General features: G+C 40.5%; 3 protein-coding genes and 1 long non-coding RNA gene across 7 annotated transcripts; all 4 read left to right on the top strand.

Annotated features, from left to right (window-relative positions):
- Positions 1–392: 392 nt before the first annotated feature.
- On the top strand, positions 393–5,341 carry tirap (toll-interleukin 1 receptor (TIR) domain containing adaptor protein). Of its 3 annotated transcripts, none has more exons than XM_057348107.1 (5): positions 393–1,089; positions 1,258–1,296; positions 1,595–1,652; positions 3,106–3,473; positions 4,157–5,341. In XM_057348107.1, the coding sequence occupies exons 3-5, from the start codon at positions 1,612–1,614 to the stop codon at positions 4,207–4,209; spliced, it is 462 nt and encodes a 153-aa protein (XP_057204090.1). In that variant the 5' UTR covers positions 393–1,089; positions 1,258–1,296; positions 1,595–1,611; the 3' UTR covers positions 4,210–5,341. The 3 variants fall into 3 exon arrangements, with proteins under 3 accessions (XP_057204090.1, XP_057204088.1, XP_057204089.1); XM_057348105.1 differs by having other exon boundaries at positions 2,814–3,473; XM_057348106.1 differs by having other exon boundaries at positions 393–1,296.
- Positions 5,342–14,077: 8,736 nt separating this feature from the next.
- On the top strand, positions 14,078–25,384 carry LOC130562750 (uncharacterized). Of its 2 annotated transcripts, none has more exons than XR_008964012.1 (4): positions 14,078–14,390; positions 24,372–24,443; positions 25,069–25,141; positions 25,295–25,384. It is a non-coding gene; the product is annotated as an uncharacterized LOC130562750 (long non-coding RNA). The 2 variants fall into 2 exon arrangements; XR_008964013.1 differs by having other exon boundaries at positions 14,078–14,990.
- Positions 25,385–29,962: 4,578 nt separating this feature from the next.
- LOC130562540 (CMP-N-acetylneuraminate-beta-galactosamide-alpha-2,3-sialyltransferase 4-like) lies at positions 29,963–59,628 on the top strand. Its single transcript, XM_057347627.1, has 9 exons — positions 29,963–30,178; positions 30,804–30,876; positions 31,030–31,119; positions 47,699–47,796; positions 48,037–48,100; positions 57,259–57,354; positions 58,614–58,803; positions 58,923–59,094; positions 59,615–59,628. The coding sequence occupies exons 1-9, from the start codon at positions 30,157–30,159 to the stop codon at positions 59,626–59,628; spliced, it is 819 nt and encodes a 272-aa protein (XP_057203610.1). The 5' UTR covers positions 29,963–30,156.
- Positions 59,629–63,490: 3,862 nt separating this feature from the next.
- Positions 63,491–70,976, top strand: LOC130562539 (CMP-N-acetylneuraminate-beta-galactosamide-alpha-2,3-sialyltransferase 4-like; the record flags this gene model as incomplete). Its single annotated transcript, XM_057347626.1, has 5 exons — positions 63,491–63,606; positions 64,866–65,055; positions 65,175–65,312; positions 69,613–69,765; positions 69,844–70,976. Coding segments are annotated over 5 exons (681 nt in total), but the record flags the coding sequence as incomplete, so codon positions are not given.
- Positions 70,977–72,089: the final 1,113 nt, after the last annotated feature.

Here is a 72,089-nt window from a genome sequence, read left to right as displayed (position 1 = left end):
AAAATAAAAGTCAACTACAAATCAAAAGCGTTTTATAGGGAGCGTTTTTGTAAGAATCCATCTTAAATTGTGAATAGTTCAACTTCACTGTTTTCAGAAACCGAATTACTACCGATATACTTTTCTCTTTGACAAGAGAGTTACAGTTGACTTTCTAGTTTATTGGAGCGCGAGCAATTGATTATTTGAATATTGTATTATCTACTTTTAAATTATTTTGTAATGACTCAATAATTCGCTTACTGCTATTTAAATGTTAATGATGGAGTTTCACTTTTAAAACTATATTAAAAACTATTATTTTATGCTTATCTATAGTCTGTTAAAGACACACCAGAGGTCTTACTTCCAGAATAACACCCTTTGGCTCAGACATGGTACTTTACTATCATGGTCAATAAAACATATTGACTTTTTATTATCGAATCATCAATACGGTTGATTATGTGATCTAATAAAGTCAAACTTTATATTTTGATGCAATATTAAAATGCAAATTAAAATGCAAGACAATGTATTTGTCAAATGATTGTTTGTTTAAACTATAAATTAGAGCAGGCAAAATCATTCTAGAATCTAAAAACGTATGAACGAAAGATTATTTTTTTACCCCACTTATCTTAAAGCAAATAATAGCCTATACAGACTATTTCTTATACCATATAAAAGTTTAGAAGTTGTAAAAACCCAGACACATTTGAAATAAAACGCCTACCATTTTATGGTTTAAAATGTGACATATCACCACAATACTTCGTATAACTTGTTTTATATCAGTTTGATCGAGAATTGTGGTCAAAACAGATTAAATGACATGTTATTCAAATATTACAATTGTTAAATGGGTTGAAACCTACCTTAAGTACAGAAATGTTTTTTTTTATTGTTGACACTGCAATGTGCCAGCCAGCCAGACCACAATTTTGGAAAAGTTGTCATGGCAGCACAAAACTCACACATTGTCACATGACCTAACCCAGATGTTTAACAGATGTCACTTGGGAACTTTATGAGTTAAAAGCCAAGAAAAAGCCTTTAAAAGGACCTTTCCAGATCCTTTGGATATTCTAGATGCAAGCAGAATATACTGTAAGTACCATAACAAACATATGGTTCCCTTATTTACTTCCATTTTCTTAATCTATATTTAAGCCTTAATACATTTCGTCAGGGGGATACAAGATTTACCTTTGTAGTTTGCATGACACACCACTTCCCTTTGTTTGAACTTCCTCTTAATGCTCATTTCTGCACTAGTGTTCTCAGATGACCCGTCTACTTTACCTTCAAACATCTGTAAGTATTCTCACACCATTTTCTGTGTAATTATAGGCTACTTTGAAGATTGTCTAATTAAGTTATTAAGTCTAGCTGATAATAGCGAATGCAACACTATTAAGACTTATAAAGTGAAAGTGATTCATGGAAAAGTGGAACAGACAAAAGTCTGACTGCAGTGGAAACTGTGCATTTCGCAACCGATGTCCCATTCTGTTAAAGTTGTATATGTGTACATATGATATCTGCTAGGCTACAGTAGGCTACAAGATAAGATTATCTGTAATGCTGTACATTCTTCATGTTTCTGTTCTAGTTTATATATTTGAAAATATGGGGAAATATGGAGAAAAACCGTGTCAGTGGCATAATGGGTAAGTTATGTGAAGTGTTATGTTTGACTGTCACGGCTGATTGAATTTTAAGTTTCAAGTGTGACAGGAAGCACAAAAGTAACATTTTGGTTACTGTCAGCATAAAGTACTGTAAAAGTTGATCATTGTTTTTCTCCTAACACCATGACTATTGTAACCTCAGAAAATATAAAAATTATATTTAACATTGACTTAGAGTAACATATCATAAACTTCATAATATCAATCAATTAAAAACTTGAAGATGTACAATATGGACGGTTTCATCTTAACAACATAAACAAACGAGTGACCACAACTTAACTTCCTATACACATTCGCAAACAATAGAGTGCCTGTAGATTATTTCTGATAACAATCAAAAGAAACCGAGAAGAACTGTTACTTGACCAAACTTGTCTCTCCGATATTTTGAATTTAGACTGCGATACCAAAAACTCAACCGCTAAATGTCAATGTACCATACCATTTCTTTAAATGCGAGCAAACCACAGGACCCATTCAACAAATTGTTTATTTTATAAAATGAACATACAACAAAATTCAACAAATTGTTTATTTGATACAAACTTTATACAGTAAAATAATAATATTAACATAAATTAAATTAAATATAAATAGTTATATTATTAGACACTAGCCAAACACAAAATGGGGGCTCTAACTGGGGGTCAGGTGCATGCGCATCCGAAAATATGAGGACAAAACTTCAATAGGTCATTGAGTTGGCAGTTTAAATGGCATGATAAAATGTGATAAAAGTATCTTCCAAATGCATAAAAGTAATGTAAATATAAAACATGTAATAAATGTAAACCTGGTTCCATTAAAACCCATTAATTATATGTTTAAAATGATTATTGTAACCTCAGAAAATATTAAAATTGTATATAACCTTACAGGAAGCCATTGATTTATAGAATTACATATACATTTTACGAAATCTCGAAATTAAACATTTGAAAGCATTTAATAGGAGGTCGCAAAAGTTCAATGGGTCATTGAGTTAGCAGTTCAAATGTCATGTTATAATATATAAAAAAAATATAAAAAAATATAATAAATGGTTACATTAAAACCCATTAATTATATGTTTACAATGATTCTTGGTTGTGTATGTTACAAATGGGTTGAAAATATTCATTGTCTTTGCACATTCAGACTGGTTTCGTCAGCATTTTGGAAAACAAAGGAATGAGTTGGACCAAGGTAACCCATGTAAATGCCCTCAGAAGGACCATTTTGCCTTAAGAAATTCCAAAAGCTCCTCTGGAAACCACACATACACCGCTCATTGTGAAACCAGCTGCTCTGGGGAGTCTAGCGTGTCTTCAGCATCCTCTTCATTACCCTCCAAAAAATCATCCGTCTCCACCTCAGAAAGCCCTCTGCCCGCTGTTCTCTCCTCAAGCTTCCGTTCAACTCTAAAATTTGACGTTTGTTTGTGTCACAGCGATAAAGACATTGATCAAGTGCGCAGCCTGGCCTCCTTCCTAGAAGCCCCTTCCAAAGGTCTACGCTGTTACCTGCTGGAAAGGGATTGTCCACCAGGTGGAGCTGTGTCCACTGAGCTCCTGCAGGCTGTGCATGACAGCCACTGCTGGGTGTTGCTCATCACACCCAACTTCCTAAAGGATGACTGGTGCTTGTACCAGATGCACCAGGTCCTGTCTGAGGGACCCATTTCACAGAGGATCATCCCCACTGTACTAAATATACCCAGATCTGAGCTCCCACAGGAACTGCGATTTGTCTTTAGTGTGGATTTGAACAGGAACATAGAGGGCGGCTACAACCAAGTGTACAAGACAGTGATTCATTGTAGGTAGAATGTTTTGCATTCATGTTTTTTATAGATTAATTGGTTTTATTTATTATATTTGCATATAGAATGAATGTTCAAGTAGTTTCATATGCACGTTGTTCTAATATATTGTAATACATAACTTTTACTACACTGTGCTAGTCCATCTAAATAATAAATGAATGAACACAAATATTTTATTATTACAGGTTGTAAAGTACCAAACCTGTATTTTTTTCATTATATACAACATAAAACGGATTATTTTACACTAGGTTTTGGTCAGTTTTTTATTTAAAGAAAGTAGAACCCAAAAGTGAAGCAAAGTATAAACAATTATTCAAATATGTATTTTCCCTAAACCTTAGAAATCTTACAAATTCAACTAGATTTAAATTTTGTATTTACAAACTGAATTTGGCTAATTGAATTTGAATGAGTTTTGCTCGTCTGGTTGTATGTTCATTTTTTGGCCAAATTTGTTGTAAATTCAAAGATGTTTATTCAATTTAACAGATATATTTGAGTTTTGGTTATTGAGAATTATACTTTCCTATTAATGTCTTTCTTCCTACTTTAATTTAAAACAACACTGTAATGTTTATGTTTTAAACTTTCCCACACTGTTTTAGATAGACTACGGTCAAATGTAAATGTAATGAATATAAATTCTCTGACAACAATTTCCTTTTTTTAACAGATTTGAAGGACATGCTTGAGAAGGAAGAGTCCTGCAATGTCGCAGTCAGATAGCTGAGAGTCAAAATGAAGATGTCTCAGTGTCCATATTAAGCTTTATTAATAATTGTATTATTATTCACTTCCAAGAAGTGACATCCACCAACCAAGTTGTACTGTAACTTTCTGTACACTGTCAAAAAGAATAAACAATATATGTATTATTTTGTTATTTTTGTTCGAGGTAGGGGTTATATTAAGATATTTATATTGTGTTCCTTGTGAAATATAAAGCCAGATAGAGAATCGTGAGACATAGGATTAAGGTCAACAAAATCTTTCTGATTTTAGGTAATCTTCAGATTAAGGAAAATGCTTTCCTCCTACAAACCATAAATGGTTTTAGCAAATCTTTTAATAACATGTAAGACTACTGTATGTCCTCTTATATTAAGCAGTGAAGCAGTTCACAAATAAAATACATTCTAATTGTGTTATCAGTATTATATGCAAATTATAGATTTTTTTCAAACACACAGGCCATGATTTTGGTTTTCTGCCTGTTGTCATTTGTGCTTGAATCTGTCCCATGAATTGCAGTCAGGTGATTCATTGTAGTGTTTTAGTGTCAGAAGTGCCATTCGCCACAGTAGGATGTGCCTTGTAAACCAGTGGGACACCTCAAAGAACTTCTGGTCTGACTGCTGAGGTATGATTAAATGTTCTGGGCAAACAATACTGCATGTGTCATAAATCCCCCTGCAAATGTGGCTTTAATAGTGTTTTAAAAATGCCAAGTCTGAATTGCTTAAAAATCCTAAAATCCATGTTATTTTTTTACCCTGATTTGGATTGTCATATAGAATACTGCAGATCGTCGCTGTCCTTCCAAATCCGCAGATGAAAAAACATACTTTTTAAATGATTATGTACTGTGATGTCAAAGTTGGCAAGCTCTATTGAATACTTTTTATTGCTTAGATATTTGCCAAACCAACTGACAAACAAAGGTTGATTTAATAATGATTTATGACAAAACCCCCCACAAAATATGGATATTCAAGGTTTCAGAAGGACATCAGCGATATATACTTTGTCGTAACTGTCTTGCAGGTACAAAGCTGAAACTGTGCATTTTTGCATAAACCGTGCAGATCTGTGCGAATTAAAAAGGGATAAATTGTTGGAGGAATAAGATTATTTAAAATAAAACTTACTTTCAAAGACGTACAATGCTCATTTTGTTTCTTACACAGTGGTATCCAAAAATCTGTAACTGTAACATCTAGGCCATACTTTAAACTTTAAAATAAACAAATGATTTGGGGATTTTTTAAATAAAGACAATAATGTGTGAATGTTGACTTTTTTCAAATTTTCAATAGGTGTATTTGGGCGAGACAACAGATTGCTTTATGGTGGACATAAGTTTTTGTATGTTAATTTTTGTAGAAGCACATACAGTTAACTACGACTAAAGCCTCGCAGTTAATAATCCACAGATATTGCCCAAGAAAAAAAAACTTCATTGATCACATGCTGGTCGTCTTGTGACAACCCCCTCCAATTTTGTATATGAAGACCCTGGCATAACTGACTTTTAAGCAAATCAGCCATTTAATTGTAATATATTTCATCATTTGAATTTATTATAATAACATCTTTTTATGTTAAAGTACTATTTTTGAACCACTGTATTGGCCAACAATTTTGGAGAATTTAGATCCAACAACCTCCTCATTTATGAAACAGTTCCCTCCTTTATCGATTTGCTTTTTACAAAAGAAAACAAAACATTTTCCTTTCAATCATGAGGATTGTTTTGATTATGACAAGACAATCAGAGAGACAGGCAAAAATAGAGGAAGAGAGTCCAACCCATGGACTTTCATCATATCTTCACTGTAAAAAAAGAAAAGTTGACTTAACTTAAAATTTCAAGGCAACTCGCTGCACAGATTTTTTGAGTTTACTCAATTTTTGGCCAAATATTTCACCTAACTTAACTGAGTAATGTCAATTGAAAAAAAAAATAGTTTAACCAACTTAAAATAAATATTCAACAATCAAATTTCTGTGTTCACTGAACTATGGACTTAATTAAACCAACTCAAAAGATTATGTTTTATATAACTTTAATATATAATGGTTCTATTGTTATATACACACTCTACTTAATAGATATATTATATACACACTCTACTTAAGTAACTGCTTAAGCTGTTTGTGTTTTAAACTTTTAAGACGTGGCCTCACTGCGTCATTTACTTCAGACCTCATCACTGAGCACATGAGCCTCAATCATGGTACAATCATAAAACATCATTAAACATCATAAAAGGAACTCTAAATACTACACTCTAAAAAGTGCTGGGTTAAAAAATAACCCAACCTTAACCCAGCTGCTGGGTAACTATGGGACAGAACACGCGCTGGGTTATTTTGACCCAAGTGCTGGGTTTAACCATTCCACCCAGAATGTTTATTTGACCCAACCAGTGGGTCAGGTTAACTGTGTTTCTGGGTTAAACATTACCTAAACATTGGGTTAAATGTTGTCTCATTGCCTTGCTACTTTTATATTTACCAATAAAAATAAATAATCACAAAGGAATGTAAAATTATTATTATTTTTCTGTAATACAGTTACACAACACAAATGCAATTGTAAATATCAATTTTTATTACATTTCTTTAAAAAAAATTTTTGAATGGGTGCAATTGTCATACATTTCATCCAACACCTACAGACACAGATAAAACAAGTTTTCAGTTTCTTTAAAAACACAAAACTGTGTGAACTAGGCACTGTTCCTATTCTATATGTCAACATTGCAGCATTAGAACACTCAAAAATTGATTGTTTCCACATGAGAATCAGTCCAAACATTGTGCCATTAAAACTAAGCCAAACAAAGACTCCAAACAACAGACATACATGTGACAACTTAACATGTTACAAGTGTCCGGAAAAAAACTGCTGCCCCCAAAAACTTCACACATGAAAACTCATGTCCATCAATATGATAAACTGCATGCTGGAGAAATTCCCAGGTAGGAAGACACTGCTTTGTTCACACCAAGAACACAAAACGACTTGAATGACAGATCATCTGCCTCAAGCAACGAGTCAGTTTCAATGGCCAAAACAATGGCAAAGGTCTGGGATGTCGTTGCCTCGTCCCCAAGGCACAAAATGTGCAGGAAAACATCACTGGTCTCTGTATTTTGCAAATATTCCACCATCTTGGTCCCCACCTGTTAAATATATGACACTTAGTCTTGAAACATAACTAACATTTAACTAACTAACATAACTAACTGTGTTTCTGGGTTAAACATTACCTAAACATTGGGTTAAATGTTGTCTCATTGCCTTGCTACTTTTATATTTACCAATAAAAATAAATAATCACAAAGGAATGTAAAATTATTATTATTTTTCTGTAATACAATTACACAACACAAATGCAATTGTAAATATCAATTTTTATTACATTTCTTTAAAAAATTTTTTTGAATGGGTGCAATTGTCATACATTTCATCCAACACCTACAGACACAGATAAAACAAGTTTTTGTAGATCAGTTTCTTTAAAAACACAAAACTGTGTGAACTAGGCACTGTTCCTATTCTATATGTCAACATTGCAGCATTAGAACACTCAAAAATTGATTGTTTCCACATGAGAATCAGTCCAAACATTGTGCCATTAAAACTAAGCCAAACAAAGACTCCAAACAACAGACATACATGTGACAACTTAACATGTTACAAGTGTCCGGAAAAAAACTGCTGCCCCCAAAAACTTCACACATGAAAACTCATGTCCATCAATATGATAAACTGCATGCTGGAGAAATTCCCAGGTAGGAAGACACTGCTTTGTTCACACCAAGAACACAAAACGACTTGAATGACAGATCATCTGCCTCAAGCAACGAGTCAGTTTCAATGGCCAAAACAATGGCAAAGGTCTGGGATGTCGTTGCCTCGTCCCCAAGGCACAAAATGTGCAGGAAAACATCACTGGTCTCTGTATTTTGCAAATATTCCACCATCTTGGTCCCCACCTGTTAAATATATGACACTTAGTCTTGAAACATAACTAACTTGTGCATAACACAGAGGCCTGATAAAAATGCTAATTTTAGAAGAAAATTTCAAACTGCACTTTTAGTCATTTACTTCTGAACATATTACATTTACAATGATAATACATTCATACTGTATACAGTATCATTTACTTCTGAGAATATATATATCTCACACACAGTGGTGGCCAAAATAATTACAACACTTGTATTTTTACAAGCTAAAAAGTGGTTTAAAGTCAGTTCTTTCTATCTTTTGCTGTAGTGTGTCAGTAGGAAATTTCAGTTTACATTTCCAAACATTATCTTTGTCATTAATTGTAATAATCAGTGAGATTAAGGTGCATAGCTTTTAGCTAATGTGGCTAACGTTAACGTTACCTGAGGAAAAAAGCGCAAAAATGCTCAACATAAAAATTATGGATGGTTGGTTGGATCCGGCACGTCGCAGACACTTGATAAAATATGCCCTTAGATCAAGTTTAGTATGAAATGATCTAATTCTGAAAAAACATTACAAAGCCATACAGTATGCACACAGTAACCGAACTTTCCCATCATGTATTTCTGACCTACGGTTAGTTCATACCTTTTGCATGAGGCGTTAAAGTAAGGGACAAAACGTTTTTTTTTTAAATGTATGCACGCACTACACGCAAATATATAACATTTATTTAACGATAAAGCGATTGTTAAGGCCTTTTTTGTAAAAAAAAAATGTAGCTTGCTAGGCTGCTACTTAACGTTAATCATTCACAGAATAAAACGCTAACTCCGCACAGTAACAGATCAAATATTGCATTAAACAGCGAAATCAGTGTGCTCTTACCACAATTTAGCCTATTAAAAATAGAGGAAATTAGGAAAATAATTATATCATAATAACTTACCTAATAAACTCTGCTTTCTGCGATGTGCGTGACCATCTGACAATGAGACGAGTGAAGAATCCAGAAAGTTCGATGAAGATGAAAAATGAATAAACCGATTGGGTCAAAATAACCCAACCCAGCTGTTCAGTGGTGAAAGAACCCCTACAGTCCATTTGACCCAGCATGAGCAACCCAACTGTGTGTTTACAGTACCTCAAACTACCCAAAATTATGACCCAGCACAATTAACCCAAAAATGTGTTTACAGAAATAACCCAGCAATTTTTAGAATGTAAAGGTATGACAACAAAAACAAAACATACAGCCAACAAACACTAAAATAGCAATCATTTTAATAATTTTACCCGGCCAATTGAAAATTCTGCAATGCATGCTGGGACCTTTCAAACACTATAGAATTGTTTTTTAAGATTACTTGGCAAGTTGGTCAAACTTCTTGACGCGCTTCTGACAATCACTTAGATATCTAAGTACTGTCAAAAAAATCTTTGTTGGTACCACATTTAGACTAATTTTGTTTAGCATACTCAAAAAATACATTCTTCTTCTTCAAACTTAAAGTTACTTGATTACCGTTGTTGGGAGAACATTTGGAAGCTGTATTTTTTAGTGTTGTAGTTGCTCTACAGCGGCTTTTCTTGCAATAATCACAAGTTAGTTTATGCAATCCAAGATGGTGAGATATTACCATGATGTCATCCTGCTTGCTTCTGAAAAACAGAAGCCACAGCAATATGACTGATTATTTTAGTCGTGACCACCAGTATGGAAGAAAAAACTGAATTTGTTTTCCCAGCCACAAACTGTTGATGTCACAGTCTTGCAACCTTGCCAAAACACATATTTAAGTGGCAGTAATAATCAATGCATTTCTGAACTCAGGAAATCAATATCCTCCCACGACTTCTGTGTCAATCCATAGAGTTTGAAGGTCAACACTATTTGCTGTGAAAGAAGTTTAAAAAGTGCGTTGCACACCGCGAGTCCCCTCTATTCACAGTGTGCTATTTGTCTTGCCTGGGTGATGGAAATTTGGCAATTCGTTTGGTTTGGTAAAGTATTTCTCCTTTATTCTCTTCTGAAGTGTTATTTCTTTGAATACATGTTGAATGTGAAATATATATGTCATGACTAAAAGAGGAGATAGTGTAATGTACAGTATGTGTAGTCACTGACTTGTTCAGTGTTTAAATTGTTTTGAAAAACAAATCATGTAAAAATATACGTAGCTTCAGGATATGTTTTTTTTTTTTAAATTTCAGTTAATTCAAAAGCTTCTCCGAAAATAAGTCTTGCTTTATGGAGAATTTTATTCTGAGGTAATTTATTACAAATGTGTAATTTAAATGTGACGTCTTTTGTCTAACAGTCTTTTATGTCTTTCCTGTTGATTATGCTGGATTTCATAGCAAACCTTCTCAGACTCTAAAACGTTCATTTGATTGTTTCCAGAGCTATCCTCTGCTTCACAATCCATTCCTTCATCCTTTGTTTTCAATTCAACACATTTACTGTTGTGCCTGTTTATATTAAGTAGAAGCTATTAACAATTAAACATTAACTGCTTTGAAATGTGTTCCCCGAGCAGAATGAATTGCGTCGTTAATTGTGGAAACAGCCAAATGAATGATTCACTTATTTATTTGTCTGTTAACGCTTAACGCTACTTAAAGAAACTTAATTAAAAACATTGCAGAGAACAACACAGGGCCGGTTGCAGAAACTGGACAAATCTTCTTTAAGGCAGTTACATTAAATAGATTGGTCTAATTGTAATCTGAAAATAACGATTTGTCCTATAACTAGTCCTGCTAGTCAGAAAAGCTTGATTTGATGGGACTTGAAATGTCTGATATGATCATTTCACATTTCTTTGTGAAGTGCTGTAGTATTTTTCTAAAGCGTTTCTAACTCTGTGCAGACATGTTGTGTTGGCTGTGTTTCCCCCCACATAGACATTCCTATCCTGTGGGTGACTATTTTGCCAGTACAGTACACTGTAAAAAATGATTCGTGGCCCTAGTAAATATGGCTCAATTAAATAGGCTGATTTTCCTCAAAAAAATAAGTTTTGCACATTACTTAATTTCTTGCTATAAATGTTACTAAATTTATTGAGATTGCAGTTTGCTTAAAATAATGAGTAAACACAGCAAGTCATTTTTAGTAAAGTCGCATGAATCTGGTTATTAGTCAATTGGACTAAACATTTTAAGATTCGGTTAGATCATGTGACACAGCAGCGGCCATTTTCTGAAAATCATCTCCTCAGACGATAAAGGTGAGTAAACTTAACTTGTTTTATACTAAAATGTTTCATAAAATAAATCCCACCAATAGTGTGAAGATACATGTTTCTTAGTGTTTTCATTTGAAATCAGTTTAATTGTGGTGGTGCACGTTTCTTGGTGTTTTAAATAAGCTCCTAGATATCAAATGTACAGAAACGTGCGTGCACAGCGCTTCAACTTTTGTGAGAAGAAAGTTTATTTACGTTGCTTAAATGAGATTTATGGTAAACAATCACGATTGCCTACTTTTATGAAGGCATTGAAAACACGTTGATAGTTATATTCGCTGTCCAGCTCCTTGAGCTTTTTAGTTTCAATTTGACACAACGCGCCACATTAACAGACAACGTTTTTAAGTGAGTTAAAAAGAGCGCGAAGCCGTCATTGCTTTATTTCAAACTGCTCATCTGTTTATCTATACCGCGTGCGAGCGTTGCGATGCATCGCGACAAACGCCTTGTTGTTAATGGTTTCTGTTATCTTTTGTCATGTGGCATCTTGAGGTGCGGACAGGGTGTGACCGCTTACCGTGAGCTAGAAGTGCGAGGCGGAGGCTGGAACAGCGGGCTCAAATCTCTATGCATCGTGTTGGTTAGAAACCTCCTTAAAACGGCACACTGTCACTTTTGTTGTGGAAAAATATCAGTCTTGTAGTTCAAAAAATCTCTCAGACAAAGAAGGTCCGGGTGTCAAGGGGTTAACTTTATTTGCTCGAGTCAAACAAAGTGAGATGTTCCAAGTCATCTAAACCAAGTGTTTTCAGTCTACAGTTATAGTAAAATGTCTGAAAGGTGGTCCTTTCTAAAACCAATCAGGTAGATTCCCGTTATCTCTTATTTTTATTAACCAATTGTTATTTTCTGCCACCAATATATCCCAGGCAACAAGGTGCGTATTTATTCGTGGTAGGCTGGCTATTACCTAATTTTTAAAATATATTTTTATATATCCTTGCCCACCACAATTATGTAATGGTCATCATGACCTGTTTCCCCTTCTTCACCTCCTGTGGTAAAACTGTGGCCTTGCTCAATGTAGATTATAGTCATAGTAACGGGGCGGAACATGCCCAGATTTGGTCATACTGTAGGGTTGGGGCCGGAAAAAGTCCCCAGATTTCATAAACACTGCCAGACATCAAAAACACAGCTGTGCAGGGTGCTTTTCAGAATCTCATACAAATGTGTTTAAAACGAAGAGCAATACATAGTGAATAATGATCAAAAACATAAAGACAGATCAAAAACATAAAGACATATCATGAAATTCCTCCATACTTTGCAGACACGATAGAGGAGAATTGTGTCGGCTAAGGCTAGTGATTAATTTTTCTTTTATTGTAGTACTTATATAATTGTTTGTGTGCGTCATAAATGCATATTTTTATACTGAGCAGTGTAAGTGAACAAAACACAGTAGTGTTAAGTACAATCAACTTTGTTAGTGTGACATTACACTATCGCAATGTTGTGAAGTTCTGGTAAAGTTCCATTATGTGACTTTAATATATTTGTTTTATATTTTAGGAAAGCCAATTCCTGAATGAATGTTAAAAAATATTGGGAGACCTAATTTTCATAGTGAGGAATTTATACAGAACTAGGTAAGAACTTTGCAGAATCCACATGATGCAGCAGACCTGTGCAACATAACAGTTCATATCGATTCTTTACATTCTTTTAATTATCAGTATGTATATGTATATATTTTACTATTCTAAATTTATATTATACATTAATATCATATTGTTTTGTTTCAGGACAATAATGGTGAAGTTAATCAACCTTGCAGAGCACACAGTAATCACCAGAGGGGGCATCTCCAGATACTCCAGATCTCCATATTCAGCTCAACACCACACGTAACATGCAAGCATACAAGACCACACACAAACATTATAACATAACTCTACACGGTTATCAAATGCACATACACACTCATGCATACAACACCAGAAATATTAAAAACCACTAGCCTTAGCCATGTTGATGGTTATGTTGTTATAATGTTGTCACAATGCCTGTTGTTTAGTATTGTTTATTTGTTTTTGTTGTACAATGAAATTTACATTTCTGAACTGCTGTATGTTTCATGTTTAAATTATTCAGTGAAAAAATAAAGCTTTTAACATTTCACAGCTGTCCATTGTTTCTGTATTTTAGGTGTTAAGGACATAAAATTATTCATCTAAATGAGCTTACATTTGATCATGAGGGTAAACTAGACGTTTTTGGTAGAAATAACAAAAATGTGTTAGTAAAAACAACTTAAAATTGTGAGTCACACCAACCGAAAAAATTAAGCAAAATCCCTTGCTGGGAATAGGGTTGGGTTACTCAAAAATTTAAGCAATGCCTACTAAAGAATTTAAGGTAATGCTGCTTAAAATTTCATGTAGAACTGGCTTAAAAAATTGGTCGCAAAAATGATGCACTATATTTTTAAGTAACTTCAGCGTAATTTTTTTTCAGTGTACTTACATTGTTACTTTTTCCCCATTTTACATAATTTCATGCATTACACAAAACATATAAAACGACACTTTTCCAATATCATTGTGGATCTAAAAATGTACTTAAAATTGTTTGCTGGGCCTGGCGGATAACCGTTCAAATGTCCTGTACATTTAACAATTACAGATAGCGTTTGCGCATGCGTGGGGGTTGCGCCGTGTGGTTGGCACGCAGTGATGCGATCTTCCTCGGAAGACACTCCAAAAACAGCGATCTCAACACGAGTGTTTTTGCTAACGAATAGAAGCGTTTGGACTCATTATAAGCGTTCCCAGGAGACGGGGAAGTCGTCTAAAGGCGCCTTCCATTCGCAGAAAGAAGAAGCGCACTTTAAAACCGCAACTTCGCTCATATGATGTGACTGTAAAGAGCGTCTGGATCTAGGGGGAGAGGGGGGACTTTCCGTACTATCCGCATTCACTTTACGGAATATTCTTTTTTTACAGTAGCATAAGTGCATCCTGGTGAGTGGATTTATTTCTTATCTTGTATTAAAGAACCAGGTTTACACGGAGACCACATGAGCTGCTCCTGAGCAAACAATCAGAGAGACAGGCAACAATAGAGGAAGAGAGTTCAACCCATGGAATTTCATCATATCTTATCTTGTAGTGGCTCTTCAGCGGCTCTTCTTGCAATAAGCACAATTTATTTTCTGCAATCCAAGATAGTGAGATATTACCAGATGTCAACCTGCTTGCTTCTGACAAACGGAAGCCACAGCAATATGACTGATTATTTTAGTCGTGACCACCAGTAGGCTATGGAAGAAAAACTCAGCATCATATTTGTGAATTTGTTTTCCCAGCCACAAACTGTTGATGTCACAGTCTTGCAACCTTGCCAAAACACATATTTAAGTGGCAGTAATAATCAATGCATTTCTGAACTCAGGAAATCAATATCCTCCCACGACTTCTGTTTCAATCCATAGAGTTTGAAGGTTAACACTATTTGCTGTGAAAGAAGTTTAAAAAGTGCGTTGCACACGGCGAGTCCCCTCTATTCACAGTGTGCTATTTGTCTTGCCTGGGTGATGGAAATTTGGCAATTCGTTTGGTTTGGTAAAGTATTTCTCCTTTATTCTCTTCTGAAGAGTTTCTTTGAATACATGTCGAATGTGAAATATATATGTCATGACTAAAAGAAGAGATCGCGATAGTGTAATGTACAGTATGTGTAGTCACTAACTTGTTCAGTGATTTTTTACTGTAACGTAAGTGCATTCTGGTGAGTGGATTTATGTCTTATCTTGTATTAATGAACCAGGTTTACACCGAGACCACATGATCTGCTCCTCAAAATCTAGTAATATGTACCTAGAAACACAGCACACTGCACAGATAATTGATGGTCCTCGAAAATGCTTCACGCATTAATGGTATCCAAACTTGTAGTCTGGGGTTTCACACACAGCTTTCATCCTTGAGCTCAACTTTTGAACCCAATGTGACCAAATGTTTTGAGCATCCTGAGCACTGTACATATACATTTTTAAAAGTTACAATTTATATCTAATTTGTTCTCAACTAAGTTAGCCTTGATCTATCAGTCTAATCCAAAATGCTGTGAAATAATGCAATGTGAAAAACATAACAGCTTACAGCAGACTCTACTGATCTGCATTTCAACAATGCTATTTTGTTACAGTAATATCAGTTTTTTATACAGTATAAAGTGTTTTGTCATTATAACTTAGTAATCTAAACGTTTTTAATAATAATAATCATATTAATACAAATAATTATAATATTATTTCCATTGGAGCCATGTACTGTATAGTCATTTGCATTCATATGTATTACTGTTACTGTAGACAAATGTTGCAATAGATTGTAAAACAGGTTGTTAACTTACAGAGCTTTGCTTTTTTTGTAAATTCCCATTGTCAGGCTGATGCAGTCACAGTGTTGTCACGATACCAAACTTCGGTACCAGTCGGTACTAAATGTGACGATACTTGCATTTCCCGCTATCATTTTGAGCGCTGTTGAACAGATTATGAAAGACCTCTGATTGGCCATTGTGTTTCCAAGCTCATCGGATATGTCTTTGAATGGCTCCTTGTGGCTGGGTAGCTATACTTGAAGCTATAAAAATAATGTATGGTCCAATAGGAAATCCGACTGCTTCTGCAGAAGTAAAGGTCTTGTGTGAGTCAGTTTTTTATTGAGCCTTAAACTATTTTAAATAGGATATATGTACACAGTATATGACAGATGGATAGATAGATAGATAGATAGATAGATAGATAGATAGATAGATAGATAGATAGATAGATAGATAGATAGATAGATAGATAGCATTACGTCGCTGTCGGGCGGAAACCTCCTATGTCCAAATTTGGTCAATTTCATATTTTTAAATCGATGCTATTGGTCAGTCCCCATGTGGGTCTGTTATTTTTACAAATTATTAACCAATCTAAAGTGTTGAAAATGGCTTGAGAGCAAATCTCTTAACTCCATTGGACACTTCAACTGTCTGAGAAGTCTCGTAACTCCACCTCTTCTTCACTCCGCGGGACCTTCTCGGCATTACGTCTCGTGATTGAAAGTCTTTTAGACAATAACGAGTGAAAATAGTTAGGTTAGATACATTTGAGTAGGTCTGTTTTGTTAAAAATCGATAGCTGTAATGCTTCGGTGCAGAAGGAAGCCCGTGAGCCACGAAGGTAAGTTTGCGAGCAGATTCGGCTAATTTCCGCCTATTAGACAGCCTAGTCAGCTCATCGTTTTTTGTATTACATCACTTATAGTTCTTAAACCTTTAAAATAGAGTTTAGGAAGATGTATGTAACCACAGTCGTTAGCTTTGGTTAACTATTGAAGCCTTTTCTCTTGTCAAGAGGCTCAACGCGACCGCCGACTTTATTTGCGTGCAGATTAATTTCCGCCTATATTAGACAGCCTGTTTAACGTTTTATTTTGGTATTGCATCACTCATAGCTCTAACGTTTAAAATAGAGTTTAGGAAGATGTATGTAACCACAATCATTAGCTTTCATTAGCTCTTAAAGCCTCGTCTCTTGTCAAAAGGCTCAACGCGACCGCAGACTTTGATGAACACTGCTGGCAGCAGCGACGTCTGTGTCCGTACCATTCTTATCAATGACAGCGTAATCTCGTATCTCCCTGCTCCCAAATCATAAACCTTGTATCTCCGATTAAACATGGTTTTGGGCAAATGTTGTGTTAATGTTGGTACACAACAGTATATGATAGCAATATAAGGTATAATACCAACTTTAACGATACAATGTTTAATAACTCAAAAAATTTGCAGTTTTTTTAAATTTCCTGAAAAATAATGGTTTTGGAGATGGATTCCGCCCAACAGCGACAATTAGTAACTGTAAACTCAAATCTCATGCAAATTGCCACTCATATGACACAAATTAAATTCTTGTGAAGAGAAGCCTTCCACCTCCCGGGATTAAGTGTCTTGCCCCAGGACACAAATAGCAACAAGGTTCTTTCTGTTTCACCCGAGCGCCCCACCTGGGGACAAACCTGAAGTTGTTACATTACCAGAGCCTTAACCACTGAACTACCACCACCTTGTTTTCTGTTTGCTCTCTGTGTGCCACACAGACAGCCATTGTTTCAGGGGTTGGGTCAGGACTGTTGCCTCACAGCTGTGGAACATGTGGAGCTTGTTAGAAGCACCTTGAATGCAGTTCAGTTGTTGTACATGGAAAGAGAGCAGAAAAGACTGGAAGCCTGCACTATTTACCAGATAATAGTATAGTGGACACAAAACACTTTTCTGTAGTGCACTGTAAACACGACTAATGACTTTTATGGGGGATTTATTAACTTTGTGGGGACTTGCAGAAAGACAACAAAGCTATATTAAGTAAGGGATAATGTACAGGCAGCCGGTTGTTTTCGACAGTAAGCCCCGACAGTAGGTGCGTTTACATGTGCAGCTTTTTGTCATTCCGGTTAAAATCAGTACGCCGTCTTCAAAGCCTTCCACTGGTTTCGGATATATTCGACGGTATACAGGCTGCGCCAGCTTCTTTTAATTTTTCACAAACTGTTTTGAATAAATCCACATTTCTAATCTTCCTTCCATCCAGCCGTTGAATTATATTAAGTTCCTTCAGTGTATTTAATAAATGTATTGCTTCAGCCGAACTCCAGTTTGTCTTTACCATCACCGCCATTTTGATGACCCCTAACCTCTTGACGTGATGACGAAGACGCAAAGTAATCGGTTTAAAGCGTTTACATGGCAGAATTTTTATTTTGTTAGGTTTATAGAAAGGTTTATCCCACCCCTCTCAAACCGATTAGAATTTCATTCGGTTTGGGTATTTTTATTCCGATTGAGGTGTTTATATGGAGCATTTTCATTCGGATTAGACTTTTAAACCGATTACAATGCTCCGTGTAAACGCACCTAGTGTGATCAGGTCTTGTATCACACTGACGGGGCATATTTCGTGATAACAGCCAGCTGCTTGTACATTATCCTGCTTATTACACGGCTACTTTCCACATGAGAAAACAATTTTAAATATTTTATTAGCTCATTTTTACCGAATGCAGACCTTCTGCGAGGAAAAGCCGTTTACTTTCGGTTTTAAGGTAGGAAAAACTACATTCAAATGTCAGGAAACATAGGCTAGGACAGGAAGGTTTCAATAAGCCACAGATAACATGGAGACGAAGGCTTCAGAAGGCCTCGATAGACCACAACATGGAGACAAAGGCCCCAATAGGCCAAGACATGGAGACGGAGGCTAATCTCCAATTCGTGACCTAATGACTCATTAATTTGAACCGATTCATTTTGTTGAAACAACTCATGTCAAACATTGAACTCACGAGACTCACTGTCTGAACCCATCAAATAAGTCACTCAAAACAACTCAGAACACAAGCGTGCTTAGACCATTTAAGTAGTTTATTTATGACAATGTGTAGTAAAGTAAATACTAAAAACTAAAATAATTTAGTTTTTAGTTGTTTTTAGAGTTTTGAGCTAGCTAATTTAATTTAATTTTATGTGGTAAAAATAAATCTTTGTTTCATTGAATCCTACCTAAAAACAAGAAACACACAAAGGAATTATATGGAAAAACATAGTAGTAGTTTGGTAATCTTGTTTGGTAAACAAGTAGTGATTGGTAATCTAACCTTCAGATATTATCTGAAAATATTTATATTTTTTAAAATGTATATTTTCTCAAAATCACCGGCCATTGGCTGCAGAGCCAGCCCTCACTATAAGCGAACTAAGCGGCTGCTTAGGGTCTCGCCGCCACTAGGGGGCCCCCAAGAGCACATTAATTTACAACTTTTTTTGTCATATATTCACGACACACGTTTTTCTCACGTAGGGCCATACCCACATTTTTTTCTGTAGTGTGTGTCAAAATTGCTGAAATAACTGACTAAACCCAACATTGCAATATCAAAACAAGTGAGGTGACCAATCAAATGAATGGAGGCGGGAGTTACTGGTTATAGAGCCGAGCAGTGACCACTCAAATCAAAGAAGACTGAGCTACTGTCACTTTTTCAGCTGTAGTTCAGTAAGACGCTTCAGTTTTGAAGTTGAAAGAGTGCTGTGCAACACACAACATAACGTAAGTGACTAATTCAATATTTGACAACTGTTTAGTTAAAAATAAAATGTCAGTATTCAATGATGCACAAGACAAAATGCTGAATTAGATTAAAAATATGTAATTTACATGATTTGTGTAATTCATAATTATCTGTTAAATTAGCGTTTTATTTGGCATTAAGGTTATAAATAATAGTGTGCATGTTGTAAATTAATTTAATGGTTATCATGTAAATACACTTAAAAAATAAAAAAAGATTAAATCATCCTCAAGAGCTGTGTGGCTTTAAATGGTGTTTATAGGTTGTGGTTAAAATAAAAAAATATATTTTTTAATTAAATATTTGCAAATAGTTAAATGCATTGAACAATAAATTCCACAACCTTTGTATGGTCTGTGCTCAAAATTTAAAGGGACAGTTCACCTAAAATTAATAAAATTAAAAGTAATGAAATTATCAAATGTTTTGACAATCACAATACACGTGTAATGCAAGGTTTACTGTATGTATTTTTGTTCTATGACGTTCCTACATCCCAAAGACAGCTACAACTAATAGAATTGGGTGTGTTAGGTTTAAAGTGTGTGTGCAAATAATCAAACATTGACAATAGTCGATTATATTGGGGGCACAGGGATACCCCAAATAAAATTCTGCTTAGGGCCCCATAAAGGCTTGGGTCGGCCCTGATTGGCAGGTGTGGCAAAGAGTTAGGTTAAGGTCCTGCATATTGTTAAAAACACCACCGCAGTTGACACATGCAATTGGAATAGATCATTTACATGCGTTTACAATAAAACAACCATGTGCAAACAAATGAGAAACTGCATGAGAATGTATCAATATAATATATATTTAGCAATAGTTTGCCTTGTAACATAATATTAAATTTGTGGTTTAGTTTCTATCTTTGGACCTGTTCGTGTTAAATTAATTCGTTTTTTTCTCTTACATTACAGTTCTTGATCTGTCCAGGATTAGCATTACTTTTTTTTCGAGAAACATGATATTATGATGTGAGCAGTGGTTAATGTTTGATAGCTCCAAGTAAATCCATTGAGTAATTTGAAGTAAGTAGTAATTTAGCTGTTTTTATGAGTAAAACAGCATTTAGCCTACACTGACATGGGTCCTTCAACACATGTGAAAAGGGTTTTGAATGAATGAATGATTGAATGAATGAATGAGGCATTTATATAGCGCTTTATTGTGTATTGCTGTACACCCAAAGCGCTTTACAATCATATGAGGGGGGTCTCTCCTCAACCACCGATGTGACGGCAGCCACAGTACAACGGCACCAGTGCGCTCACCACACACCAGCTATAGGTGGAGAGAGCAGATTCAGATTAGGAGGCCTGATAAAGATATGCTTAAAAAGTACTTTTAATTTTCTTATTGTTAAAGGATTTTTAAAGTTGTCTTTATGCGTAACTTTTTAATGCAGAGAAAATTTGTCCACATTAAAATGATTTTCATCTTATTTTCATTAAGATGCAGTAAAGGTTAAAAACCGAGAAGTGGTTCGGTGTCAAGTAACAGGAACTAATATTTTTGAATGTTCTTTTGTGTGTTTGTGTGTGTGGTGTTAAGACGTTTAAGGCCATTGTATTGGTTAAAATTTTCTATAAATTTTTTCTCTGTATCACTGTGTATGGCTGTTCAATATGCATTTAAAGGCAAAAAAAAGCTAATAAATACCAACATTCTACTTTCATTGACATTGATCTAACAAACGGCAACATGTTTGTTATCATCGTTGGTGTTTGTTGGATCAGTGTGAATTAGCCTTAAAGGGATACTTTGAACATTTTGTCATCATTTACTCACCCTCAAGAAAGATGTTTGAAAAAAAATTAGCAACTGACATTTCTGGGACATCATTGACTACCATAGTAGGAAAATGTTCTGTTGAACGCAAAATTAGATATTTTGAAGAATTTAAGAAAGCAAACAGTTCTAGGGAACCTCTGACTACCATTTTAAATTTCAATTACTAACATTTTTCCAAATAACTTTCTTTGTGTTTAACAGAACAAAGACATTTATGCAACTGGGAGGTGAGTAATTCATGATTCATTCATGAGTATCCCTTTAATAAGTCCGAAACCATTTAACCTAAAACCTGGTTTTATTCTTTCTCATTTGTAAGATAGTAATATCTGGTATTTCTTAATAACATTTTCATTTTTCAACAGTGATTAACTTTTAGTCAGCTTTTAACTTCTTTTTTATAAAAATAAAACCAGTTTCCAGAACTGCTTTGAACTCTTTTGACTTGTTTCTGAGGGTGTTTCACAAGTCTACTGTATCTGGTTGGACTCACAACAGATTTTAATAAAAGGTGTTTAAAATGGTTTCACACTTTATAAACATATTTTTTTCAATTTTCCTGATTGCCAACAAAGTGCATCTTTTAGCACTGGGACCGCACCATCTATCAGTTTCAGTTTAAATTAGTTTGTTCTGCAAACACAAAGGAAGATATTTGGAAGAATGTCAGTAACCATACAGATCTCATCCCCCATTTACTGCCATAGTATGGAAAATAAATTATATGGGCTTCATTTCTCAGATTTCCCAACTGTAGTCTATAACTTTTATTTGTGCTGGTCAGTTATAACAATATTAACATTGAACTGCTAGAAGCACTTGGGACGCACCTTACCTCTCGTTTAAAGGTTTCGATGGGAAGTAGCACTTTTGCCAGCTGCACTGAACTCACACTCTGATAGAATGCTAATTGCAGTCACACATGGGCATTTTATAGCCATGTTTGCTTCTGTTTTTGTCCACAAATCCAGCTTGTCATAAATACATAAATTGCCCGGCCCCTCGATATACTATCATGTATCGGCGATTCACAGGCTGGCTCAACCCAGTCACATGGCAGTTCGTGGCATAGACACGAAATTTGGAATCTATTAATGCGTGTTCATGGACACGAATATCCCCCTTTTTCGTGTCAGTGAGCACAACCTGCTTCTTTCGATGTAATGACATCTTATTTAAGCGAGTCGATCGAACTGTGCAAGAAACTGAACGTTATTTACAACATTATAACCGGTAATGCACATTTTCCGAAACTGCTTCTCATGCGTTCCAATCGCATATGTTTAATCTTCATGTGATTGGCTAAGGAGAATAATCAGTCCCGTCACGTGACCCCGTCCACTCAAATCGCGCATAGAAAACTTGCGCCACACAGATTTCAAGACATCTGCCGCCAATCATGGAGGAAGACGAACGTGTGCGGCAGGCAGGGCGCGTATCAAACGGCGGTTTTGCACACTTGAAGTCACTGCGGGAAAGGGACACAATACGAAGGCTCGTCCGAGATATGGAGAAATATTGAGTTCCTGTATCACTCCGTTCGCCAAGTTTCATCCAAACGGCTATATCATGAGATAAAATTGTCCATCTCTCTCCAAAGTCTCTACCTCAAGTGCTCTGCCCTTATAAGTGAGTAGGGAACATATAAAGTAGCGACGACAATGTGAGGAAAAATAGCGCAGTAAAAGTACCGATACAGAACTAAAAATGTACTCAAGTAAAAGTACACTGTTTTTAAACTAGGCTACTTAAAAAAGTACAATTCCTGAAATTACAATAATTTGAGTATTTGTAATTCGTTACTTTCCACCACTGCTAACACCTTACTTCACCCCAAACCGTAAAATCACAACTGCAAAGAATAATTTGGCTAAAAACACAAATTTACCGAGGTGACAAAGCAATGATAAATGGCTCCCCTAACCCTGCCCCTAAACCTAGTCACAGGGGAAAAGTAAAAAAATACCAATGAGAAAGGTATTCACACGAATGAGCCACCTTGTAAAATAGGTATGACTTCCCATCAGATTGCGTTGATATATATTTATACTTATGATAGATACCGCCTTTTAAAATAAATTAGATTGAAAGTCGTGCTGGGTGACACAAAACAAGTCGTGCTGACTGACAGGAAAAAAGGGGGAAATTAACACAAATTAATAGGTACAGTTTGTGACAATGTCACAAATTCCTGTGAGACTGTGTTGGCTGGCTATAGAACGATCTGACTACAGAGAATATTGCTGATGACCACATCCATCCCTCATAAACAATGTTGTTAAAGTTTAATAACAGCTTTAAAACAAGTTATGATCTTGAGATTATTTATGCATGATTCAGAACTTTATGGTTTATGCAGGCACTTACAAAGAATATGTAGGTGTGCAATATTTCAATGTACAATGGTGTACAATGTGCTGTTATCTTAGGTTGAACACCAAAGACAAACAGAGTGTATTGAGATTGCCCTGTCAGATTTATAAAAAACCTCAATTTGTTTTGTAAGAGTCCAAAATAAAAAAATGGCTTTGAGGTTTACGATTTCACTGGAGCTCAAATCTTGTGCAAGTTTTTCTTGTAACACTTCTGAGTCACTTATTTTCCACTGAAAGCCAAGTTTATGTAATAGCGGTGCTAGATTCTCATTTGAAAAATGTACAAATTGTTTTGATTTGGTGCATTTTTACATTAATTCAGCAATGATTTTCTACAGTATATACAGTATATATATATATATATACTATATATATATATATATATATATATATATATATATATAATATATATATTATGGCTTTATAAATCAGCTTTAACCTAGAATACCTTGCTTAATCTACACAACCAGATTAACACAGCCGGTGGCCAAATTTTAACAATGACACATACATTTGCAATCCTATTTTTAAGATGATCCTCCACTTTCATTTTACACAGGACTATAAAACACCATCTTTAGGGTAGAACTGCATAGGAGTGAGAATTTGACACATACTGTATGTGTTCATAATATTTTTATTTGCATTTATTCAGGAGGACAATATGGATAGTTTAAAATTCAGAGAGAAAACGTATAATTGAAGATGACCTTAAAAGCAACCAAAAGTAAGTAAACACTTACAATTATGGTATGAAGTGAGGGTGTATGGGGCTCTGAACAACTTTTTTGCAATGGTCATCGGTGTGTGTTGTTTTAGGATCCAAATCACCATGTGAATTAGGCAAATGGCACATACGCAAAAATTTGTTAATAAGTGAAGTTTTAACCAAATGGAGTTAACTGTAAGAATTTGAATAAAGAGATGTTCTTGTATGTCAATGATGCATTGGGTTGTCGTCTGGTGACCACAGGCAATGAAATTTATTTCATAAATTTTAATGGTTAAGAGATGTGCAGCACTAAATGCACACAGAATTGACAGAACCGGCAAAAATCGGGCCAATTCTAATAATTTCATGGGTAAAAGCACACAAGTATTGGTGGCCATCCATTTTTATTTTTTAATAAATATATATATAAATTCTAACTTTTTTGCAGTTGGTGCTCTGCTCATTTCTGTATATGTGTAACTGAAATGTTCAACCACAGTAAATGCCAGAAATGTTCAGCAAAAAAACATCAAAAAACAAAACTTTTATTTTTGGGTGAACTATTGCTTGAACAAATCCTACAATACAAAACAATCATCTGAATTCATTACATGCCTCTCTATTTCTTATTCTCTACCAGCATGGTTTTTAAGGCTCCTTCCTGTTGTGCTATTCTTCATCTGTTACTATTGCTCTCAGATTTACTTTGACAGGTCAGTACTGTCTGAATTATTTTATCTTTGTCCTTTATGATCGCACAAGTTTGCTTTTTTGTTCTTCATTTGATTGATTCTTTCAAAATAAAGCATCAGAAGGTATATTTTGCTGCTGATGTTAACGGAAACATTTATTTCCCTTTCTTTAAGCTATGGCAGCAGTGGAAAGTCTCCTAAGACGACTGTTTCTCTGTGTGACATTAACAGTTCACAGAGGAAGTGGAGCAGTCTCCATTTGAAGTAAGTCAAATGCAAGCGTGTGTCAGAATCAGAATCAGAATCAGAATCAGAAGAATCAGAAGAGCTTTATTGCCAAGTGTGCTTGCACACACAAGGAATTTTCTTTGGTGTTGGAAGCTTCTAGTACAGACATTTAACACAATGACAATACAATATAATACGAATTGTGACAGTGTGTGACAGTAATGTGGAGGGAAATTGCCATTGCGAGGCCATCATTGCCATATACTACATACAAACAGTTACAAGTTAATTTAAAATGAAAGGTCCAGTGTATTAAATTTAGTGGCATGTCAGGTGAGGTTGCGAGAACCTCACCAGAACGGCTCACTCCTCCCTTTCGAAGCACTACGGTGGCTGACACCGAAATAAGATGTTGTCACATATTCGCTTCTTTGCCATAGATTAATAGTAAAGGTAGTTCTGATGTTGTGATATTAAAACAATTACTGTGGTATCAAACTCGCTGTAGTGACAAACGGTTAAATGTACAGTAACTAGTATTGACTACTTAAAGACCCCCTGTGGTGAAAATCAATATTATTATATTTTTATGTTTATGTGATGTTTTAATATGCTTTAAGACAAACCATGCGCAAATGTATAATTTTAAACCATTGCTGAGTATTTTCTTCATAAAACTGCAGTTTACCAAAGACAGTTTAAAAAATGTGGTTAATGACGTCATAAACCTGTAACCTATCACATCAACTCATTTGACTCCATAGATCAGCAGTTTGAGGCATAAATATGTAAATATGTTGCATAGATTTGGGCTGAAATGATCGCTGCACTGCTATGACAGCTCTCAGTTTCACTTTAAGTTTTAGCCATAGATATAAAAACTAGATGCCGCATTATGGGCTGCTATACATAGGTGGTCCGCCATATTGGAACGGTGCGAGCCGGTACGTTAACACTCAAAATCAAGCTGTCTGTATGATTATGAAAACATTTATTGTTGTGTAAACATTTTATCTGCTACACTAAAGCTGGGAACACGCTTAACGACTTTACTAAGAATTTGATCATAACCAATAATCGTGCCTAGTCTATTCCAGTTGTGCTCAGTCGTTGTTTAGAATCGCTGATAAAATCATTCAGTGTGTAGTGTCTCATGATTCTAGTCTTAGAATTTATGAGCCAGTCGTTGCGAGTCATCCTCACTACAGATTTTATTAAACATGTTTCATATTTTTAGATTAGATTCAACTTTATTGTCATTACACATGTACAAGTACAAGTACAGGGCAACGAAATGTAGTTTTGTCTAACCAGAAGTGCAATAGCAGCAAGTGCAGGAAAATTGAGTTCCCTTTCTGTCGGTCTCTCGACGTTGTGTCGAACCGACAGAATGGGGTTTGTCTTGAGAACCTATCATCTTCTGAGTATTTAGAAAAGGCCAATGAAAATTGGTGAATGAAATTTGCATGCCGGGCTCCTCCCCGGATGTCCGGGTATAAGAGGGAAGCCGGCGTGCTCATTCATTCACCTTTTGTTCTTCAGAGCCTACTCATCTGATGAGCAGCTCCAGATCTTCACTGGTCTTCCAGTTCTTCGCTGGTATTCTGCAGGAAACTACGACGTGGACAGCGGACGGTCCCTTCCTGCAGTGACTCTCCCCTGGGCATCTCGGCAGTTCCGGAGGTGTTCGAGCAAATTTCCTTTTCTAAAAGAGCAAATTTCTCCAGCGTGGCTTGTCCCGCTGTTCTCATGGGTGCAACACACTCATCGAGGAGGGGGACGGACACAATGCCTGCTTCCAGTACGCTGGGGCAGACGTTGTGGATACGTCCTGCCCGCACTGCGGGCGGTGATGATTCAGACGTTGCGTCACAGGTGGCTGTGTTCCCACGGGACTCAGCCACTACCTCGTTTGCTCCCCGTTCCGTGGCGGCAGGACTACGGCCCTGCCATCCACTATGGCAAGCAGCGAGGGTGATATGAGGATTACTGTGAGCGATAATTCGCCAGCCAAGGCTCACGGACCGTTCACACCTCGTTTCGCTTGTCTGACCGTTCCCCAAAAAAAGATTCTTATTCCTCAATCACGTATTCGGACACGATGCGTGATGATGAGATTCTCTTGCAGCATCGGGGGGTGACATACTGCTATCCGACTCCGACGATTCCTCGGGCTCCCTCCCTCGGGGGGTCGAGCCCAGGAAAAAACGGATGTCGAGATGTCAGCCATGCTTTCCCGGGCCGCCGTGAGTGTTGGGTTGCAGTGCCCGCACTGCCTCTCCCGGCGCTAGCGGCTGGCTACATGGCGCCTCGGGGTTGAGCGCGGCTCCAAGCCGCGCCCGCCCTCAGTGCCGTGTTTAACGGAAGTGCATGAGGAACTTTGTAAGACCTGGAACGCCCCTTCCCGGCACGTTTCACATCAAACAAAGTTCTGTCACCCTCTCTTCCCTCGAGGTTGAGACAGCTGGAGGATGCGTCGGTGTCCCCCAGGTGGAGTATGCCGCCGCGGTGCACTCGTGCCCGTAGGTGGCGGCCACTTGGGAGGGCTCGACCTAGACTCCCGTCCAAAGCATGTGGTGTCTCAGCATCTCTGGTGTCGAGAGCTTACATTGCGGCGGACCAAGCTGCCTCCTCTCTCCACGCTATGGCTCCTGCCAGGCCAGGGCGTTGAGAGAGCTCCACGAGGGTAAGACCGACCTAGCGCTTATGCAGGAATTCCGCGCCGCCACCGACCTCGCTCTACGGGCGACCAAGGTGACCACGCGGGCCCTGGGTCGGACGATGTCCACACTTGTGGTCCATGAGAAACTCCTCTGGCCTATATTTGTGCAGATGAGTAACGCTGAGAAGGTCCGCTTTCTCTACGTACCCGTCTCGCAAGGGGGGGCTGGTTGGTGTTACTGTCGAGCCGCAGCGGCCCCGCACACCCCCCGCTCATCGGGGGGGCGCGAGACCCGCACGTGGCCTCCCCAGAGGGTTCTCGACAGTAAGAAGCAGTCCTCCGTGCCGCAACTCGGCCGCCTCGGCCGTCGAGTCCCGTGCACTGTCTGCTTCCCAGCAGCCCTGGTCCTCTTCAATGCCCTCCAGCTCTGGGCAGGTGCCCCCCTGGAGGAGACAGCGAAGAGGAGACCATCGCCCATCAGCAGCCGCGGGGCAGCGGCCGTCATGGGAACACCTCAGGGGGATCGAGGCTACCATTGGGCCCGACCCCAGCCACAGCGTTGGTAGGTCGGATAGGGACGGTTCCTGCCCCGTCCCTCCATCTGCTGGCCCCCTCTGGGAGGCTGGCGCCCACTTACTCTCAAAAAGGAGAGTTTCCTCTCTCTCGTCCTTTTACCTCAGGCAGAGGCAGGGATGCCCCCGTACTTCGGGCGGAGGTCGCCTCCCTTCTGGTGAAGGGAGTGATCAAGCCCGTCCCACCGGCCGAGGTGTTCAGCGGGTTTTACAGCCCGTACTTCATTGTCCCTAAGAAAGGTGGAGGGTTGCGCCCTAGCTTAGATCTGCGTGTTCTGAACAGGCACCTACACTAGCTGCCTTTCAGGATGGTCACGCAGAAGCGCATCCTGGCTTCCGTCAGGCGTCAGGACTGGTTCGTGGCAATCGACCTAGGACGCGTACTTCATGTCTCAATCCTCCCTCGACATCGGCCGTTCCGACGGTTCGCGCTCGAGGGACGGGCATATCAGTACAGGGTCCTCCCCTTCGGTCTGTCCCTGTCTCCACAAGTCTTTACGAAGGTCGTGGAAGCCGCCCTCCTTCCCCGTTGGGAAAGAGGTGTACGGGTACTAACTATCTCGACGACTGACTCAAGTTTGGGCACACTCTCGAGATCTGTGGTGTACACACAGGGACCTGGTGCTCCGGCACCTAGATCGGTGGGGCCACAGGTCAACTGAGATAAGAGCAAGCTCTCCCCGGTGCAAAGCATCCTCTTTCTCGGTATGGAACTCGACTCTGTCCTCACGAGCGGCCCCGCTCACCCCCGGGGGGGGGGGGGCGCGAGGACTAGCGCGCCCAGTCAGTGTTGAACTGCCTGAGATCAGACAGTCAGCGGTCCCCCTGTAACAGGAGGCTCCTGGGATTCATGGCATCCTCGGCGGGGGTGCCCCCCCCCTCGGGTCGATGCATATACGACCGCTCCAACACTGGCGGCAGAGTCAAGTTCCTTGGAGAGCGTGGCACACCGGCAGCAGGCGTTGGTCACACGCTTTTATGCCGACACACCCTAAGGGGTGCCGTGTGCAACGGGCAAGCAGTGTCGGGGCGGTGGACGGGCCCCCGCCTGCGTTGGCATTCAACTGCCTAGAGTTGTGGGTTGTGCTACTTGCATTGAGGGACTTCCTCTCATGCAGGGAAGCACGTGCTGGTCCGGTCGGACAGCACAGCTGCTGTGGCATATTCTTCACTCACAGCAGCTAACATGACTCGCCCGACGCCTCCTCCTCTGGAGTCAGCAGGTGATCAGCTCCCTGCGAGCCACACACATCCCAGGCGTCCTGAACCAGACAGCAATATATTATGGCTTTATAAATCAGCTTTAACCTAGAATACCTTGCTTAATCTACACAACCAGATTAACACAGCCGGTGGCCAAATTTTAACAATGACACATACATTTGCAATCCTATTTTTAAGATGATCCTCCACTTTCATTTTACACAGGACTATAAAACACCATCTTTAGGGTAGAACTGCATAGGAGTGAGAATTTGACACATACTGTATGTGTTCATAATATTTTTATTTGCATTTATTCAGGAGGACAATATGGATAGTTTAAAATTCAGAGAGAAAACGTATAATTGAAGATGACCTTAAAAGCAACCAAAAGTAAGTAAACACTTACAATTATGGTATGAAGTGAGGGTGTATGGGGCTCTGAACAACTTTTTTGCAATGGTCATCGGTGTGTGTTGTTTTAGGATCCAAATCACCATGTGAATTAGGCAAATGGCACATACGCAAAAATTTGTTAATAAGTGAAGTTTTAACCAAATGGAGTTAACTGTAAGAATTTGAATAAAGAGATGTTCTTGTATGTCAATGATGCATTGGGTTGTCGTCTGGTGACCACAGGCAATGAAATTTATTTCATAAATTTTAATGGTTAAGAGATGTGCAGCACTAAATGCACACAGAATTGACAGAACCGGCAAAAATCGGGCCAATTCTAATAATTTCATGGGTAAAAGCACACAAGTATTGGTGGCCATCCATTTTTATTTTTTAATAAATATATATATAAATTCTAACTTTTTTGCAGTTGGTGCTCTGCTCATTTCTGTATATGTGTAACTGAAATGTTCAACCACAGTAAATGCCAGAAATGTTCAGCAAAAAAACATCAAAAAACAAAACTTTTATTTTTGGGTGAACTATTGCTTGAACAAATCCTACAATACAAAACAATCATCTGAATTCATTACATGCCTCTCTATTTCTTATTCTCTACCAGCATGGTTTTTAAGGCTCCTTCCTGTTGTGCTATTCTTCATCTGTTACTATTGCTCTCAGATTTACTTTGACAGGTCAGTACTGTCTGAATTATTTTATCTTTGTCCTTTATGATCGCACAAGTTTGCTTTTTTGTTCTTCATTTGATTGATTCTTTCAAAATAAAGCATCAGAAGGTATATTTTGCTGCTGATGTTAACGGAAACATTTATTTCCCTTTCTTTAAGCTATGGCAGCAGTGGAAAGTCTCCTAAGACGACTGTTTCTCTGTGTGACATTAACAGTTCACAGAGGAAGTGGAGCAGTCTCCATTTGAAGTAAGTCAAATGCAAGCGTGTGTCAGAATCAGAATCAGAATCAGAATCAGAAGAATCAGAAGAGCTTTATTGCCAAGTGTGCTTGCACACACAAGGAATTTTCTTTGGTGTTGGAAGCTTCTAGTACAGACATTTAACACAATGACAATACAATATAATACGAATTGTGACAGTGTGTGACAGTAATGTGGAGGGAAATTGCCATTGCGAGGCCATCATTGCCATATACTACATACAAACAGTTACAAGTTAATTTAAAATGAAAGGTCCAGTGTATTAAATTTAGTGGCATGTCAGGTGAGGTTGCGAGAACCTCACCAGAACGGCTCACTCCTCCCTTTCGAAGCACTACGGTGGCTGACACCGAAATAAGATGTTGTCACATATTCGCTTCTTTGCCATAGATTAATAGTAAAGGTAGTTCTGATGTTGTGATATTAAAACAATTACTGTGGTATCAAACTCGCTGTAGTGACAAACGGTTAAATGTACAGTAACTAGTATTGACTACTTAAAGACCCCCTGTGGTGAAAATCAATATTATTATATTTTTATGTTTATGTGATGTTTTAATATGCTTTAAGACAAACCATGCGCAAATGTATAATTTTAAACCATTGCTGAGTATTTTCTTCATAAAACTGCAGTTTACCAAAGACAGTTTAAAAAATGTGGTTAATGACGTCATAAACCTGTAACCTATCACATCAACTCATTTGACTCCATAGATCAGCAGTTTGAGGCATAAATATGTAAATATGTTGCATAGATTTGGGCTGAAATGATCGCTGCACTGCTATGACAGCTCTCAGTTTCACTTTAAGTTTTAGCCATAGATATAAAAACTAGATGCCGCATTATGGGCTGCTATACATAGGTGGTCCGCCATATTGGAACGGTGCGAGCCGGTACGTTAACACTCAAAATCAAGCTGTCTGTATGATTATGAAAACATTTATTGTTGTGTAAACATTTTATCTGCTACACTAAAGCTGGGAACACGCTTAACGACTTTACTAAGAATTTGATCATAACCAATAATCGTGCCTAGTCTATTCCAGTTGTGCTCAGTCGTTGTTTAGAATCGCTGATAAAATCATTCAGTGTGTAGTGTCTCATGATTCTAGTCTTAGAATTTATGAGCCAGTCGTTGCGAGTCATCCTCACTACAGATTTTATTAAACATGTTTCATATTTTTAGATTAGATTCAACTTTATTGTCATTACACATGTACAAGTACAAGTACAGGGCAACGAAATGTAGTTTTGTCTAACCAGAAGTGCAATAGCAGCAAGTGCAGGAAAATTGAGTTCCCTTTCTGTCGGTCTCTCGACGTTGTGTCGAACCGACAGAATGGGGTTTGTCTTGAGAACCTATCATCTTCTGAGTATTTAGAAAAGGCCAATGAAAATTGGTGAATGAAATTTGCATGCCGGGCTCCTCCCCGGATGTCCGGGTATAAGAGGGAAGCCGGCGTGCTCATTCATTCACCTTTTGTTCTTCAGAGCCTACACATCTGATGAGCAGCTCCAGATCTTCACTGGTCTTCCAGTTCTTCGCTGGTATTCTGCAGGAAACTACGACGTGGACAGCGGACGGTCCCTTCCTGCAGTGACTCTCCCCTGGGCATCTCGGCAGTTCCGGAGGTGTTCGAGCAAATTTCCTTTTCTAAAAGAGCAAATTTCTCCAGCGTGGCTTGTCCCGCTGTTCTCATGGGTGCAACACACTCATCGAGGAGGGGGACGGACACAATGCCTGCTTCCAGTACGCTGGGGCAGACGTTGTGGATACGTCCTGCCCGCACTGCGGGCGGTGACGATTCAGACGTTGCGTCACAGGTGGCTGTGTTCCCACGGGACTCAGCCACCACCTCGTTTGCTCCCCGTTCCGTGGCGGCAGGACTACGGCCCTGCCGTCCGCTATGGCAAGCAGCGAGGGTGAGAAGAGGATTACTGTGAGCGATAATCCGCCAGCCACGGCTCACGGACCGTTCACACCTCGTTTCGCTCGTCTGACCGTTCCCCAAAAAAGACGGTCCGCCGTCTTATTCCTCAATCACGTATTCGGACACGATGCGTGATGATGAGAGGTCTCTTGCAGCATCGGGGGGTGACGTACTGCCATCCGACTCCGACGATTCTTCGGGCTCCCTCCCTCGGGGGGTCGAGCCCAGGAAAAAGCGGATGTCGAGATGTCGGCCATGCTTTCCCGGGCCGCCGTGAGTGTTGGGTTGCAGTGCCCGCACTGCCTCTCCCGGCGTTCGCGGCTGGCTACATGGCGCCTCGGGTTTGAGCGCGGCTCCAAGCCGCGCCCGCCCCCAGTGCCGTGTTTACCGGAAGTGCATGAGGAACTTTGCAAGACCTGGAACGCCCCTTCCGGCACGTTTCACGTCAAACAAAGTTCTGTCACCCTCTCTTCCCTCGAGGTTGAGACAGCTGGAGGATGCGTCGGTGTCCCCAGGTGGAGTTGCCGCCGCGGTGCACTCGTGCCCGTAGGTGGCGGCCACCTGGGGGGGCTCGACCTAGACTCCCGTCCAAAGCATGTGGTGTCTCGGCATCTCTGGTGTCGAGAGCTTACATTGCGGCGGACCAGGCTGCCTCCTCTCTCCACGCTATGGCTCCTGCCAGGCCAGGGCGTTGAGAGAGCTCCACGAGGGTAAGACCGACCCAGCGCTTATGCAGGAACTCCGCGCCATCACCGACCTCGCTCTACGGGCGACCAAGGTGACCACGGGGGCCCTGGGTCGGACGATGTCCACACTTGTGGTCCATGAGGAACTCCTCTGGCCGATACTTGCGCAGATGAGTAACGCTGAGAAGGTCCGCTTTCTCGACGTACCCGTCTCGCAAGGGGGGGCTGGTTGGTGTTACTGTGGAGGGTTCTCGACAGTAAAAAGCAGTCCTCCGTGCCGCAACTCGGCCGCCTCGGCCGTCGAGTCCCGTGCACTGTCTGCTTCCCAGCAGCCCTGGTCCTCTTCAACGCCCTCCAGTGACCTGGAGGAGACAGCGAAGAGGAGACCATCGCCCCATCAGCAGCCGCGGGCAGCGGCTGTCATGGGATCACCTCAGGGGGATCGAGGCTACCATTGGGCCCGACCCCAGCCACAGCGCTGGTAGGTCGGATAGGGACGGTTCCTGCCCCGTCCCTCCATCTGCTGGCCCCCTCTGGGGGGCTGGCGCCCACTTACTCTCAAAAAGGAGAGTTTCCTCTCTCTCTGGGTTACCTCAGCCGCTCTCACCCTCTGCACGACGGTGAACGGCAAACTCGACGTTGCGTCATGGCAAAGCGCAATGTCGAGTATAAACACCAGCCCTCAGCACTCTCAGTCAGACAGTGCGTTGAGCTGCGCAGTCGCCAGGCAGGAAATATGGCAGAGCCGATCTCCTCCCCGGGGGGCCTCCCCTGGCAAGGAATCCGTACTGCTAGCCATCGAACCACCCTCCGCGGGGGCGATGAAGCAGATCAACCTCTAGTCCCCCTGTCACAGTTCTGGGAGCCCCCAGACTGTCAGGCGGGCTGAGGAAGACGATCCGTCTCGGCTACGCGATTCAGTCGCTACACGTCCGCCCAAGTTCCGGGACGTCCTTTTACCTCAGGCAGAGGCAGGGATGCCCCCGTACTTCGGGCGGAGGTCGCCTCCCTTCTGGTGAAGGGAGCGATCGAGCCCGTCCCACCGGCCGAGGTGTTCAGCGGGTTTTACAGCCCGTACTTCATTGTCCCTAAGAAAGGCGGAGGGTTGCGCCCTATCTTGGGTCTGTGTGTTCTGAACAGGCACCTACACTAGCTGCCTTTCAGGATGGTCACGCAGAAGCGCATCCTGGCGTCCGTCAGGCGTCAGGACTGGTTCATGGCAATCGACCTGAAGGACGCGTACTTTCATGTCTCGATCCTCCCTCGACATCGGCCGTTCCGACGGTTCGCGTTCGAGGGACGGGCATATCAGTACAGGGTCCTCCCCTTCGGTCTGTCCCTGTCTCCACGAGTCTTTACGAAGGTCGTGGAAGCCGCCCTCCTTCCCCGTAGGGAAGGAGGTGTGCGGGTACTAACTATCTCGACGACTGGCTCAAGTTTTGGCACACTCTCGAGATCTGTTGTGTACACACAGGGACCTGGTGCTCCGGCACCTAGATCGGTGGGGCTACAGGTCAACTGAGAAAAGAGCAAGCTCTCCCCGGTGCAGAGCATCCTCTTTCTCGGTATGGAACTCGACTCTGTCCTCACGAGCGGCCCCGCTCACCCCCCGGGGGGGCGCGAGACCCGCGACGAGGAAGCCCGCACCCTCGCGGCCTCCCAGAGGCAGCGCGACTGACTAGCGCGCCCGATCAGTGTTGAACTGCCTGAAGATCAGACAGTCAGCGGTCCCCCTGTAACAAGAGGCTCCTGGGATACATGGCATCCTCGGCGGGGGTGGTCCCCCTCGGGTCGATGCACATACGACCGCTCCAACACTGGCTGCAGAGTCAAGTTCCTTGGAGAGCGTGGCACACCGGCAGCAGGCGTATGGTCACACGCTTTTCTGCCGACACACCCTAACCCCCTGGTCTCCATGACCTTCTTGCGGACAGGGGTCCCCTTTGGGATGCCTCCCTGCAAGGTTGGGGTGCCGTGTGCAACGGGCAAGCAGTGTCGGGGCGGTGGACGGGCCCCCGCCTGCGTTGGCATTTCAACTGCCTAGAGTTGTTGGTTGTGCTACTTGCATTGAGGAGGCTACTACCTCTCGTGCAGGGAAGCACGTGCTGGTCCGGTCGGACAGCACAGCTGCTGTGGCGTATTCTTTCACTCACAGCAGCTAACATGACTCGCCCGACGCCTCCTCCTCTGGAGTCAGCAGGTGATCAGCTCCCTGCGAGCCACACACATCCCAGGCGTCCTGAACCAGACAGCCGATGCGCTCTCTCGTCAGTCGACGCCTCGCGGAGAGTGGCGACTCCCTCCCCGCGCAGCCGGCTCATTTGGGGCAGTTCGGCCAGGCACAGGTGGTCCTGTTGCCTCCCCGGACTCCTCCCATTGTCCGCTTTGGTACTCCCTGTCCGAGGTACCCTCGGCACGGATGCCCTTGCGCACAGCTGGCCGCGGGACAAGCGGAAGTACGCTTCCCCCCAGTGAGCCTCATTGCACAGGGCCTGTGCAAGGCCAGGGAAGAGGAGCATCAAGTGGTACTAGTTACGCCCCTTCGGCCTAACCAGGACTTGGTTCTCGGAGCTGAGGCTCTGACAACAACTCCCCCCTGGCCGCTCCCCCTGGCGGACAGCTTCCCCAGGGGAAGGGGCACGTTACGGCATCCCAGGCAAAACCTGGTCTCCATGTCTGGACGGGACGAGGAGATCCTGAGTGACCCACCCCCGGTCCGGTTGGGACGTCACTCAGGCTAGGGCTTCGGCCACTGGGCGGCTATACGCCCATAGGTGGCGCCTCTTCTCGTCCTGGTGCTCTTCTCGGCGAGAAGACCCGCGGAGTTGCTCGGTCGGGTACGAGCTGTCCCGTCCTCAAGAGAGACGGGGGAGTAACCTCTCCCCCTCCACACTGGGAATGTATGTAGCCGCTACGGCCGCTCATCATGACCCAAGTGCTGGGTAGCCTCTGGGACAGCACGACCTGGTCATTAGGTTCCTAAGGGGCGCGAGAGGGTGACCACCTTATCCGCGCTCCGTACCCTCTTGCGACCTAGGTGGCGGGCCTCAAGAGGCCCCGCCCCCTTCGAGCCTCTCGGGGTTGCCGCTCTTTCTCAGTCTTGATAAAGACGGCTTTCCGCATGGCGCTCACCTCCAAGAGGGTAGGGGATCTACAAGCACCCTCCGTGTCCACAGATTGCCTAGAACTCGGGGCCGGGATTCTCACGTTATCTTGAGACCCCGCCCCGGCTACGTGCCCAAGGTTCCCACCACTCTCCCGAGAGACCAGGTGGTGAACCTGCAGGCGCTCCCCACCGGGGAGGAAGACCCAACCTATCCGTGTTGTGTCCAGTACGCGCACGGCGCCTCTACTTGGACCGCACGCAGAGCCCAGAAGCTCTGAGCAGCTCTTTGTCTGTTTCGGAGGTCAGCAGAAGGGAGGGCTGTCTCCAAACAGAGGCTGGCGCACTGGATCGTGGATGCCCTCGTTAGGGCATACCGATTTTTTTTCCTGCCCGTTGGGGGTGAGGCACACCCCTCGTGGCTGGCTCAGGGCGCCTCTCTGGCAGACATCTGCGGAGCTGCGGGTTGGGCTATGCCTAACAACTCCGTGAGGTTCTAATACCTACGCGCGGAACCGGTGTCAGCCCGCATCCTGGCAAGGTGTGGGACCGGCAGCCGGTAGGGCGTATGCCTGCGGAAGCCCTTCCCCCTCCGGGGGGAGCAGTGGCGATCCCGCCTCACTTCTTTCCCCTCGGGTAAAGAACAGGCATTCCATCCATCACTAAGCACCCTTCCAGGGGACAGGCTGGGCAGAGCAGCCCTGCCCCCTTAGGCCGGGGAACAGTTGAGTTATCTCCCACATAGCTCTAACCGGACCTAGTGCTCCAGACGTGGTAACCCCCCCTCCGTGGGCTGTTCCGTCTGATGTATCCTCATGAATGGTTCCCACCTCGGCAACCCATGACCTCCCTAGGTGGACTCCCACCTTGCGGTTAACTCCTTCAGTCCGCACGTTTTCCCATGAGTTCTCCCCTGATGGTGAGACCATGTGGTGTCTCCACTAATTCCTCCCTACGGTAGGTAGTGGCCTCTGCAGCGTGTTTCCCCCCCAGGGGGGAATAATGCTTACCCAGTGGCCCGTACGGTGCCGGGCGGCTTCTCGCCATTTAGAGAATCAGGCCTCCGCCCGTGACGGCCGGCGTTAGGGGGCTTCCCAACTTTTTGTGGAAAGCTCTGGGTCCCCCTTCCTCTCCACTGGAAGGTCATAATTTCGCGTTAGCGTGTTCGTCTGACTCGCCCAGGCCAGTCAACGTCGCTCCGCAGAGATTGTGACGCGGCTCAGTGCTGTGGCGTTTTCCATAGGAACCCCATTCTGTCGGTTCGACACAACGTCGAGAGACCGACAGAAAGGGAACGTCTTGGTTACGGATGTAACCTCGGTTCCCTGATGGAGGGAACGAGACGTTGTGTCCCTCATGCCACAACACTGGCCGCCCACCCCAGCGGTCGGGGGAGGATGCTTTAGGCTCCTCAGACCAAAGGTGAATGAATGAGCACGCCGGCTTCCCTCTTATACCCGGACATCCGGGGAGGAGCCCGGCATGCAAATTTCATTCGCCAATTTTCATTGGCCTTTTCTAAATACTCACAAGATGATAGGTTCTCAAGACAAACCCCATTCTGTCGGTTCGACACAACGTCTCGTTCCCTCCATCAGGGAACCGAGGTTACATCCGTAACCAAGACGTTTTCCTGCACTTCTCCATTTACGACTGGCAATGGAGACGGTATATGCTACAGACAGAAACAATGACAGAAATGCTGACAAAAGTAATAGGCTAAAATATTAAAAGAAATAAGTAACCTTTTTGGGGTTATTATATAGATGTTTTAAAATAATAACGTGAAATATATACAGTATAAAGTTCAAATGCAAAACCCTCTGAATCGGTCAGACCTCATTTCTTTTAAATTGACATTTTTTATCAGGCTCCTACATTTTTTTTCATTGATATCAGATATTTCAGACCAGGCAGAGTGTGGTATTTAGCGGGTTTTGAAGGGAAATTATTTGAATAACATAAATATTGTGTGGAGAGCATTCACTCAACATTGTGATTTCTTTTTCGATGGAGGTGGCCTTTAAAGGGTTTTGCATCTGAACACTTTATAGTTTATTATTTAATGCACAACAACAGGTGCGATTATAAAATTATAATTATAAAAAAGGATAGACTACACATATACCATCTTAAAGAGGCCATTCCCCGTGATGCCAATTTTCAAACTTTAGTGTAATGTTGCTGTTAGAGCATAAACAATATCTGCAAAATGATAAAGCTCAAAGTTCAATGCCAAGCTAGATATTGTCTTTAACAGAATTCGGTTTTCATGGACTACAGAGAACGGCTGGAATCGGACTACAGCCCTATACCTCCCGGGTAAATGTCACTATTCCGATTTTTTGAAGAGGGACAGCAGTGAACAATAGACTTGAAATATAAAGCGTTTTTTGAAACTAGAAACATGAACATTTATTGTTAAAAAACATAATCAAAGCTTCAAAAACAGCAAAAGAATGCCTGCTTTAAGTTAAATATAAATTTTCAATTTAAAATACATAAAAGCTAATGGTTTAGAATATTTACCGAGTCTAAATGAAACGGAAATAAGGCAATATCTCTGCAGCAATGCAACACAAAAAACGCTGGATATACAGAATAAGGTATCATTTTCATTAATACAATTCCCTGTAATATTACTCAAAATGAGATATATCCTCATATTCTAAGTTTCTTAATTGAAAATATGCAGTGTGTTAGTAAAGGGATATCAAATCAAATCACTTTTATTGTCACATCACCAACAGCACATGTGCCGTGGAATACAGTGCAGAATACAATTGACACATTAAACAAATAACATACATGTTTAACAAATAACATTATACACATTTAGACATTTTACAAATAACAGTATACTTTCATATAAAGTATATACACTAAAATAAAACAATAATATACAAAAAATATACAACATATACAACTTAATTCACATAATCCACAATGCACAGAGTGGTTGCAGATGTAATGGTTAGTAAATAGTATTATTGTGTTAAAGTGCTGTGCATGCTAAAATTGTGGTGGTGGTGGTGGAGTTAAAGTGCATGGTGAATGGAATAGACAGAGAGGTGTGCTGTGCGAGTGTCAGTTCTGAGTGTTCAGCAGCCTGATAGTCGGGAAGTAGAGGGAAAAAGCTGTCCCTCAGTCGGCACTACATTTCATGCTTGCGCAGAGCGTAAGAAAAACATCTTGGTTACGGATGTAACCTCAGTTCCCTGATGGAGGGAACGAGACGTTGTGTCGAGCCGACAGATGGGGTTCGCTCTTGAGAACCTGTCAACTTCTGACTAGTTTAGAAAAGGCCAATGAAATTGGCGAATGAAATTTGCATGCTGGACTCCGCCCCCGGATATCTGGGTATAAAAGGGAGACGGCGTGCTGCATTCATTCACCTTTTGGTCTGAGGAGCCTAAGCATCCCTCGACTGCTGCGGCGGGCAGCCAGCGTTGTGGCAAGAAGGACACAACGTCTCGTTCCCTCCATCAGGGAACTGAGGTTACATCCGTAACCAAGACGTTCCCTTTCGGTCTCTCGACGTTGTGTCGAGCTGACAGATGGGGTTCCTATCGAAAATGCCACAGCGCTGTGCCGCATCACAATCTCTAGCGGAGCGACGTTGACTGGCCTGGCGTCAGACGTGAGCGCTAGCGCGAAATTGTAATCGTCCAGTGGAGAGGTAGGGGGTCCCAGAGCTTTTTGGAAAAAGGTGGGAAGCCCCTGCCACCGGCCGTCACGGGCGGAGGCCTTGATTCTCTAACAGCGAGAAGCCGCCCGGCACCGTAAGGGCCACTGGGTAAGCATTATTCCCCCCTGGGGGAAAAACGCTACAGAGTGTACTATCCTACCATAGGGAGGAATTAGTGCAGACACCACATGGTCTCACCATCAGGGGAGAACTCATGGGAAAACATGCGGACTGAAGGAGTTAACCGCAAGGTGGAGGTCCACCTAATGAGGTCGTGGGTTGCCGAGGTGGGAACCATTCATGAGGATACATCAGACGGAACTGCCCACGGAGGGGGGGTTACCACGTCTGGAGCACTAGGTCCGGTTAGAGCTATGTGGGAGATAACTCAACTGTTCCCCGGCCTAAGGGGGCAGGGCTGCTCTGCCCAGCCTGCCCCCAGGAAGGTGCTTAGTGATGGATGGAATGCCTGTTCTTTACCCAGTGGGGAAAGAAGGGAGGCGTAATAGCCGCTGATCCCCCTAGAGGAAGGGGGAAGGGCTTTCGCAGGCGTACGCCCTACCGGCTGCCGGTCCTACACGTTGCCCTGCAGGACGCGGGCTGACACCGGTTCCACGCGTAGGTATTAGAACCTCGCGAAGGTGTTGGGCATAGCCCAACCCGCAGCTCTGCAGATGTCTGCCAGAGAGGCGCCCTGAGCCAGTGCCCATGAGGAGTGTGCCTCACTCCTAATGGGCAGGGGCGATCTTGAGATCGGTATGCCGTAGCGACGGCATCCACGATCCAGTGCGTCACCTCTGTTTGGAGACAGCCCTCCCCTTCTGCTGACCTCCAGAACAGACAAGAGCTGCTCAGAGCTTCTGAAGCTCTGCGTGCGGTCCAAGTAGAGGCGCAGTGCGCGTACTGGACACAACACGGACGGGGTTGGGTCTTCCTCCCCGGTGGGGAGCGCCTGCAGGTTCACCACCTGGTCTCTCGGGGTAGTGGTGGGAACTTTGGGCACGTAGCCAGGCCGGGGTCTCAGGATAACGTGAGAATCACCGGGCCAGAGTTCTAGGCAATCTGTGGACACGGAGGGTGCTTGTAGGTCCCCTAACCTCTTGGAGGTGAGCGCCATCAGGAGAGCCGTCTTTATCGTGAGGTGAGAAAGAGCGGCAGCTCCGAGGGGCTCGAAGAGGGTACGGAGCGCGGATGAAGCGGTAGCCTTCTCACGCCCCCTTAGGAACCTAATGACCAGGTTGTGCTGTCCCAGAGGCTTCCCAGCAACTGGGTCGTGATGAGCGGCCGTAGTGGCTACATACACTCCCAGTGTGGAGGGGGGAGAGGTTACTCTCCAGTCTCTCTTGAGGAAGGGACAGCACGTTCCCGATCGAGCAACTCCGTGGGCTGAGACGAGAAGAGCACCAGGACGAGAAGAGGCGCCACTTATGGGCGTATAGCCACCTAGTGGCCGAGGCCCTAGTCTGAGTGGTGTCCCAACCCCCGGGGGTGGGCCACTCAGGATCTCCTCGTCCCGTCCAGACATGGAAGTTCCAGGGGTCTGCCTGGTATGCCATAATGTGCCTCTTCCCCTGGGAAAGGGGGTCCTTCGCCAGGGGGATCGGCCAGGGGGGAGTTGTTGTTAAGAGCCTTAGCTCTGAGAACCAAGTCCGGTTGGGCCAATAGGGCGCAAATAGTTTCACTTGATGCTCCTCTTCCCTGGCCTTGCACAAGACCTGTGCAATGAGGCTCACTGGGGGGAAGGCATACTTCCGCTTACCTCGCGGCCAGCTGTGCGCTAAGGTATCCGTGCCGAGGGGTCCCTCGGTCAGGGAGTACCAAAGCGGGCAATGGGAGGAGCTGCTTACCTGCCTGGCGATTATGTAGCACAACAGTCGTTTAAGAGTGCAGAGGGCTACTGATTATCCTCGACATTGGGTCTCGCCGTGACGGAAGAAACTCTTAAGAGAGTGGGCTGTTGGGACGGGGCAGGAACCGTCCCGGATCAACCACCCAGCGATGGAATGGCTGGTGTCGGGCCCGATGGCATTCTCGATCTCCTTGGGGTCTTCCCATGAGGGCCGCTTCTGCTTTCGCCGCGGCTGCTGATGGGGCGATGGTCTCCTCTTCGATGTCCCTTCCCGGGGGGCCGCCTGAGTGGGGGGCACCAGAGCCGGAGGGTGTCGAAGAGGACCAGGGCTGCTGGGAAGCAGATGGTGCACGGGACTCGACGGCCGAGGCGGCCGAGTCGTGGCGAGGGAGGATATGCTTGATATCCTCTGTCTGCTTCTTTACTGTCGAGAACTGCGGCTCAACAGTATCACCAAACAGCCCCCCCCCCTTGCGAGATGGTTGCGTCGAGAAGGCGGACCTTCTCAGCGTTACTCATCTGTGCAAGGTTCGGCCAGAGGTGTCTCTCATGGACCACAAGTGTGGACATCGCCCGACCCAGGGCCCGCGCGGTCAACTTCAGTCGCCCATAGAGCGAGGTCGGTGGCGGCGCGGAGTTCCTGCATAAGCGCTGGGTTGGTTTTACCCTCGTGGAGCTCTCTCAACGCCTTGGCCTGGCAGGAGCCATAGCGTGGAGAGAGGAGGCAGCTTGGCCCGCAGCAATGTAAGCTCTCGACACCGGAGATGCCGAGACCCTCCATGCTTTGGACAGGAGTCTAGGTCGAGCCCCCCAGGTGGCCGCCGCCTGTGGGCACAAGTGCACCGCGGTGGCATGCTCCACCTGGGGGACATCGACGTATCCTCTAGCTGCCTCACCCTCGAGGGAAGAGAGGGTGACAGAACTTGTTTGACGTGAACGTGCCGGAAAGGGGCGTTCCAGGTCTTACTAAGTTCTTCATGCACTTCCGGTAAACACGGCACCGGGGGCGGGCGCGGCTGGAGCCACGCTCAAACCTGAGGCACCATGTAACCAGCCACGAGCGCTGGGAGAGGCAGTGCGGGCACTGCAACCCAATGCTCACGGCGGTCCGGGAAAGCATGGCTGACATTTCGACTTTCGCCTCTTCCTGGGCTCGACCCCCCGAGGGAGGGAGCCTGAGGAATCGTCGGAGTCGGATGGCAGTACGTCACCCCCCGATGCTGCAAGAGACATCTCATCACCACGCATCGTATCTGAATACGTGGTTGAGGAACAAGACAATGGGACCGTCTCCTGGGGAACGGTCAGACGAGTTAGACGAGGTGCGAACGGTCCGTGAGCCAGTGGCTGGCGGATTAACGCTCACAGTAATCCTCATATCACCCTCGCTGCTTGCCGTAGCGGGCGGCAGGGCCGTAGTCCTGCCGTCTCGGAACGGGGAGCAAACGAGGTGGTGGCTGAGTCCCGTGGGAACACAGCCACCTGTGACGCAACGTCTGAATCGTCAACTGCCCGCAGTGCGGGCAGGACGTAACCACGGGCACCGTGTCCGTCCCCCTCCTCGATGAGTGTGTTGCACCAATGAGAACAGTGGAACATGCCACGCTGGAGAAATTTGCTCTTTTAGAAAAAAACACTCGAACACTCCTGGCACTGTTGAGATGCCCAGGGGAAGTCGCTGCAGGAAGGGACCGTCCACTGCACCACGTCGTAAGATTCCAGCAGTAATTCGGTGTAGAGTTTGAAGTCTCGAAGTCGATCAGTGTGAAGGCTCCGAAGAACAAAATGTGAATGAATGCAGCACACCGTCTCCCTTTTATACCCGGATATCCGGGGGCGGAGTCCGGCATGCAAATTTCATTCGCCAATTTCATTGGCCTTTTCTAAACTAGTCAGAAGTTGATAGGTTCTCAAGAGCGAACCCCATCTGTCGGCTCGACACAACGTCGAGAGACCGACAGAAAGGGAACCTGTTAACAAGCAGACTTCCCATAAGAATAGAGAACATGCATAAACACTCGAGTGAGTCGGCATATAAGCATCATGTTTTGTTGTTTCACATGCTTTGTCGAGTAAAATCAATCATATATAAATGCCTGGGTTTAATTGGGGTCTCAGTCTGTTGAGGCCGGCTGCAAAGAAATGCGCTCCTCCACGGCACGGGGCTGCAGCCAGGTAGGCTATGCGATCAAGTTTATTAAAACGCTTTGTATTTTTGTGATGACTATAAAGTATTTTTCAACTTTAAAGCTGAATTTAGTGGCAGAAGACGCCACTTTATTTGATCTCAGTTTTGTTTGGGGTGCAGTTTGGGACTTATGCATACTGCATTATGTACTGTAGGTAGGAGCCTAAATGCTTTTTGAAATGTTTTTTACTTTTACGAATAATAAATTACTCTCTTAACTCTCGAAACCAACTTCTTTAATCTTTATTATACATCATTGAAGTCTAAGACAAAAAGCGCATAACTTTATTTGAAAAATAAATATGTGAACATTGTGGTTGCTTCAGCCTACTAACAAAACAATATAACGCTGAGCTTGCTGATCTATTTTGGAACTTCGATCAATAGATTTTATGCTTCGGCAGAATATGCAGTCGTGACTCAACAGTTGTTAAATGTGTGACGTAGTGGTCTGATGCAGTCATTAGATATGTGATCGTTTCTGATCGTCAAAGACTAGAATCAGTTCCAGTCGCAAAAAAACTCTGTAAGTGTGTTGTGTCCAGTCTTAGTATGTTTCAGCTAGTCGTTAAGTGTGTCCCCGGCTTAACATATGACAACCATGCAAGGTTATCCCATTTTTCAGGAATTTAAATCCCGTGGTTTTCACAACCATGGCTGCGCAGTGTTGTGGCATTCTAGTCAACTGTAAGTGACCTTAGTGGACCGTTCCAAGATGGCTGACACATCTATGTGCCTGGAGCGCTTGAATGTGGCATGTAGTTAGATATATCAATAGTTTTAGCAGCAACTGGAATTGATGAGTGCGTTTGAATGGAGGCGGTGCAAATTTGCATATTCATGTGTCTGCGTATACTTAATTTAGCTAAGGTGTAGAGTTACATTCCAGCTATTTTAAGGCAGGAAAAGAATATTTTCACATGAAAAAACGTTAAAATTTTACTTTGATGTTCAACGATTACTTACAACTTTACTTAAAATTAGGGCTGTGCATTTAACACGTTAATTATAATTAACACGTTATGGAAAATTAACGCGATTAAAATTTTGACCCCTTTTACGCAACCGCCCCTCCCCAGACATAAGTAGGTCATTTTACATTTCCTACAGTTTACTGGTGACAAATATGATGCTGGCAACAAACTTACTGCATGATATAACAAACTGTCAGAAAGAACCTAAAATTAAACATATCTATGCAAAAATTACTCTGAATGAGCTTTTGTTTCATATTTATTTAGTTATGCAATCACACAAGCGCAATATCATAGCAGTGCTATTTTTGTCCAGAAAACTACGAGTGCATGTCATGTTGATTTTATACAACAGTTAATTAAATAAAGAAATTAATTTTAAGATATATTTTATAGACAACATTGTCTGTTTAACTAATTTTTCAACAAAAATATGTCCTAGAAAGCCTCAGGAGAAGTGTTGCGTGTCTCTGAGGAACACACATTGTGGTTCTGTTTCTAAATTAATAAGTTTCTTGAGCGAATCAATTGGGTGAATCAATTAATCATTGGCTCATTCACAAAGAGTCATTTACTGCATTCCTGAACGAATTCAGTGAATCTAACGAATAAACCGCCACCTACTGGCAGTTTTTAATTCTTCAAAGAATTTTAACAGTATTAAAATAAAAAAGTTAAATAATAACAATACAAATAAATTGGTGATAGTTTGCCCAAAAGAATAATTCTGGTTATTTACATTTACTTACCACTTAACTTGAATTACTATTTCTTTGGGGAAAAGGAAGATATTTCTTAAGAATGTTAGTAACCAAACTGTTTTGGTCTTTAATTATATTACTTAAGCTTCTGAAAAATAAAAAATATGTCCGTTTTAGCTTCTGAACATCTGAAGCAACTTTCTGTATTGTCTTATTAAGGCTTTAAATGATATTTCCCCCCCAATGTGATGTGTGATTTAGTTGCGATTAATTAGATTAATTAATCACAACATCATGTAATTAATAAGATTAAAAATTTTAATTGCTTCACAGCCCTACTTTAAATATCTCTTAATTCTTAACTTAGATTTCACTTTGACACTTTTCACAAAAGTTAGCTCAGCCCATGTCCTTATTGTTGCACTTATTGATGCGTGTTACGGTATTTGTAGTAATTGTTCCAGTTATCTGCTTAGATGATCAACCACTAGACCTAGACCTTTTTTGAACATGTGTGACAGGAGAAACATTAATCTTTTATATGGGTGGAGTCACTTTTACAACAGCAAAGATATTCCTTATTTTACTTCACAGGAAAGAAACAAACAGGATGTTGAATCTCATGCTGAGCCAAACCCCTTCAATCATCCATGTGAATTTTTTAAATATCAAAATAAAAGTTTTTTTTATATTTTTAATGTTTTCAATCGCTTGCTGAACTTTTTTTTTAATCGGAAATCAATTTCAACACCTGTATGAACTGCATCAACAACCAATGCAGAAAAAAATTGTCAATGAAATTAAATCAAAGGTGGACAAAATCAACTTCAATCAGATACGTATATTTGCATTCAAAACATAAAGTCTCTCTCTTCTGGGGGAAATTTTGATGAGTCATCTTGCACTTGCGTATGAAATCTGTTAGTACAACCCTTGAGACATAAAAGTGCTGAGAATGAAGAACAGTCTAATGGTTCTAATGCGGTCATTTATTTAAAAATAAGAACTCAGAAATGGATTCCCGAGTGAAAATGTCAGCTTTTAAAACCATCAACATTTGTCCTGCAGCTGTTGTCGGTGGTGTACAGGAGAATAACAGGGCACTTAATGAAAATGGACACTTTCATCTCACAGCCAGTGAAAGTGTGTTGAAACCTGGCAACCCTGTTAAGCAAACACGTCTGCGTGTAATGATTTCGAGCTGCTCTGCTGCACTTCAGCGCTGTTGAGTTACATGTTAACTCCAACATGTCAAACTCCTCCTTTTGAGATTTATGCAAAAACAACACTGCAGTTTAGCCAAATGAGTGTCCTACAAACCCTACTGAAAAGACAGACGTAAACATTAAATCAAATGTCTTTTCATGTACTGTATCATTTGCCTTTTTTTTTCATTTGGCTCAGTGTTTGTAATTTAAGCTATACGTCCTTCCTTTTGCAACAGCACCAGCAGACACCCAGAGCTCTTTCTGAAGTTGGAGGATTTCTTTTGGAGGGAACATCTGTCCAATCACTCGCTGCCCTATGGTATTAAAGGCAGTGGTATGTATAGCTTTTGTTATTATCATCTTTACTTTTTTAATACAAAGGTAAAACAAAGTCACATCACTCCGTAAACATCAAAAATCCTTAAAACGCTGCAGTTAACCTAATAAAGATTTTTTTCTACTTTTCTGCTTTTAATGCAGAAACTAGGATGGTTTCTGAATGTTTTTTTCATGGAGTCATTCCACATGGTTGCTACATTTATAATTGTACACATTGTATTTTCTCTCTCTGCAGAGCTCCTGCTTCTGAAGGTCTTGGCAGTGGTCACCAGTTACTCAATGCCAGGAAACGTTGAGAGGTAAAGTGAAGCCGGGCAGCCTTTTGTCATGATACACGGGAAAGAACCCAATTGCAGGCAGCAGTTTCAGGGTAACAAAAAGGGTTTATTAACAAAAAAACACAAAACAAGGACCCACGATGGGGTTAAAAACAAGAGAACAAGATAATAGGACAGCAACAGGACGTAGACTAACTAATACTAAACTAAAACAACACTTGACAAGAACTACACTAAACACTTACTAGACTTGACTTGACTTTGAAGAATCCACAAAAATAAGGTCCAAAAGGGGTGGGGCTGGGTGGGGGATTCACAGTCTGGGAGGACGCTCGAGAGCGTGGAGTCCCAGGGGCCTTGGTGGTGGCAGACTTGGCTGCCGGCCGGACATGGCTAGGGGCCGGACTGACTGCCGTCTGGAAGGCTGGCTGAGTCTCCGGCTGAAAGGCCGGCTAAGTCTCCGGCTGGACAGGGCTGAACGTCGGCTGGAAGGCTGGCTGGGACACCGGAAGCACCGGACTGGACACCGGATGCACCGGACTGAACACTGGACTGGATACCAGCTGCACTGGACTGGATGCCGGCTGTACCGGACTGGATGCCGGCTGCACCGTACTGGATGCTGGCTGGGATGACGGCTGGGACGACTACTGGACCACCGGCTGGAACGCCGGCTGCACCGGCCGGATCGCTGGCTGGATCACCGGCCGGGACGCCGGCTGGACCACCGGCCTGCTGCACCGGACTGGACGCCGGCTGCACTGGACTGGATGCCGGTTGGATCACCGGATTCACCGGGACGCTTCTCCCTCCTCCTCTGGTCAATCTGGTCTGTGGCCGACTTAGCCAGGCCTGTAGAGGACAGAGGGAGTTCTGGGTCGGAGGAGTTCACAGATGTTGTCCCCGAGTCTCTCCTCCCCACTTGCCACTTGCGCTGCCAGGAGGACCGGGACCATGGAGCTCAAACCAGAGGGTACTGAGTCCCCCTGGGGAGCGGCAGCCAGTACGAGGTCTTCCGGAGCGATCGACCTTGGGGCAGAAGTTCCAAGTGGGACCTCACCCCCGGGATCGTCCCGGTTGACCACGTACCTGACCATGTCCGCAAACCATAGGGAGGCCAGCAGCCTCTTCTCCAATGGTGTGAGGCGCTGAGTGAGGCAGCAGTTGAAAATGGTTTTCAACTCCGCCTCACGAAACTCGGTCACCTCCGCCACCGCCGAGAATGCCCTGGCGAACTTCTGGTTCCCGTAATTCCCCTGACGGAACCCTAGCAGCAAGTGGGCTTGGCGAGATCGTGAGGACGACGCTGTACCGTCCATAGTAGCTGCCTGCTGGGTTCTGTTGGGTTCGGTCATTCTGTCGTGATACACGGGGAAGAACCCAATTGCAGTTTCGGGGTAACAAAAAGGGTTTATTAACAAAAAGCACAAAACAAGGACCCACGATGGGGTTAAAAACAAGGGAACAAGATAATAGGACAGCAACAGGACGTAGACTTACACATGTATGTATCTACTTCAGTTCCAGTAGATGGTGAAGGATGTCACTTCCCGATACAAACACACCCCGTTGAATAAGCCCACCCCCGCAATTGATTGACAGGTTTCTGTACAAGTCAGAGGAAATGCAAATGCAAAGGAATTTGCGATTTCATTTGAGTTTTGGCAGGCTTAATACGCGACGCCAGAGGAAGTGAAATAGCATATGGGGAATTGCTATTGCGATTTAAATTTGGCAGGGTCGTAACTCGTAAGACACAGGTAATTCATTTGCAAATAGACTTTAATTTTCCTTTTGAAATTTGGCAGACATTGTACGTTCGCGTAAATGCAAATGCAAACGGTTTGCAATTGCGTTTGAATTATGTCACAATTTTGACACAAACAAATAGAAAACGCATTTGCAAATGCATTTGCAATTCCTTTTTAATATAGTCCGCAGTATCATTCCATAGACTACTGTGACTTGTGTAACTGTAGAGTTCTTGTTAGTATTTATTAACATGTATCTATTGTGTCCATAAAAAGTCAAAAGCTCTGTTCTGGTGTGTGTGTGTGGATTGTAAGCTACTACAAACTTTTGATTTTACAGTACTGTTTTATTTATTGGTAATACTGGGAATTTTCATTTTTAATTTCCTATACCCCAGAATTGCTTTTTATTAACAGGTTATCACGATTTTCCGGATCATAATTACTTAATACTAATATGGTAAGACCTTAGTAATTATTAAAAAGTTACCATGTTTTTCACTTTCATAATACTGTTCCGGATCATAAGAAATTACTTAATACTGATATGGTAAGACCTGAATAATTATTTAAAAAATATTTGGTTTTCACTTTATAGTACTGTTCCGGGTTAATAAGTAATTATACTGATATGGTAAGACCTGAGTAATTATAAAAAAGTTACCATATTTTTCACTTTCATAATACTGTTCCGGGTTAATAAGTAATGACTTAATACTGATATGGTAAGACCTGAGTAATTATAAAAAGTTACCATGTTTTTCACTTTACAATACTGTTCCAGGTTAATAAGTAATTACTTAATACTGATGTGGTTAGACCAGAGTAATTACTAAAAAGTTAATATGATTTTCACAGAATAATTCAGTAATAAGAACAGAGTAATACCATTTTTAATAATTACTAATGGTTTACCAAGAATTTCTTGATAGTTAATAATGAAAACACAACTCTTCAGCTATTTGTCCAGACTCATAATAAGCAACAAGGAGAGATATGTTTGTGAGGTAAGTTGACTAGTGATGCAGTGATTAGGAGGTGTATTCCTTTATGGAATTCCAAAAGTGACAATATAAAAAATAAATAAATACAAAAAAAATAAATCCACGAAGAAATGTAAAAAAGCAAAAATAAATGAGTATTTATACTTTTATTTCCTTATTTATGGGTAATTATATATATTTTTTGCTCGCTTATTTATTTTTTCATTTATTTATTTATACATTCATTTATTTCCACTTTTATTTATTTCCACATTTATTCATGTATATATGTATTTATTCCTACATTTATTTATTTATACATTTATTTATTTCCACTTTTATTTATTTCCACATTTATTCATGTATATATGTATTTATTCCTACATTTATTTATTTTTACATTTATTTATTTCTACATTTATTTATTTATGTATTTCTTTGTCTGTATGCTAATGAGTGGGGGCGTGTTTCACCTCAGACATTAGCAATCGATCTCAGAGCGGCGGTGCTGAAGCTTTGAGGCCACAGGGACACCTTGTGGTGTGACCGAACGAAACTAGGTTGACGAAGTTGCATGGAGAAGGCAATCGAGTCATTTAATTTCACCCTAACTGTATGTAGATAGGGTTACCACACATAGCCTACATACTCTTTATTAGGGACATTGCCGTAAAACATTATTCGGTCGAGATTTCTAAAATGTCTTTGCACACATGAACAGAAACTGCACAACAACAGGTCTGCTATGAGACACTTGGAAGAATACACTTGGACATGGAAGCGCGTGAAATTATCCACTAGTGATCACATTTATTGTAAATGCGCTGGATGGAGCTGATAAGAACTTGAGTTGTTTGTCGATGAGACTCGCACAAACCAGCTCAGAATGCCGAGAGAAACCAGCGCATTTCACTGAAGTCTACGCAAGCATTATGATCAATGCATTTGAAATGCGTCTGCAAATACAGTTTACATTCGCGTTTCCTAACTTTGCAATGCATAACACGTGGCATTTCGAATGCTTAAATTATAACGCATATTTCCACAGGCGTAATTTGCGGGTGGACGGGTGGGTCATGTCCCCACCACTTTTTGCCAAAGTCAATTTTGTTGCTTTGTAAGCAGAGGCCATTTCTAACAACTCCGCCCATCAGTTTCAGATTGGATTAGACAAAGTGTAAGAAACGCACACGAATATCAACTTCTCCAGTGGCGTAGAGCGTAAAGCGTGTGTTACCTACTTCATGTCGTCGTGGGTTCGGGACTGCTGTCCGCTGAACTTTTTCCCTGTCACATATCAGATTGTAAAGGTATTTATTTGTAATAAACGATGAAATATTTGAAAATGGCTGTTCAAGTCATACATGTACCAAACATTTTGCGCTTAATTGCACTTTGATGCTATATATTCATCCTTATAGTTCTCGACATGCCATTGCTATCGTCTATTGCAAGATTAATTACATTTTGATACTTGATAGAAAACTCAGATAAATGGAAAAAGTCACAACTTTGTAGTTTCATGAGTTCAAAACAAAATTTAGAAAGTTTGTTGTATATTTGTAGCCTATCTTGCAATGCCCGTATAATAAGTGAAAATAAGATTTTTTTAAAGATATTATTTTCCATCGGTTTCCCCTGTATAACTTACTTGAATGTTTGTCCTTATTAGCAGGGGGTTCCCAAACGTCTCAATCCTTGACCCAGCAACAGGTAATCTGTGTCAAACACACATTTTTAACATGGGGAAAACACATTCGTTTCAGTAGTTTTTATTTTATCACAAATTAATACATTTAATTATGTACGGCAACAGCCATCCTTACATATAATAAAGCACAACATGCTTTAAATGATCTATTAATGAAAACATGATATAGTTTAAAAACAAATGGAAGCAGATCTGATATGTGGAAATTTAGAATAGTGAGTTTAGCCTTAGCGGATTCGTACGGTGGCGTATTGCTGCCACGTATTTTTCCACTCAATTATGTCGTTAAAACGAGATAATATGTCGTTTAAACGAAATAATATGTCATTTTAATGAGATATGTCATTAAAACGACATATTATCTCATTTTTACGACATATTATTTCGTTTTAACGACATATTTGAGTGGAAAAAATAAAATGTAAGTGGCAGCAATACGCCACCGTAGTAAAGGGATAATATGACGTCTCATAATAATTACACATTAATCTATTACGTGAAAGTGACATGTTTTCTAGCTGGACATAGGTAAAATGTCATGTTTTCGAACCACGGCCCGCTGTACGGTACACTAAACAAATCCGTAAAAATAGGCGCCATTGCATTTACAATAAATTAAGGGTGTGCAAAGCAGCCGGTATTTGTATCTGTATTTGTATTTGTTGAGGGGGGGAAGTATTTGTATTTGTATTCGAGTAAAATTCAAAATAGGCGTAAAAATCCAGTTTTTTGCGTTACACTTCTAATTTACGTTATAGTGTACGTAAACAGAGCGAACATGAGAGCACCCGACTCCAGACGTCAATAATGCAGCGTAATGGAATAATCTCCCGATCAAACTCCGCTTCCCGAAAGTTATAAACTGCCTCCGCAACCCAGTTAAGGTACAAAAATCTATTCAACAAAAATAGTGATGCACGCAGTGAAGTCTTTTTTCGCTCAGCCGAGCCTTCTCTGTTGCTGTGTGGAGCAGCCTGTGTCAGTCACCTCTTTTACTCCCCGACTCCTGAATGTCACTCACTCACTCATGCGGGCATGCACTGCGGTCTCATGAGAAAACGCAGCTTTTTGATATAAAGTTTTTCTTGTTCCCGAATACAAATATTTTTTTAAGTATTTGTTCGAAATAAGTATTAGCAAAAAACACGCTATTTGTGCCTTTCCGAATACCGTATTCGGGTTCGGCTCCACCCCTACAATAAATGTGATCACTAGTGGATAATTTCAGGCGCTTCCATGTCCAAGTGTATTCTTCCAAGTGTCTCGTAGCAGACCTGTTGTTGTGCAGTTTCTGTTCATGTGTGCAAAGACATTTTAGAAATCTCGACCGAATAATGTTTTACGGCAATGTCCCTAATAAAGAGTATGTAGGCTATGTGTGGTAACCCTATCTACATACAGTTAGGGTGATATTAAATGACTCGATTGCCTTCTCTATGCAACTTCGTCAACCTCGTTTCGTTTGGTCACACCACAAGGTGTCCCTGTGTCCCTCAAAGCTTCAGCACCGCCGCTCTGAGATCGATTGCTAATGTCTGAGGTGAAACACGCCCCCACTCATTAGCATACAGACAAAGAAATACATAAATAAATAAATGTAAAAATAAATAAATGTAGGAATAAATACATACATACATGAATACATGTGGAAATAAATAAAAGTGGAAATAAATAAATGTATAAATAAATAAATGAAAAAATAAATAAGCGTGAAAAAATATATAATTACCCATAAATAAGGAAATAAAAGTATAAATACTCATTTATTTTTGCTTTTTTGCATTTCTTCGTGGATTTATTTTTTTGTATTTATTTATTTTTTATATTGTCACTTTTGGAATTCCATATTCCTTAAGTTTCTTTCCTTTTAAATAAATAGCCTAAAATAGAAAAAATGATAAAGATTCATTAGATTTATTTAATTGATATGAAAAATAAAATCTTGACGAGGACAATATTGTTTGGTGATATAAAATAATTGAGTTTACTGAAAGTAAACAAAATTAGTTAAAATTGTTTTTGAATAGCAATCAAGATCATATACAGTATAACCAGTTTACTGACATAACTTTTTTTAGCAGCTGTTAAAGAGTAGTTAAAAGATTATTCTTTTTAATGAGCCTTAGTTGTTGTTAAATTCTGCAGGAGACACACAGCATTCAGTATTTATTAAAGGGGTCATATGACACGGCTAAAACAAATATTATTGTTTGTTTTAGATGTAATGCAATGTGTATACATGATTTAAGGTAAAAAAACGCTGTATTTTCCACATACCGTGCATGTTTGTATCTCCTCTTTGCCCCGCCTCTCTGAAACACGCAGATTTTTTACAAAGCTCATGGCTCTGAAAAGCGAGGTGTGCTATGATTGGCCAGTTCACCAGTGCGTAGTGATTGGTCGAATACTGCAAGCGTGTGACGGAAATGTAACGCCTCTTACCATATTTGGAACATCAGGTTCCAAAGCAATTGTACTGACAGGTACGCCCACCTTACTTGCGTATACATGTGCGTGGTCTTAGTCAAATCATACCACAAACTGACGTAGATTTGTGGGGGTGTGGCTACATGAGGCGTTTCAGGCAGGTCTGGGTGAGCATTCGCTTTTAGATAGAATGCATCTTTTGTTCCCACACTTTAATTTTTGCAATTTTACGTGTCTAATGCATGCATCTGACAGGGTATTTAAATCATCCTACCTGTTTATTTTGTCGATGTGGTTTAGATTAAATACACTTTTGCACTGCGGTAGGAAACTCTTACAAGGTAGGACAATTATACAGAACACCGTATCGTGATATCTAGTGTCACTCTTTTACCTTTTTCTATCACATTACAGATCATAAAGGCATTTGTTTTCAATAAAATTGATTTAAGATTCATTTTTATTCATAAAGTTTAGGGTAAGGTTAGGGGTTTAGGGCTTTAATATCTCAATATGTTGCCATCATTTGAATAATTTGTCTAAATATAATGATTTACACTCTGTTATTATTGCATAATGTTTAATGCACAACAATACTGAGGTGGAAATTATCTGCCACTATTTATAAGTATCAATAGCATCTAACTATTATTTCTACTTAATCCAAAGAAAATACAGCTATTTTCAGATAGTGTAAAAAGCATTGCTGCCTTGGGCAGGCTATTTGTACTCAGTGTAAATAGACACTCAGTAAATGAAAATGTTTTATCAAAAATAAATATAATACATTTTATTAATGTGTCTATTCACTATATCTGTCCATTCATAACGTTACTGTTACAATGACAACACAAGTGTCTCATGACGTCACGGCGTTAGTGAAGGTCAAGTGTCACGAGCGGTCTTGTCCAAATGGCACAAAAATGAATTTCTTTTTTTGCTGAACATTAATGTCCTCATGCAGGACTTCATCAGTGTCAACCTATAAAGAAAGGCCACTTTCTGAGATTCGCATGCAGGCCAGCAGTAATGTAAGACATTTATTTTTTTATTTGAGATTGTGACTAATAGGTCTACAGGCAGAATGTGTACGGAATGTGTACGATTTCTATATGCTGTCGCCGTGCAGCATGCAGTTGTATTTAATCGCGTGACTGGTTTGCCCATGGTTTATTATAGGTTGATGTTTGGGTGGTTAAAGTTTTTGCATTTCATATAGCAAAAATGATACGAGGAACAAATCTCTTTTATACATGCAAAAGACAGAGAACCTAAATGTATTCCAAATGTACAATATCGACATTTTCTGAAATTTGTAAATGTTTTATTTTTTGGAACAGGTCAAATGCAGATTGAACCTTCTGAATCTGAAAAATCACTTTCGGTTTAGAATTATAAGGTTCTATCTGCAAAACATTCATTTAAGCAATACATTTTCAAGCAACACAAACCATTTATTTATTACTTTTGTTAAAACATGAAATTAGTGTATAATAATGTGTAAAAAGGTACATTTTCATGGTTTTTATGACACTTATTTCATATTTTAGGATGCATTTTTCTTGTTCAAGTAACACATAAAAGGCTGTGCTAATTGTTTTATCGAAGTTTTAGCCACAGAAGGTGGGCCAGATCAAATTACTTTTTAAAGATGAGTATTGCTAAAAAACATAATGTTTATTTTTGTAATCAAGACTCTTGACGTTGTTGACTATTTGGCATTAACTGCATTATTAGAGTCTATGTAAACACAAGTATTAGGAAGCTAGCACTGCTGGCTAGTGTTGTGTCTATAAATATAAAAAAATCTCCTCAACAAAACCTAAAACAAAACAAAAAAGAACTTTCGAGTAGACAAGAGTATCAATAAAACGGTCAACCTTGAGGTTTCTTTCAAACATTGTTTTGTGTTGTACTGTTTCCTCAGATATTCCCCGTCACTGAGGAGTCTGGTCACATGACAAAGAAAGCTGATCCTGATTGGTCCTCTTGTGTGCATTCATAGTGCTGATTGGCTTTTGCAGATAGAACCTTATAGCACCAAATTATAATTTGATTTTGTAGATCTTATTTAAAAAAGTCCCAGAATGCACACATTTTTAAAAAAAAACATGGCATAATGTAAATAAATTGTCACAGAATAAGAATATGTGAATAACTCAATCTACTTCTAAGGCGACACTGTGTTAAAAGCAACACGTGCATTTTAAGAGTGTGGTTTCCCATTTCCGTGTTTTTGCAACAACCTTATAAATAGACATTGCAAAATTTGCTATCTGACCTGTAACTGTGTTTTTGTGTCAGCAGTTTAGATTGCAGGACGTGTGTGGTCATAGGGAACAGCTTTACAGTTAAAAACAGCTCACTGGGGGAGATCATCAACAAATACAACGTCGTGATCAGGTGCAGACCTACACTCCTCCTCAACATCTCAACATTTCCACTTTTTCTTTTCACTTTCCTCCTCGAAGTTTTTGGAAGGGTTTTCTGTGGTTTAGTTTAAGCTTCACTTCATGTTTGAGGTTTCTGGTTAAACTCTTCCATTGGTTTGGCTTATACTTCACATTCTTTGTTTATTGTAGATGTGTTGAGTGACATATAATAGGCTCACTGCACAATAACTTCTGTTATTAGAGCTCTGCTTGGCTACTGTTTCTCAACCGGTTTAAAGCTGAGGAATGAACAAAGGCCATTTTATTTCTCCTAAGCTTCTAACAAACGGTAAAATTTGGCCTAGTATTTTTCCATAATTTCCTCCTACTCAGCCCTAATCACCATGGAGGAGGAAAGGAGAACTGGTTGACATTTGGTGTTGAGTTACAAATCCTGGTTCAAAGTCCCCATTAACAGAGATCAGCAGCTTTTCTCTAATCTCATTGTGTAAAGAAGACTGTTTCTGTCTCAATAAATAAATCCCACGAAAAAGCAAATGTCACATGGGGGTGGTCGTCTGTTTTCTGTCAGTAGTGATAAGAGGGTGTTGTAGCATCTATAGTCCCAGGGTGCTTACCCTTACATTACCCTGTAGCCTTACCGCTTACAGTTTGTATAGTAATGTTTAATTCTTTTCTAAAACATCTTTGAGTCGCTGATGCTTTTATAATTTGTTGCATGCAAGATTTAAGCTCCAAGTTTCTGTTTTCCATTGTCAGTTATTTGGTAATTCATTACCCGCCGTGTAGCCATTATTTGTTTTTAAGTAGTTTCTCAAACCGGGGTCCACGTACTCCAGGGGTCCATTTAAAATAGCCAGGAGGCCCATGGAAAATTCATGAATTGTAAAAAAGCTCTCACTGAAAATCATGGCAAGTGATTTAAAGCCAAATACAAAACAGACTAATTACATCACATCTTTGTTTAGAGGTATAAATATTTTAAAGTCTGGTAAGTTTTGCTTGAGCTCTTTTAGTGATTCATCTGAAACACAGCGCATGAGCCAATTTCAACATTATTTATTTATGTGCATGTGCGTACATAACCGTAAAGTAACATCCTGCCCATAGGACACTTGGTTTATTTTATTATTTCATCCGCTTTATATGCACATTCTGAGTATTGATTTATAAATAAGCGTTATTAAGCGTGCAGAAATTTCAATATCCTCAGCGCTTGACCTTTGACCTTCCTCTATTTGCTCGTCTAATTTGTATTACTTCACTCAGGCTGAACGATGCCCCAGTCAGAGGCTTCGAGGAGGATGTGGGAAACAAGACCACCCTGCGTCTGTTTTACCCTGAATCAGCGTCTTATAACCCTGGGAAACACAATGACCCAGACACCCTGCTGGTCCTGGTTCCATTCAAACAGCAGGACCTCCTCTGGCTCAAAGAGATCTTATATAATGAAAAGAGGGTGAGCAAAGTTTCACTGCTTGTTGTCAGCAACTTATTTGTGTTTTCACACTTGCCTCACCCAGTACCACTGTTTTGACCAATAAACATGAGACACTGAGATCTCTGTGCTTGACTTAGGTCCGAAAGGGTTTTTGGAAGCCTCCTCCTCAGATTTGGCTCGGCAGATTCAGTCAGATCCGTGTGCTGGATCCATATTTCCTTCATCTAACAGCCAGCAACCTTCTTAAAATTCCCCTGAACCCACGCCGGCAACAGGTGAGAACCACACGTGGCCAAGCTCCTGGGGAATGTGATGTTAAATACTCTTTGGTCTGGCAACCAAATACATATTTATATATATTTTGGCCTTTATATATATTGAGGCCAAAATATTTCAAGATGCCAAAATCCCAAATGACAACTTGTTTGTCATCACTGGAAGTCAGAGATTAAATATTTTTTTTTGCGCATTATCTGTAATTCTAGTGAAGCTGTGATGACATACAGCAAGTCAGTTTCCTAATAAACCAACAGAGACTTGTTTAGATAAAAAGAGTTCAGATAAGAAGTGTGTCTGTTTATTTCTGGTACGAGCTCTCTAAGGCATGTAACAGGAAACGGAAGAATATGAACTGAAGCTGAAATTATTCTGTACTTCCTCCCCACCCACCCACCCTCCCACCCACCAAACTCACCTCAAATTGTTTCTTCGGTTCTTTCACACTTTGTCTTAATCAGTGACCACAGTCGACAAACATGTGCATGTTCCTCCTGTGTACTGTATGTTTGTGAGGCACACTCCTCCTCATATTTTTGCCTTTTTTGTTCAGCATGCTCACAGTGAGCTCTGGTGCAAACCTTCTCAGACACACATGAAACACATTTACTGTCATTTTTATCCCAAGTACTGTATATACTTCAAGTTAATTTTATTTATATACTTAATTAATTTTTAAGTATTCTTTATGTAGTAAGTGTGCTAGTAGTATACTTGTACAGTAGGCCCACTTTTTAGTTTATAAGTTTTTTTTTTTTAGTTTATAAAAGGTTTCGCATGTACTGAAAATATNATAATGCTTGCGTAGACTTCAGTGAAATGCGCTGGTTTCTCTCGGCGTTCTGAGCTGGTTTGTGCGAGTCTCATCGACAAACAACTCAAGTTCTTATCAGCTCCATCCAGCGCATTTACAATAAATGTGATCACTAGTGGATAATTTCAGGCGCTTCCATGTCCAAGTGTATTCTTCCAAGTGTCTCGTAGCAGACCTGTTGTTGTGCAGTTTCTGTTCATGTGTGCAAAGACATTTTAGAAATCTCGACCGAATAATGTTTTACGGCAATGTCCCTAATAAAGAGTATGTAGGCTATGTGTGGTAACCCTATCTACATACAGTTAGGGTGATATTAAATGACTAGATTGCCTTCTCTATGCAACTTCGTCAACCTCGTTTCGTTCGGTCACACCACAAGGTGTCCCTGTGTCCCTCAAAGCTTCAGCACCGCCGCTCTGAGATCGATTGCTAATGTCTGAGGTGAAACACGCCCCCACTCATTAGCATACAGACAAAGAAATACATAAATAAATAAATGTAAAAATAAATAAATGTAGGAATAAATACATACATACATGAATACATGTGGAAATAAATAAAAGTGGAAATAAATAAATGTATAAATAAATAAATGAAAAAATAAATAAGCGTGAAAAAATATATAATTACCCATAAATAAGGAAATAAAAGTATAAATACTCATTTATTTTTGCTTTTTTGCATTTCTTCGTGGATTTATTTTTTTGTATTTATTTATTTTTTATATTGTCACTTTTGGAATTCCATATTCCTTAAGTTTCTTTCCTTTTAAATAAATAGCCTAAAATAGAAAAAATGATAAAGATTCATTAGATTTATTTAATTGATATGAAAAATAAAATCTTGACGAGGACAATATTGTTTGGTGATATAAAATAATTGAGTTTACTGAAAGTAAACAAAATTAGTTAAAATTGTTTTTGAATAGCAATCAAGATCATATACAGTATAACCAGTTTACTGACATAACTTTTTTTAGCAGCTGTTAAAGAGTAGTTAAAAGATTATTCTTTTTAATGAGCCTTAGTTGTTGTTAAATTCTGCAGGAGACACACAGCATTCAGTATTTATTAAAGGGGTCATATGACACGGCTAAAACAAATATTATTGTTTGTTTTAGATGTAATGCAATGTGTATACATGATTTAAGGTAAAAAAACGCTGTATTTTCCACATACCGTGCATGTTTGTATCTCCTCTTTGCCCCGCCTCTCTGAAACACGCAGATTTTTTACAAAGCTCATGGCTCTGAAAAGCGAGGTGTGCTATGATTGGCCAGTTCACCAGTGCGTAGTGATTGGTCGAATACTGCAAGCGTGTGACGGAAATGTAACGCCTCTTACCATATTTGGAACATCAGGTTCCAAAGCAATTGTACTGACAGGTACGCCCACCTTACTTGCGTATACATGTGCGTGGTCTTAGTCAAATCATACCACAAACTGACGTAGATTTGTGGGGGTGTGGCTACATGAGGCGTTTCAGGCAGGTCTGGGTGAGCATTCGCTTTTAGATAGAATGCATCTTTTGTTCCCACACTTTAATTTTTGCAATTTTACGTGTCTAATGCATGCATCTGACAGGGTATTTAAATCATCCTACCTGTTTATTTTGTCGATGTGGTTTAGATTAAATACACTTTTGCACTGCGGTAGGAAACTCTTACAAGGTAGGACAATTATACAGAACACCGTATCGTGATATCTAGTGTCACTCTTTTACCTTTTTCTATCACATTACAGATCATAAAGGCATTTGTTTTCAATAAAATTGATTTAAGATTCATTTTTATTCATAAAGTTTAGGGTAAGGTTAGGGGTTTAGGGCTTTAATATCTCAATATGTTGCCATCATTTGAATAATTTGTCTAAATATAATGATTTACACTCTGTTATTATTGCATAATGTTTAATGCACAACAATACTGAGGTGGAAATTATCTGCCACTATTTATAAGTATCAATAGCATCTAACTATTATTTCTACTTAATCCAAAGAAAATACAGCTATTTTCAGATAGTGTAAAAAGCATTGCTGCCTTGGGCAGGCTATTTGTACTCAGTGTAAATAGACACTCAGTAAATGAAAATGTTTTATCAAAAATAAATATAATACATTTTATTAATGTGTCTATTCACTATATCTGTCCATTCATAACGTTACTGTTACAATGACAACACAAGTGTCTCATGACGTCACGGCGTTAGTGAAGGTCAAGTGTCACGAGCGGTCTTGTCCAAATGGCACAAAAATGAATTTCTTTTTTTGCTGAACATTAATGTCCTCATGCAGGACTTCATCAGTGTCAACCTATAAAGAAAGGCCACTTTCTGAGATTCGCATGCAGGCCAGCAGTAATGTAAGACAATTATTTTTTTATTTGAGATTGTGACTAATAGGTCTACAGGCAGAATGTGTACGGAATGTGTACGATTTCTATATGCTGTCGCCGTGCAGCATGCAGTTGTATTTAATCGCGTGACTGGTTTGCCCATGGTTTATTATAGGTTGATGTTTGGGTGGTTAAAGTTTTTGCATTTCATATAGCAAAAATGATACGAGGAACAAATCTCTTTTATACATGCAAAAGACAGAGAACCTAAATGTATTCCAAATGTACAATATCGACATTTTCTGAAATTTGTAAATGTTTTATTTTTTGGAACAGGTCAAATGCAGATTGAACCTTCTGAATCTGAAAAATCACTTTCGGTTTAGAATTATAAGGTTCTATCTGCAAAACATTCATTTAAGCAATACATTTTCAAGCAACACAAACCATTTATTTATTACTTTTGTTAAAACATGAAATTAGTGTATAATAATGTGTAAAAAGGTACATTTTCATGGTTTTTATGACACTTATTTCATATTTTAGGATGCATTTTTCTTGTTCAAGTAACACATAAAAGGCTGTGCTAATTGTTTTATCGAAGTTTTAGCCACAGAAGGTGGGCCAGATCAAATTACTTTTTAAAGATGAGTATTGCTAAAAAACATAATGTTTATTTTTGTAATCAAGACTCTTGACGTTGTTGACTATTTGGCATTAACTGCATTATTAGAGTCTATGTAAACACAAGTATTAGGAAGCTAGCACTGCTGGCTAGTGTTGTGTCTATAAATATAAAAAAATCTCCTCAACAAAACCTAAAACAAAACAAAAAAGAACTTTCGAGTAGACAAGAGTATCAATAAAACGGTCAACCTTGAGGTTTCTTTCAAACATTGTTTTGTGTTGTACTGTTTCCTCAGATATTCCCCGTCACTGAGGAGTCTGGTCACATGACAAAGAAAGCTGATCCTGATTGGTCCTCTTGTGTGCATTCATAGTGCTGATTGGCTTTTGCAGATAGAACCTTATAGCACCAAATTATAATTTGATTTTGTAGATCTTATTTAAAAAAGTCCCAGAATGCACACATTTTTAAAAAAAAACATGGCATAATGTAAATAAATTGTCACAGAATAAGAATATGTGAATAACTCAATCTACTTCTAAGGCGACACTGTGTTAAAAGCAACACGTGCATTTTAAGAGTGTGGTTTCCCATTTCCGTGTTTTTGCAACAACCTTATAAATAGACATTGCAAAATTTGCTATCTGACCTGTAACTGTGTTTTTGTGTCAGCAGTTTAGATTGCAGGACGTGTGTGGTCATAGGGAACAGCTTTACAGTTAAAAACAGCTCACTGGGGGAGATCATCAACAAATACAACGTCGTGATCAGGTGCAGACCTACACTCCTCCTCAACATCTCAACATTTCCACTTTTTCTTTTCACTTTCCTCCTCGAAGTTTTTGGAAGGGTTTTCTGTGGTTTAGTTTAAGCTTCACTTCATGTTTGAGGTTTCTGGTTAAACTCTTCCATTGGTTTGGCTTATACTTCACATTCTTTGTTTATTGTAGATGTGTTGAGTGACATATAATAGGCTCACTGCACAATAACTTCTGTTATTAGAGCTCTGCTTGGCTACTGTTTCTCAACCGGTTTAAAGCTGAGGAATGAACAAAGGCCATTTTATTTCTCCTAAGCTTCTAACAAACGGTAAAATTTGGCCTAGTATTTTTCCATAATTTCCTCCTACTCAGCCCTAATCACCATGGAGGAGGAAAGGAGAACTGGTTGACATTTGGTGTTGAGTTACAAATCCTGGTTCAAAGTCCCCATTAACAGAGATCAGCAGCTTTTCTCTAATCTCATTGTGTAAAGAAGACTGTTTCTGTCTCAATAAATAAATCCCACGAAAAAGCAAATGTCACATGGGGGTGGTCGTCTGTTTTCTGTCAGTAGTGATAAGAGGGTGTTGTAGCATCTATAGTCCCAGGGTGCTTACCCTTACATTACCCTGTAGCCTTACCGCTTACAGTTTGTATAGTAATGTTTAATTCTTTTCTAAAACATCTTTGAGTCGCTGATGCTTTTATAATTTGTTGCATGCAAGATTTAAGCTCCAAGTTTCTGTTTTCCATTGTCAGTTATTTGGTAATTCATTACCCGCCGTGTAGCCATTATTTGTTTTTAAGTAGTTTCTCAAACCGGGGTCCACGTACTCCAGGGGTCCATTTAAAATAGCCAGGAGGCCCATGGAAAATTCATGAATTGTAAAAAAGCTCTCACTGAAAATCATGGCAAGTGATTTAAAGCCAAATACAAAACAGACTAATTACATCACATCTTTGTTTAGAGGTATAAATATTTTAAAGTCTGGTAAGTTTTGCTTGAGCTCTTTTAGTGATTCATCTGAAACACAGCGCATGAGCCAATTTCAACATTATTTATTTATGTGCATGTGCGTACATAACCGTAAAGTAACATCCTGCCCATAGGACACTTGGTTTATTTTATTATTTCATCCGCTTTATATGCACATTCTGAGTATTGATTTATAAATAAGCGTTATTAAGCGTGCAGAAATTTCAATATCCTCAGCGCTTGACCTTTGACCTTCCTCTATTTGCTCGTCTAATTTGTATTACTTCACTCAGGCTGAACGATGCCCCAGTCAGAGGCTTCGAGGAGGATGTGGGAAACAAGACCACCCTGCGTCTGTTTTACCCTGAATCAGCGTCTTATAACCCTGGGAAACACAATGACCCAGACACCCTGCTGGTCCTGGTTCCATTCAAACAGCAGGACCTCCTCTGGCTCAAAGAGATCTTATATAATGAAAAGAGGGTGAGCAAAGTTTCACTGCTTGTTGTCAGCAACTTATTTGTGTTTTCACACTTGCCTCACCCAGTACCACTGTTTTGACCAATAAACATGAGACACTGAGATCTCTGTGCTTGACTTAGGTCCGAAAGGGTTTTTGGAAGCCTCCTCCTCAGATTTGGCTCGGCAGATTCAGTCAGATCCGTGTGCTGGATCCATATTTCCTTCATCTAACAGCCAGCAACCTTCTTAAAATTCCCCTGAACCCACGCCGGCAACAGGTGAGAACCACACGTGGCCAAGCTCCTGGGGAATGTGATGTTAAATACTCTTTGGTCTGGCAACCAAATACATATTTATATATATTTTGGCCTTTATATATATTGAGGCCAAAATATTTCAAGATGCCAAAATCCCAAATGACAACTTGTTTGTCATCACTGGAAGTCAGAGATTAAATATTTTTTTTTGCGCATTATCTGTAATTCTAGTGAAGCTGTGATGACATACAGCAAGTCAGTTTCCTAATAAACCAACAGAGACTTGTTTAGATAAAAAGAGTTCAGATAAGAAGTGTGTCTGTTTATTTCTGGTACGAGCTCTCTAAGGCATGTAACAGGAAACGGAAGAATATGAACTGAAGCTGAAATTATTCTGTACTTCCTCCCCACCCACCCACCCTCCCACCCACCAAACTCACCTCAAATTGTTTCTTCGGTTCTTTCACACTTTGTCTTAATCAGTGACCACAGTCGACAAACATGTGCATGTTCCTCCTGTGTACTGTATGTTTGTGAGGCACACTCCTCCTCATATTTTTGCCTTTTTTGTTCAGCATGCTCACAGTGAGCTCTGGTGCAAACCTTCTCAGACACACATGAAACACATTTACTGTCATTTTTATCCCAAGTACTGTATATACTTCAAGTTAATTTTATTTATATACTTAATTAATTTTTAAGTATTCTTTATGTAGTAAGTGTGCTAGTAGTATACTTGTACAGTAGGCCCACTTTTTAGTTTATAAGTTTTTTTTTTTTAGTTTATAAAAGGTTTCGCATGTACTGAAAATATATTAAAAGTGAACTCGTTTTTATACTAATAGTATAAATAGTATATAGTATACTTTAAGTGTAACAGTAGTACACTATGAGTACAGTACTTTACAACTACTTAATGTATTTTGTTTGTAATGCAACTGTGCTACAGTTAACTTATGGGTATACTGATAGTTTACATGTTTCACACATTTTATGATAGTACACTTTTAAGTATACTCTTAGTAAACTACTAGTAGATTTACACTGCAAGTATACTTGAATTTTTTTTAATTGAAGTAAAGTTCTATTTATAAATATCTTTGCACCTTTAATATACTACTATCTTTTTATTTAGGTTTTTAGTAGGTTTGAAGTATGAGGCAAATCCGCATTTCTGTTCCTATGTAAGGTATATTTAAGTGTAATTTTAAGGATGTTTCTGAGAAGTGCATGAAAAGTCTCAAAAGTATACTTTTTATTTTTTAAATTGAAAAGAAGTATACTAATAGCACACTTGAAAATGAAAGCAATAAGTTACACGAGGCTGTGCTTTATTGGCCACGCACACACTGCAAAGTTTCACTGATTGACTGATTTGTACTGATTGACACACTGGTAACCATTGCGATGTTCTGGGTTCTCACAGCTGTGAAGTTGAGGGTTGGAAAAATATAACCTTCCATCCGCTGAAAAAAAAGTCCCTGATTGACTGTAAACAACAATATAATGTTTTGTTTACGTTGCTAAGGGTGCGTTGTCATACACAGAACCGTTAGGTGAATCATTAGGGGAAGCATTCTTTAGGTGAAGCATTCATAGCTGTTTTATTGCGAATATAGCACAGCTATCGACCAATCAGAATCAAGGACTGGAACTAATTGTAAACTTCTTTTGTAGTAAGGGTTACTTTTTCATTTTAGAAGTATAAAAATATATACTAATAGCACACTTGAATAAACTTCTTGTAAGGGTTTATATACTAAAGGATAAGAACAATCACCTCTCATACTTCACCTCTGCGTACTTCACTGACAGGGCCCCCGCTACCGTACATCTGGGCAGCCAGCCAGACTGAATGACACAAACTTTAGGAATGCAGCAAGTGGAGCTCTACTATCAAAAACACAACACATCACTGAGCGGATGCCACTTGCACACATGCACACGATCCATTGCTTTTCGAGAAAAAAGCCTGAAGCTGCAAGTGATATTTTCAGTCAAATACTGTATTGTTTTAAGATGCTTAAGGCCAAATAATGTATAATATATATGTAATATAGTTCTTAAGCTAGACACGTATTACTAAATCCCTGACACAGCCTGTAGCCAAACGCCTGTTCACCCTCTGACAGCGTAAAGAGAGAGTTTTGAATAGGAAATGCTAGCTGAAGCATTGTTCCTAAAATTAGAAAGAGAACAACAGATATGGAGGAAATCATGAGATGAGTCAGTGATCATGAAAAACTTGTAAATATCAGGGGATTTTAAAATGCCAATGAAGGATGAATTCTAGGGATGCACCGAAATGAAAATTCTTGGCTGAAACCGAAAACCGAAAAAGAGGAAACCAAGGCCGAAAACCGAAACACCGAAAGAAATTATGCCAATTATTAGTACCATTGCATTTATGGCTATGACTGTGTACTAACTTTACTAAAATCAAGGTATTGCAATTGCATAAATTAATATTAAAGTTTCAAAGAATAAATCAATTACAAATTATGCAAATATTTATTTAACACATTGCAACAATGCACAGTATAAAATAAAATTCAAACCAAAATGTTTAACTTGACCCCACTCATGTGTACATTAAATAATAATGTACAGGCCTGCTGAAAGGTTGTAAAATTAAATGTTCTCTCATAAAAACAAAGTGCATTTAGGTCAAGTGCATTACCTATTATTTGAGGCACTTTCTTGCAGGATTTCACTTAACATATCAGACAACGAGGGTGCATGCCCCTCATCTGGTGCAGAGAGACGAGTCCTTTTTTCTGCGCTCTGATCTCCTGCGCTGAGCGCTGCTCCGTCTCCACGCGGGTTCTCCGCATCCATCGCGGCCTGGATCATTTCTCGTGCATTTTAGTGGGCGTGCTCGGAGGCGTTTTCCTTTTCTGTGCCGCGTTCCTCTCATATTCAGCGTAGCGATCGGAATGTTTGGATTTCAGGTGATAAATTAAACCCGACGTGGAGAAAGTCTTTGCAGATGCACCCCCTCTTGAAATTTCGGCATTACATGTTTTGCAAATCGCTGTCCGTGGGTCTTTCTCAGGTATACTGAAATACGTCCACACCGCAGACATGTTGCTTCAGACAAGCACGTGCAGGTCGCGGTTTCTGTTTGCGTCATCACAACATTTCGGCCGTATTGTTTCGGTGATAAAAGTCTTTCGGCCGAAAACCGAAAATGCACTTTTGGGCCATTTTCGGCCGCCGAATGTTCGGTGCATCCCTAATGAATTCTCTTGTTAAAGGTGTTATTGTTGTTAAAATGTTTCACCATATCCATGCTGAGATTTTTCTTTGCGGGAATATACTCTGTGCGTGTGTTTAGGGTAGTGCTGTACAGCTCGGTAGCTGCAGAAATCATGCAGCCATTCAGAAAAGCTAATGACGTGGAACCACTGGAGAGAGATAAAGACACATCTTAAATGACCAGCCTGGAAAAAGATTTATTGCTCTCCCCTGCTATTAGTAAAATTTCCACCCAACAAGTGACCATTGGCAATTATTTACAGCAAACATGTTTTAAGGGCTTTACTGCATTGCTTTGAGCACAGCATACGAAGCGTGTGCAAAGAGGGTTAGTTCACCCAAAAATGAAGATTCTGTCATCATTTCCTCACCCTCTTGTCATTTCAAGCCTGTATGACTTTCTTTCTTCTGCAGAACACAAAAGAAGATATTTGGAAGAATGTCGGTAACCGAACAACGGCGGTACCCATTCACTTATATTGTATGGACACAAAACCAATGCAAGTCAATAGGTAGCGCTGTTGTTCGGTTAACAACATTTAAAAAATATATTTTCTCATAAAAATACTTTCTTATCATACAGGTTTGAAATGACAAGGGGGTGAGTAAATGATGACAGAATTTTTATTTATTGGGTGAACTATACCTTAAAGCGATTTCACCACATTTACAAATTACATGTCAAGTTTAATCAAGTTTTCTGAAGCAAATATGGCAGCCATTGTATTATATATCATGACTTTAGAATGCAAGATACTTTAGAAACAAAAGCTGTTGATGTAATTGGCATCCAATCTTGGTAATTTGAGAGCAACAGTTAAGGTGATTGTTTCATTGAATAACTTATCAAATAACAAGTATCAAATGGCTTGAGAAGATATGGGATATGGCGTATAGTTCATACAGCATTGTCATATGAACTTATTTATTTTGCCTTTATAGCGAGTAACAGAATGTTAATTTTGGGGTATTCTGTGAAAGAACACAACTGCCCCCTGCAGGAGAACAGACGCTATTGAATAGACTCTAACATGCACCACCTTTGTTTTTGCTGTTCTTTCAGAAGCCTGTTCATCCCACCACTGGTATTCTGGCAGTGTTTGTGGCACTAAACTACTGTGATGTCGTTCATCTGGCTGGATTCGGATATCCGGAAAACAGAAACCAGCAACAGCCAATCCACTACTATGGACAGGACACAATGAAATCCATGAAGGTTGGTTTGAAAGTGTCCATGTACTGAAAAAAATATGATGAGTTTTTATGTCTGTAACTTTCATGTTGGTTGTTGCAGAATTCCTTCCATGATCTGAACCTAGAGGCACGAGTTCTTAAGAGACTGGAAGAGCAGGGGGTCATTTTACATCTGCATTCTTAGCACACATACAAACAAACAAACAGTTGAATTCAACACTGCTGTTTAGTATTTTTTTCCTGTGTGTACATGCGAATGTGTAGGTATACCATAATACAAACAGTCTATATGTAAAAGACAAAAAACTGGACTGCACGTAAGCCACAGAAACACACAGGATCATGTTTTCATGCTTAAATTGGTCTAAAGTGTTTAGTTCGCTCACACTGCAGAGCCGTGTGAGAGTTCTGTATTTGTACATAATTACCACAAGTTTTGTCTAACCTTAGATGTCCATAATTGATTCTTTAATTATTTTCTTTATATGGCCACTGGATATTTTGTGAACGTTTTAAGTATTTAATAAACAAAATGTTTTTTTTATGCTAAAAATAAGGCCTCCTCTCTATTTTAAGCAGCGCAGATTTACACCATAAAGATTTCTGCTGACCTGTTATAAAGTAATCATGTTACAGTACCTCTAACAGCCTGTAGAGGGCGATTAATCCACGTCACAGTTGAAGAATGGTTTGTTTGTTTATGTCTGCCTACTGAAGCGCAACATATGTACATGATGGCCTTATGTTCACTTTTGGCTTCTTATTTTGGAGTTAGAACAGATGAAGTTGCGTCAGACGTGTTTTCATGTGCCAGAATAAGCTGTCAGTAATAACTGCAAAAGCCTGATTTCTGTCGGCCTCAATATGAGTCAAGTTTTGCCTTGACTGTCTCATTACTCCGAACAGTATGGTTATAGACCGTTTCATCGGACGCGCACGCGCCTTACGGTTTTGACTAGAAGGGATACAGCTACCTCCACTGGCCATGCGCACTTAAATACTGCATAATTTTTGTCACGCTGAAAACAGTTGATTAATATTTTTTTTATTATTGTAAGGTTAGGCTTAGGGTTGGGGTAGGTGTAGGGGTTAGCTAATACTATTTAATTGTAATTATATGGCACGATTTTGCACCACTTCCGGCCGTAGCTGTATCCCTTCTAGCAACATGGGTGTCCAGTTACTTCCGGTTTGTGTTTGGCTAGTGTCTAATAATATAACTTTATATTTTATTTAATTAAAATATGTTAATATTGTTAATATTGATTTGTATTATTTAACTGTATTAAATAAACAATTTGTTGAATTTTGTTGTAAGTTCATTTAATTAATTAAAGGGGTCGTATGGCGCGAATACGTGTTTTTTCTGTGTCTTTGTGTTAAATTGCAAAAATTAAAGTGTGGGAACAAAAGATGCATTCTATCTAAAAGCGAATGCTCACCCAGACCTGCCTGAAACGCCTCGTGTAACCACACCCCCACAAATCTAAGTCAGTTAGTGATATGATTTGACTAAGTCCGCCCAAATGTATACGCAAGTAAGGTGGGCGTACCTGTCAGTACAATTGCTTTGGAACCTGATGTTCCAAATATGGTAAGAGGCGTTACATTTCCATCACACGCTTGCAGTATTCAACCAATCACTACGCACTGGTTAACTGGCCAATCATAGCACACTTCGCTTATCAGAGCGAACAGCTTTGTAAAAAATCTGCGCGTTTCAGAGAGGCGGGGCAAAGAGGTGATACAAACATGCACTGTATGTGGAAGATACAGCGGTTTTGAACCTTAAATCGTGTATACACATTGCATTACATCTAAAACAAACTATAATATTCGTTTTAGCCGTGTCATATGACCCCTTTAAATAAACTATTTGTTAAATAGGTCCTGTGGTTCGGTCGCATTTAAACTAACCGTATGGTACATTCACATCTAGCGGTTGAGCTTAGTGGGCTATCGGAGTCTAAATTCGGAATAGCCTACTGGAGAGGCAATTAGCCAAGTAACAGTTCTTTTCGCTTTCTTTTGATTGTTATCAGAAATAATCTACAGGCACTATTGTTTGTGAATGTGTACAGGAAGTTTAGTTGGGGGGGGGTTAATGTTGTTAAAATGAAACCATCTATATAATTATGCTTAATCATTTGAAATGTCAATTTGAATTCAACACGTAAAGGTAAGTTTCTTATTGCCCTTATTGCCCAGCTGCGATTTATTGTACTTAAATGCTTAAGCAAGTTTTTTTCTAATTAAAAACAAGAACAATATGTTAATGTTTCAAATGAAGTGGTGCACAAGGTTTTTTACCTTGATCCATAACGGTACAATTGAACAGTTTTTAAT

Source organism: Triplophysa rosa, linkage group LG12 (assembly GCF_024868665.1).
Source record: "Triplophysa rosa linkage group LG12, Trosa_1v2, whole genome shotgun sequence".
NCBI classification, from domain to species: Eukaryota; Metazoa; Chordata; class Actinopteri; order Cypriniformes; family Nemacheilidae; genus Triplophysa; species Triplophysa rosa.
Note: the sequence above shows the minus strand (reverse complement) of the source record. Positions and strands in the feature narration are given on the sequence as shown.

Bases quoted from the DNA above. Each gene is read 5' to 3' on its own strand.
- tirap (XM_057348105.1), top strand. The intron at 1,297-1,594 runs GTAAGTATTCTC...TTTCTGTTCTAG, and splicing joins TACTTTACCTTCAAACATCT to TTTATATATTTGAAAATATG. The intron at 1,653-2,813 runs GTAAGTTATGTG...TTGCACATTCAG, and splicing joins CCGTGTCAGTGGCATAATGG to ACTGGTTTCGTCAGCATTTT.
- LOC130562540 (XM_057347627.1), top strand. From the start codon at position 30,157: ATGACCTTAAAAGCAACCAAAA. The intron at 48,101-57,258 runs GTAAAGTGAAGC...TTGTGTCAGCAG, and splicing joins ATGCCAGGAAACGTTGAGAG to TTTAGATTGCAGGACGTGTG. The intron at 57,355-58,613 runs GTGCAGACCTAC...TACTTCACTCAG, and splicing joins AAATACAACGTCGTGATCAG to GCTGAACGATGCCCCAGTCA.